The sequence below is a fragment of the Sturnus vulgaris genome, chromosome 17, assembly GCF_052056855.1.
Source record: "Sturnus vulgaris isolate bStuVul1 chromosome 17, bStuVul1.hap1, whole genome shotgun sequence".
Classification (NCBI taxonomy): Eukaryota; Metazoa; Chordata; class Aves; order Passeriformes; family Sturnidae; genus Sturnus; species Sturnus vulgaris.
Window position 1 is genome coordinate 3,056,002 of NC_142259.1, and position 72,089 is coordinate 3,128,090.

Here is a 72,089-nt window from a genome sequence, read left to right on the forward strand (position 1 = left end):
TGTCAGAACACATTTGCTGCGCTTTGCTGCTTTTGTTCCTTGCTTGAAAGGTGAGCTCAGACAAACCCAGGCTCTGCTCTGGACACACACTCATCCCGGGAGCCCCTCCGCGCCTGCCACAGGGAAACTCTGCGACGAGGAGGAGGAGGAGGCTCTGAAGATGCCTCTTCGTTAAGTCGCCATTCAGCGGCAGCACAGGGCGAGCCCGAGCCCTCCTCCCGCCATCACCATCACTCGCGGGGCACCATAAGAGTGTCCTCAGGAATGGTCCCTCGGTCTCGCATGGAAAACCCAGCCGGTCCGTGCCCCCAGAACCGAACTCGCCTGGCCCGGCGGGGCGCGGCCCCTTTAAAGCGCGCGGAGGCCGCGGGGCAGCCCCAGATGGCCCCGGTGTCACGGGCAGGCGCTGCCCCGCCCCCGCCGGGACAGGCCGCGCGGGCCCAGCCAATCACAAGTGACGGCAGCGGCCGCGGGGCGCGAGACAGCCAATCAGCATGGGGGGCGTGGCGCGCGGCCATGCGGGCGGCGGCGCCACGTGGGGCGGGGCCGTGACCGCGCCGTGACCCGGGGCCGTGACAAAGGCGCGGCGCGCGCCTTCCCGCGCCTCCGCCTTAAAGGGACAGCGCGGGCCCCGCGCCGCCGGAGCGGCCATGCGGGCGGGGCCGGCCCGACCACCGGCGCTACGGGCCGTGTGTGCCTTGGGTGTGTCGCGACACCCGCGGCGCTGCCAGCGCTTCCTGCCCCGGTCATGAACCGGCTCACCCGCCCGTACGCGCAGCAGGCAGGGACTATGGCATCGCCTCTGCGGGTGTCGAGCGGTGACCGTGCCCTGCCCTGAGCCGGGCACAGCCGGACAGCCAGGGCTCAGGCCAGGCAGGACAGACGGTCAGGCAGGCAGGGCTGGGCCATGAAGTTCCCCCGTTCTCTGTGCAGGCCAAGCCTGCCCTGCCCGTGCCCTTGAACTCTGCTTTCCTTTAGCCTTTACTCATTTCACACCCCCTGGTGCCTCAATGGTACCCATTGAGACAGCCGGGACTGTCCGAGCCGGGACTGTCCAAGCCGGGATTGTCTAAACTAGGATTGTCCGAGCCGGGACTATCCAAGCTGGGACTGTCCAAGCCGGGACTGCAAGAGCCAGGACTGTCTGAGCCCGGACTGTCCGAGCTGCTGGCACTGACCAGAGCCCAGCTCAGAGCCCCTGTCCCGCACAGGGCACGGCCGGCACTGTCACTGCTCCTTGTAAACCTGCGAGAGGGGAGGCTTTGACACCAACGAGACAGAAAAGCAAACAAACGGCAGGGCTAGGAGAGAGGGAGGATCCTGGAACACAAATGCTCCCATAAATGTCTTTTCCATAGGTCTATTTACTCAGCTGCTGAAATGATTTCAACCGAGTGATTAGTCTTACATGCTAAAACCAAGCCATCCATTCTCTTCTCCGATGGTCCAAAATCCTACATCTGGTACTTTATCTGCAGTCTGTTTTCCCCCCTTTTGTTTCAAAGAGAGTGTTTCTGCAGTATTTGATCCCCAGATGCACTGTATCATCACAGTTTGGGCTCAGAGGTGAATCACAGATATTAAAAGTGGTTGTTTCAGTCCCACTCGGCTGCAGAGAGCTGAATCCTCCCTCACAAAGAGACAAAACTGATCATTTGAGAGCCTGATTTTCAAAGAGAATGAAGAGAAAGTGTTTGAACTTCAGATGAGAACACCCTTAAAATGTACATCTGACTTCCTGTACTGCCTTGGAGTGCTGTAGCCCCAAACCTGATGTGCTGTTTCTGGGTCTGAGGCTCTCTGGGGGTCCTCTGGTTCCTAAAATACAAGCCAGGAAAAATAGAGGCCTTGAAGACTTTGTGTGAGAGCAGATCATCATCGTCAGCCTCAGTGATTCCCTGAGTTGAAACCGTCTGTGCATTGTATATTGTACATCCAGGTGATGTACAATAAAATAACACAGGATGTATATAAAACATCACACCCTGTCCATTGCCAATAATCTCTAGTTTTACTGGAACATTTTAAAAAGCCAAGTTTTTTGCACTTCTTTCTCAAATCACGTGGAGTCTTGCCTGAGCCTGGTACTGTTTGGCACAAAGAGAACTTACAGGCACATCTAATTAAATCGTATGAATCAGGGATATTGAATTGTTGAAGGGTTTTTTTCTTGTTGTTATTGCAGTTTTGGATTTCTAATGAATCTGATAATCTATGAAATTATAAATTCTAAGGTTTAGGAGAAAACACAAAATAAGACACCGTTTTGGGACTCCAGGGAGCATGTGAGAATCTGATTTTCCAAATGAAAAGAGTTACAACATCAGTTAAAACCTAAAGGCTTCACTTTCTCAAATCTTTTATGCTAGATTTTATACAGCTAATACATCGCCAATGTTTCCAAGGAAACCAATATGCCCTGTTCTCTCTGAAACAAATCTCACTATTAAAACAATTAAAAACTTAGTCTGTGTTCTCCTCCCTCCCTCTCCCTCTCTGCTTTTAGTATTATCGCATGCATTTTAATTAAAAACATGATTGCAATAAATTTTTTACACATACGTAGGCTACAGCATAAATTACCTAAAGGAACCTTGGCTCCAGAGCGTAATAATCGGGAACGAAATATTTCACAACAATTGAGCAAAGCCCAATTAACAGGAGCCTTGACGAATCAATTACGGCCCCTGCTCATCTCTGAAGGCCACCAGCTGTAGGTGATGGAGAGGAGTTGAAAACTCAGCCTGGCTGTGGGAAGCACAGGGTCAGGTGTTGGATGTGGGATACACAAATCCCCGAATCTCAGCTGGTGGGACAGTCCCGGCTGGAGGAAGCTCTGGGCAGCCAGGGAGGAAAAGCAGCTCCCCCAGGGCACCACACTGGGCTGTTGGGAAGGAATGCTCCCGATTTTTTCTGTAGGATGAGTGAGCAGTGGGGTTTAAGGTCACGGCTCCAGGATGCATCTGTTCCCATCCCGCTTCTGCAGAGCCTGCACCATGTGTAGGAACCAACACTCCACAGAGGGTGGATGCCAAGCGATGGAGCTGCCTGCAAGATGAACACGGGCTCAGATGGGTTCTCCTGCCTCATGCTCAGTGTAAAAGGTGTGTAAATGTGGTGCTTAGGGACAGGGTTTAGTGGTGGCCTTGGCAGCACTGGAGGAATGGTTGGACTCGATGACCTTAGAGGGCTTTTCCAACATAAATCATTCTGTGATTCTGTGAAATGAATCGAGTGAGAGCCCCAGCACCTCTACCTGCACCCACTCACTGCAATGTGAGAGTGCCTGGAGAAAGAGGGGAGTTGAAAATCCATCACTGATAGTGAACTTTGAAAATCTGGTGGGGATTCAGAGCAGCTGTGAGAGCATCTCCCTCTCAAGTTGAGTGGCTTGGCATGGATGGGTCAATTGGCTCCCTTCTTTTGAGGAAGTTCTGTGTCCTGCCAGGTTTCTTTGTGTGAGATTCGGGGCGTGCAGGCCTGAGCTGACAGCCCAGGTCAGTGCTGGAGGCACCTTCCATCAGCAGGAGCACAGCCCAGTCGCAGGGATGGCAGCACTTGGATAAGCTCTGCTGCACTGCCCAAAGCCTCTCCTGGTTTGTTTGTATTGACTTTGAGAGCACCACTGCTGTCCCCAGGAGTTGGAAAACAAACAGGAACCCCCAGTGCCAGCGAGCTTAAAGCCTGGCTGCAAACACACAGCTCGGGCTCTGTGTGCCGAGTGTTTTGCTGGTTTGATCTGAAGAGGAATTAGGATCCAGCCACGGGGCTTTGGAGTCTGTCTGCCGAGGAGAGGGAGCTGCAGGTCAAGAGGCTCCTGAAAAGAGGAAACAGCTCCAAGCAGGAGAAGTGAATGGCCCCGGGAAGGCAGCACACACAGCCCTGCTCTTTGTTTCCCCTGCATTGTGTTCCCAGCCCTGCTGCCGCTCTTGGGCTCGGCCCCTCTGTTCCCCTTGTGTGCTCCACTTCCACTCCCGTGACAGGAGCCCGAGCATGGAGGAAGGGAGCAGTCGGCACAGGGATGTTTCATGTGGATCCAAGAGCTAAATCTGGCCCTGGCTTGTGTGCTCCCCTGGCTCCCCAGGGAGCAGAGGGGAAATGCAGCCAGAGCCATTTCCTCCACCATTGTCTGAGCACTGGGACATCCTTCTGCCCGTGCTGGCCGAGGGCAGGCAATGGGGATGGGGTGTCTGAGCAGCTTCCAGTTCGCCTCACGCCTCTGCACAGGGCTGGACGGGGAAACTGGAGTGGGGCCCAGGCTCTGTCCTCCCTCCCTGGGATTCCCTCAGGCATTGGGTTGCCCAGAAGATTTAGGGAAATGAATCCTGCTCACTCCTTCACACACATCTTTTAGGGTTCTGCGTGTTGCTGTGTGCTCTTTGCAAATGCAGTTTCCTGTGAAAAAAAATCCCAGCCTTGCTAACATCCCACATGTAATGTGATACATTCCCATTCATACACACTTCCCACCACTCCGACACGCTGCACTGTACAACCAGAGAGACAGAGAGTGTATGGCACGTCTGCACTCAGAAATACCAAATTCTTCTGGCGTGCAGGGGGTGACTTGGGGTTATTTGGGTGTGTTTCCCCCCCTCCTATCTTTTCCAGAAGAGTTTGGAAAATTACTTTCCACCATCTGCCCTGCCAGAGCTAGGAAATATTTGGAATACGTTCCATTCTCCTAATGAACACGCAGCAGCAGGGGTGCTGCAAATGAGAGAGACAAAATCTTTCTAATGAACAACAAATGAACTAGAAATCACATCTACATAGCTTCAGCTTTTGTTGCCTATAGCTTTAGGGTGATTCATAGAGACAAAAATCAATGAATGTGCTGTAGACCCAGGTCTAGCACGGCGTGCAGAAGTCTTGTTGTGACCCAAGCCATATTTGTTTTGGATACAAATACAGACTCTCACTAGCTTCCTTTTCCTTTAATTGACAAAAAAGTAGGGGAAGAATTTAAGTATGGTTCCTACAACTCTTGTTAACGCTCTTCAGAACGTGTTGAATTTATAGGATACCGTCAAATGCATATTAGTATTCATGACACAAATCACATTGCTTCCAACTGGTGTATAGAGCTGTATCATGCTCTTTTGTTAAAAAAATAATGTGCTCCAACTGAAGAAATTAGTGGTTCTTTCTCAGAGGAAAAGGGCCAAAAAGCTCTGCTTGATCCACATTCTTCAGAGACTGGGGGTGGATTCTGAGCATCTGGTGGTTTCTGAGCATGGACAGGGGTGAATTTCCAGATCCACCACAGCAGAAATTAAGGGCTTTTCTCAAGTATGTGCGATTATGAATATGCAATTAGCTGTTCTTCCTTTAAGAGTTTTGCCTGCTGCCAACCAGCCAGACATAAGCAAGTTTCCACCCAAGTGTCAGAAACTTGGACGTACCAAGTGGAAACCTCAGTTCAAGGCTCAGATGCTGCACAAGGGACAGGGTGACCCATCCCAGCTGTCCTTAGCACAGAAGTGTGAGGAACGAGGCATTCCCAGAGCTGCAAGTGATCCCATCCTTAATAGCAAAACCTCTGATCGGATCCTGGGACTTTTCTTCAAGGCTCCTCAGAGACGGATTTATTTTCTTACACCAGACCACAAGCTCTAGCCCAGAATACTCAAAGAGTGACAAGTGCCAGCAGAGAACTCGGCTCCAAAGCTGAGGCACCTCTCAGCTCCTCCCTTAAAGGAAAAGCCACGGGAGCCCAGGGAATGCTTCCAGCCTGCACTGAACGTTATCCCAGTGGCCACGGCAGGGCAAAAGCAGCATTGCCAAGCCAGGAGATGTGAGTGCTGGAAAGGCTGGGCAGAGCTGCACAGAGCAACCCCATCCCAGGGGTTAAAAGTGATGGCCAGGTAGGTGCTGCTGTACAGGGACAGCAATCTCTGCTCCTCTCTGCAATCTCTGTATCCTCTTTGGGCTGCAGGGAGATTTGGATAGGAGCCTCGCACTGCCTTTTGTCTCTGCACCTGATGTGCTCACCTGGTTGTGTGCTGAGGTGCTGATTTTTTGGTGTGTGTGCCCTCATTTTCTAGGAGCCTGACTCTGCAATTCCTTCAAGCATTTAACTTGCAAGAAAGTCAGCAGTTTCCCCAACAAGACCTTACAGGACCAGGCCTCATTTAATACCATCTTCCACAACCCCTTCACCTTCCTTGTCTCCCATTCCTTGCAGTTTCACCCTCTGGAAGAGCAGTTGGATTCAGCATCTCAGACTCATTAAATAGCCACTTCCTTTCCCCTTGTTCCTGGTCTCTCACATTAAAGCATGTATTAAAATAAAATTTAAAAAAAAAAATTAGGAAAAAGAGAGAAACAGAACGTTCCTACAAAAAAGCAATTTCTTGGCTGGCCATTTTTTTTAAACTCCCCTCAATATGGCAGGAGATATTTATGTCTGAACAAATCCTTCTCCCTCCCAATCAATCCAGCTTCCCTTGCTTCTGCAGTGCAGTCACACTGTTTATATCAGTCTGTTACTGTGAAAATTAATGTGACAACACGAAACGCAACATAATGACTAAAGGTGTGTGAAACAGTCCTGGAGAAATACAAAGTGACTTCAAATGCAAGGTATTTCCTCCTTCCCCTTTCTCCCATCCTACAAGCTGCTGCAGTTCTGAAAATGGGACAGTTTTCAAAGAGAGTATATTTGCAGAGCAAAGATGGATGCTATTTTTATTGCAAATTAGCAGATTTTTTAGCAGATCCAACCTCATTTGCAAGTGAAAGTGACTCTACTTACCATGCAGATATAGGTCTTATGTTGGAAACTCATGGAAATTCATGTTTTGAACATACTTAGAGGAGAAAAAAATAGCCCCTGCCTTTATTTCTGGCTGTGATTTGCTCCAGTGAAGCAGCACCAGTGGGGCAGCACGTCTTGGCTGAACTACTACATTCTGTGAGCAAGTGGGAATGAACCTGAAACAGTTTTTAGCTGTGCTCTGTGAACTTCTGGGGGCTGGGGACTTCGAGGAGTCCACAGAGAAATGAGAAAAGGTATTCAGCTGTTAGAGAGAGAAATTTGCTATCCAGGGATCCACAATTCTCTTGGAAAGTTTTGAATAGTTAGCATATATATATATATATTTAAATTTATATCTATATATATATGCCCAGTTAGGGTTGTCCGTGGTCTGCAGTGATGTGAAAATCTACAATTAGAATGTAGTAAAGAGCAACAGGAAAAAGCAATCAGTTAACAGTTAGTCCTGCAAAAAATGCCCTTGCAGAATGCCAAAACTTTTCATTAAATTGGAAAAAAAAATCTGATGAGTCATTTAAGCCGAGAAAAACAGTTGAAAAAAATAGGGAAATAAAGCATTGCATTTAAGTGCACTGATTCCAAAGATTTTCAGTTTTGATTCTAAATAGAATTTTTAAATTAGAAGTCAACCTACAACTTGAGAAAGCAAAAGGTTAAACAACTCCCAAATAAACCAGGAGAAAAAGTCATTACCTCCCAAATGATGCCAATTGTGCCAGGTCCAAATCCACATCACAAAAATTACCAAGAAAAAAATAATTGGAGCACTGAGACAAAACTGTGCATACCTTTAAAACCCTCATACAACATTGAGGCAGGATTCCCAGAAGTGCCAGTTTGGATTTGGTTACAACCCCACCATGAAAATGAATTAAGAAGATTAAAAAAAAAAAAAAGTTATAAAAATCTTCATTTTAATATGGGCATTGCAAGAAGAAAGTGAAAAATAGAACAGCAGGCAGGAAAAGCAGAGAGCTCCTATTTCAAGAAGTGATTTGAAGAGAGCAATTCCTACCTGCCAAATTTGCACATGCATTCCTCCAAGCCCGAGCTATGCAGCAGGTGTGAACCTGTTTGTACCTCCTGACAGCAGCACGGGGGGAAACCAGCGGTGCAGGTATTCAGGGATGGAACAAATCCTTCTGGCAGATGCCACTTTTGCAGTGCTCTGCTGTACATGGAAAAGCAGAAGGTGAGTGTCAGCCCTGCTGTTGTGTTGCAGCCTGATGGGCTCAGCTCTTTCTCCTCAGGTCCCTGTGTATTTTTGGGGGATATATTTCCCTTTTCTATCATGGCCATTAAAGCAGACACACCACATTCCTGAGCACTGCTACTGTGGACTTCAGTGAGGTTATTTTCACCACAAGCGAGTTCAAAGTCAGAGGTAAAACATGTTAAAACCACCTAAATTCGTCTTACAAAAAGACACAAATATTTAAAGCTGAAGTTGTAAAAAAGGAAACAAAGAAAACGTCTCAGGGACAGCATCCCAAAGCTTCTCTGTGAATACACATTTCACATCAGGTATTTTAATGTTCCATATACCTGTCCCAGACACCAGCTCATTCCCCTTGGACTGGAATCATACTCATTACACTTTTACCAACACAGGCTGTGGTGCTACAACAGAAATCATGTTTTGAAAACTGAAAAACACATTTCACAGTTCTTACAGTTCTAATTTTCTTTAAGATAGGTACAGGGGATATATTTCCTTATTCCTGACAAAAAGATCAGAGTATTCTTTTGTGAGCATGAGGCAGCTGATCATTTGTAGCAGGCATGAATTATTGCAGTGTCTCCATCCAAACAAGTGAACATCTGTATCCCATTTTCACTGGCACCACGAGATACCTGGCGCAGCCCCAAAAGGGAATGTTTAGCTACAAGGGTTTAAAATATGCATTAATTTGCTGTTGTGTTATCTTCTGGTATTCTCAGCTTTTGAAAAAAAACCAAAAAACTTTATCAGTCAAGTCCTCCCACTGTCTATTTGCCTTGCTCTAGCCCAGAATGAAATGAATTAAGTAAAACAGTTTTGAAAGCCTCATTTGTTTTCCCTCCTGAAGAGCAATGCTTATGGAAGCCAGTTGGAGCAGGACTCTGGGGAGGATGGGACATTTCACGTCCCTCCCTCTGCTGCTGCTTCTCTGCAGAGGGGGACTGTTAGTTTATTCAGCCCTCCCACAGACAGTGTCACGGGGAGAGGGATTTTCAACAATCCAAGGGTGGGGGGTCTATGGGAAGGAAGTCTGGAAGCTCTTTTAGTCCAGTGTTGCATCCTTGTCTTTTGAAAATATGTTTTTGTTGAAAGCAAGGTGTGTTTTCCCAGCAGATCATTATCTACAGCCATCAACCAGCTCATGTAAAACTCCAGGGCAGGAAAGCTCCTTTTCTATGGCTTTCAGCTCAGCCATGGCCTGATATCCAGAATCTGCTTGGGATGAAAAAACCTACTGCTAATGAAATTATGTTTTTATGCTTAAATTTACCTGGTCCCTCCTCTCTGCAACCCCAGCTGGGTGTCCCCCACCCCAGCAGTGGAGTTTTTTTGGGGTGATCCCTTTTCACCATGACTGGCACTGGAGGCAGTGGGGGATCACCCCAGCGGTGTCCTCAGCTGCTGGTTCCAGTCTGTCCAGCTCAGAAACCTTCCTTCACCCTCCACCCTACCCCAAGCTTCAAAGAAATCACAGATACTTCCTTTAAATCCTTTCTTAGCACTCCCCATTTCTAATGATTTCTGTTTAAAAGGGAGAAACACAGCCTCAGTACCAGTGTGTGCTGTGACTGCTGCCTGTGCAATATTCCTCACATTTTAACTCGTATTTCTTGGCCGTTTACACTCATTTGTAGCTTCCCACCAGGGCTGTGGGGAAGGAGATGCCCATTTTCCCTGCATTTTAGAAGCACTGAACAGCTGGGCTTTACTCCAAGCTGCTGGAGCTCTTAGATGGTTACTGCCAGTTGTATGTACTACTACTGCTTTGGTCAGTCATGGTGGCTGCACTACTGACTGCCTTTCTACAGCCAGCAAGTGCTCAGGCATCACCCCATTTGCTAGAGGGACTCCTGAAATCTCAGCCACTGTCACCTCAGTGCCCAGTGACAGTTTCATTTACACCTTCTCAGGTGTGACTCCATCCAGCTCCAGTTTAACTCCCTGGGACAGGTGAATTAGGCAGACAGGGACATTTCCCCTGGTAGATTAAAAATGTTCTGGGTCACATCTCTAATATTTTGCTGCACATGGAAGTCCCTCCATCCTTCAGCTGCACTGAGAGTGACAAAATGTGCCTGGCACGGGCTGCAGTGCAGGGGGAGCAGGGTCCCTGCTGAGGCAGCTGCTCCTGCACATTCCTGCTGGCACCCCCTGTGCTGGCCACACAGGAGGAGTCTGCAGCAAACTCCTCCAAATGGGAAGATGAGAAAAGTCCTTGAGTAACAACTTGGCCTTTCTCCATAGCTGGGAAACTGAGGCACCCAAGGCAGATGATTGCATCTGAGCCACAGATGGCCAGAGGGTTTCAGGCAAAGCTGGGCACCAAGTTTGATCCAAGCTGTTTAGACCACACATCATGTCTGATGACTAAAATGATGGCATCAATACTCTGCTTCAAACTCTGCTTGGCTCTGGAATAAGAGACAATTAAAATGGTAGGAAAGTTCCTGTTGTTAAATGTCCACAGGGAAGCTGATCTGACAAATAAGAAAAAAATTCACAAATATCAGTAAATAGCATGTTGAGCTAGAGAAATAAAGAGGAAAGAAGTAAACAAGGCCATGTCTTCATAGAAAAATAGAGTTACACCAGTACAGCTGTAACTGCCCTGGAAACCTCTCATCTCAAGGCAAGGAGACTTTTTGGGCCATGGCTTCAGAAATTAGGTAGTCTGCAAATAGTATTGCTTGTGTCTTCACTCAGGAGGGTATTTAAAAAAAAAACAAAACAAAAACACTTATCAATTTAGGGTCACCCCTCACCTAATACTGAGTATTTTCATAGACAAAGTGGAAGCCTTATCACAGTCCCTGTGCAAATAAACTCTCTCCACTTTTTGGAGGATTCTCAGTGCAGGATCCTCTCCAGTGCTGCTCCCTGTGTTTACTGGTTGTTAACTGTGCTCCCTCACAGCCTGCAATCTCGGAGAGCATCAAAGGGGAAGGAATGCCACTTGCCTAAACGTGATAGACTATTGCTGCAGGCAGGAGTAACTTGTGCTGTCAGTGTTCAATTAGCACCAAGTTAAACTAAATGTCTTGTGAATATTTCATAACGATCTGCCAGCATCGTATCTGAACTCTTTGGCTTTTACCAAGCCATTTCCCTTCCAAAGTGACATGATGTGGAATTAAAGAGGAATGATGAGCCAATCTCGCTTGTTTGAGTATCTGCTCAAGAATTACGCTGTATAACTAAAAAGTAGTAATAATTTTTAAAAAAGCACAAAATACTCCAGCAACAACTGTCACCTAAAATTATCCTTTGATAATAAACTGTCTTTGAACAAAGTGAGAGTTTACACACAGTTCTTTTTCTGACTGTAAATTTATTGCAGCTTTCCCATCCTTGCAGGAGCTGATGTAAGCTTTTATATTTCCCATTTGTTTTTCACACAAAGCCGAGGAGTTAAATGGGTTGGAATAGACCTTAAAAGCCAGGGCTGACTTTAACTTGAGCTGCTGAATCTGTGGCAAGCATCAGGTGAGCTGCAGGAGCGAGGCAGCCTGGGCTGGGCTGTGCTGCGTGCGAGAGGCAGCAGCTCCGAGCAGAGCTCCTGTGGGATCTGGGGCAGAAAAAAAACCCCATACAAATGCAAATAACTCGGTGCTGCAAACCAGCCGCTATGCAGACACGCAAATCCCAGGCTGCAAAGTAGCTGTGGGATCTGCCTCACCTGCCTGGGGGTCCTGGGCACTGTCCCCAGGGAGCTGATTCAGTCTCACAGCAGGAGCTGGAGTATCCACTGAGCCCTGGCAGAGCAGGAAAGAGCTCCTGAAAGCAGAGACAGCCAAATCTCAGGGGTCACTGTGCTGATTGCTCACAGTCCCCTCTGAAGGACAGAGGCCTTCTCCAAAGAGGGAAAGGTGTCACAGGGCACCAAGAGTCTTTCTAGTTGAGGCTGCCAGCGAGGAGATCAGTTGGTTCCAACACTAATGGAGCAAAGCCACCAATTCTCATCACCTCATCCATCACAGCCCCAGATGATAAATGATCCTGGGTTTGCACCAGCCTGGGCTGACGATGCTCTGCAAAACACAGCCAAATTGTCCAGCTCTGCTTGCTGAGGAGATGGTCCCCTCAACCGAGGAAGGGCAGGCTAAACTCGAAACTTCTGCTGGCCTGGCTGCACAGGCTGGGATGGATGTTCCCAAGCAGTTCCTAGGCACAAGCAGAACAAGTGCTGAGACAGGATTTTAAGTTAACTCAGCAAGTAAAGAGCCATAGTGAGTCTGAAATAACCACAGGGACTGAACCATTTCCCTTGGCCAATGCTAAGTGACCCATGGCTACTTTCACCCAGCAATGCTGCCTTTGAGTCTGGAGTCTCATCACCTCCAGATTTTACAGGAAAATAGTTACCATTTATTAGCTATCTGCCCATAAAGGAAAAAAAAGTCATACCTCTTTTGGTAGTGAAAACTTGGTAAGAAAAGCCACATGGGAGCTATTCTACAGCACTGAATGCAATATTGAATTGATGTAACAGATAAAACTTGCTCCTATAGGCAGGATCTGGGCTTTGCCATTTTCAGAATAGCATCATATAGCATAAAATATAAATGTAGCAGCTCTTCCCCTTGGTGCCCAGTCCTTGCCCACTTTGATCTCTCCCTTTGCTGGCACAAAGCAAGTGTGTTGGAATGCTGCAGGAGCATCAGACCCACAGTGCCCATGGCAAGGGGAGCTGCTGCTGGCCCTGCAGGGACACTTCTGTCCCCAACAGCCCACCTGGCAGCAGCAGCTGGGGCAGGGAGACCTGAGACACACAGCCAGCCACAGCCTCCCTTGTCCCCAGGGCCCTGCAGGGCTGCACCCCATGGCCCAGGTCCCAGGACACAGCCAGGCCCCATCACCATGGCAGAGCTCCCAGTGAAGGGTGATGGAGCAGACAAACACACAAAAATACCCTTGAAAAGAGAGGGGGAGATGGAGGAAGGAGAGCCAGGGAACTTCAGAGACACCTGGAGAGATAGACCCAGACCCGGGAGAAATCCCAGCTCTATCCTCAGGGCAGGGGCACTGTTGTTAAACCCTACACCAAGCCACGCTCATTAACCCCCTCCTTCCCAGATAACGAGGGAGTTGGCTCTGCTGGAGGGGGGGATTGGCAGGCAGCCCCATTCCCTCCTCTCCACTCACACCTGAGTGATCTTCATGCTGGCTGTGGGGGATGAAGCCCAGTGCAATGATGTTTAAAGGCTCCCATAATTTGTTTAACAGACCTGAGGACCTACCAGCACTTAACTGCTGCAGACATCGATGCATTACAAACAGCAGAGCAAACCCAAGCGTGGCTGAGCTGGAATATTAATCCATCCCTTCAAGGGCAATGGAAACAGGGAAGATCTCACAGATTTTGTAGGAAGGGGGGATTGGGCTGTGGACAGGCAGCTTCGTTAACACTGAACACCCCAGCCCTTCCCAGCTACAAACATTGACATTTACCCTCCTCAAAAGGCTGAACTAATATCCTGATAGTGCTGCTGGCACTCTTCCAGCAGATGGTTTTGTACATAGACCTGTTGGGGTTTTTGACACAGTCACTTGTCTGAGTGCCAACATCTGAAAAATAACTCAGGAGGCCTTTTATGGCTCTAAATTTGAGGCTTTGGGGACTTTTCCCATTTTTCCTTGTTAAACCATCACAAAGAATGCAAATACTACTAAAGTAATGGAATAGATTTCCCTGATTGTGTGTTCAGCTGTACAGCAGTTGCCAGGGTAAATTCAAGGATGTGCTTTAAAATGCCAAAATATATTAGTAACACTTGTCTATGAAAATAATGATTATAGGAAAGGGATTTATTTGTAAATCTTACAGAGAAAACACAATTCATCCCATATTTTGCTGTGGAAAAGTCCCACATGAATTGAACCTTCAGCTGGTGAGCTGAAAGCTGCAGGAGCTGGAAAAACTCCAGGGGCTGGAAGACTCCCAATGTCACCAGAGCTTTTCCGACCCACCCAGTCCCACTGGCTTTTAGCAGGTTGTTAGAAATAATCAGAAGGCTGTAAAAATAATATTTCTGCCTTGATTAATGTGATGTTCCAGTCTGCTGTTGGGTTTTGCCCTTGATAATCAGAGGGCAGAGGCAGATGCTGAGTGTGCAATCACAGCCAACAGTCTGTGTGTCAGCCCCCCAGCACAGACAGAGGGGAAAAAAGGAAGGAAAGGGATCCAAGGGGAGAGTCACAGGAGGAATAATTATACAACTTTAAGAGGGAACGGCCCATGTGTAACTCCTGAGAACATGGGGCCCTGGCAGGTCAGGGAATGAAGAAGGGCTTTGCTGTTCCCTCACCTGTCAGAGGTGCTCATCCATCACCAGGCACAGGGAGCAGTGTGACAGACACTGAATTAAGGGCCCTCAAACCTGAGCCTGTGCTGTGGCATGGACACAGCAAAGGAGGCACAGCACCCACGGGGACACAGAAGGATTCCCAGGACTCCCATTGCCCAGGTAAGCCCCTGGCCTTCAGCTGCACCTGGACTCCAGAGAGGACTGGCCAAGGATCAGCTCCTGCTCCTCTGCACAGGGAGGTCTCAGTGTCCCTCGTGTCCCTCACCACTGCCGAGGGTCCTGCAGCAAACCCAGCTTTTCCTGCCAAACACATTCCCCTGGTTCCCTCTGGAGCAGGCACTGCCAGCAGGGGTAGGTGGGCACCCCATGCCTCTCCTTGCTGATCTCTGTGGTTGGAACCCATGAAAAATCCCTGGTTGTTTTTTTTTTTTTTTTTTTTAAACAGTTCACCTGGTGCCTCCAGGTTTCTGTGAGATATTTTATTGCATTAGTGTTGTCAAATGGTGACATTTCTGAGTGTAAGTCATAGGGTTGTTGTTAATGCCAATTTAATGGTGCTAAAATGATTAAATATGGCAGGCTTTTAAATAATGAGGTACATAAAAGGTGTTAATAACCTCTTAAGTGCTTTAATAATATTCTGTGCTATCATAAAATGTTAGTAATTGGACCTCTTAACTTTCATCTGCCATAAAGTAATGAAAGAAAAAAACTCTCAACAGAGGCGCTGAATGGCTGAAGATTTTGCTTAAATAAAAGAAAAAAAATTTGAACAATGATAAAACTGAGCCCTATTTGTTAAAAAAAAAAAAAAAAAAGAGATAGAATTAACCGGAAAGCCCAGCGGAACATGCATTTTAATATCATGCAAATTCTTAGAATTTCCAAAAAATGTGTTTGGTGTAAGGTACTGCAAGAACAAAGGATCCCAATGAAGGCACGATGGCTCAGGGCTAAAGCCAGCATCGGAGGAGCTGCTGAGTCTGACTGACACAAACCTGGGTGTCACCTGTGTGAGTTAGGAACCGCAGCTTTCTCATACAGAGGATCACAGAATCTCCTGATAACAGAGCTAAGCTCAGCCTGGGCTGCTCTTGCAGCTTCTTACACGGGTTAAAACCAGATCTGCTCCTGTGAAAGCTCTTCTGGGACAGGCAGGGCTGCAAAGCCCAGAATTTCAGAGGAAGTGCAAGAAATAAAGGCTGAAGGATCCTTCAGTGCCCCCACAGGTAATGAATTCTCAGTGCTGAGGAGCACCCACTGAAGCACGAAACTGAATTGACAGCATGCAGAGCAGCCAAACGTAATTAAAATTCTAAACAAGAAGGCCAAATAGGAATATCTAAATAAAATTTGGACAGGATCCTGGGTAAGCAGCAGCTTCAACAGAAAAGGCCAGAGGTCTGTAAAATCCCCTCCAGGCTGCTGCTTGAATCCCATCCAGTGAGTAGCTAGAGGAGCTGCAGCAGTGTCCATAAAATGTGCTGGTATTGCCTTAAAAGGCTCCCCAGGATAATGTCCAGGGATGTTTGTTCCTTAGGTCCACTCCTCCTAAACAGCAATCCAACCCAATGAAATTATTGTGAGAAACCTGCATCAGCAAAATCACTTTCATTAATGGATATTTGCAGGTTCCTGGCTCCATGGCTCTCAGGGAAGCCTTTTAAAGTCTCTTTAGCTGCTGCCTGACGTGCTTTGCTTTTCTTTATTGCCTGTTAACATGTGCACCCAGCTCTTTTAAAGAACAGGTGCTTTGAGCTGGCTCTAAAAAGAAGGGAATCAGAATTTTGGGGATAACCATGTAAGAGTGGTGTAACAGAGCCCTTTTGAGCCGTGAATCCCACCCTGTGAAACACGGGATGCTGTGATGTTCCCCAGCCTCTATTTATAACATTTTGTCACACAGCAGGGAGGGGGCACAGGCCCACGTGAGCCAGGCAGCCAATGCAGGAACATCAACAGGGAACAGCAGAAGCCAAGAGTTTGCCCATAGGCATTGAAAAATTATAACGAGCAAATCGATTTTGAGTAGTCTAAATTTGCTTGGAGATAAATCAGGAGCTGAACAAATGCTCCATCTAACAGAGAAATGATTCACCAAGTACAGTGTTCCTAGAGCCACACAGAATGCTCTTGGCTGCTCTGAATGCTGGCTTATTTATTTATTTATTTATTTATTTCTCAGACAAGACCATTATTATTTTCTTGTTACAGGTCTAGTGCTGATCCCACTGCAGTCAATGACAAATTCTCCATTAGTTTCAATGAAGGACTTGGTCTCTTAAAAGCAATTTTTCATCAATACCTAAAGTACTTCCTTGACTCTCATATTTAAGAGGGAGACTGTGCTCCTCACTCATCAGCACCTCTCCCCAGCACAGCTACAATTTGCAAATTTGTCCCATGTCCCACTGCAGGCCCCAGCATCCCAGAATAGGATTGTATTTCTTCTTAGAGAGATGCTCTCTGCTTCATTTGGTGTGCCCATTACTTGAGAACTGTCTCTCCTTTTGTCCATTAGCTAAATTCTGGATGAGCTTATTATTCTGCTTTGGTTTGTAACAATCCCACTGGATCCATCTCTATGCTTATTAGGATTTTAGAAATGCAATCTAATTTGTGCTAAAGCATACAAATTCGGCTCCCCTATGATCTATGCTGTTCAACACCCCACTCCTCTGTCTGCAGCACAGCTCTGCTCTCTCACATCAGTGGAAGGAGCAGGGATGGGGTACAGGCCAAGCAGGGACCCCCACTGAGAAATCCCTGAGCTCTGGTGAGCCTCAGGACCAGAAGTGAAACCAATTGGTTTATAGGTAGCTCTATTAAATTCCTTTTCAACTCCCCATGAAATACTTATTTCTTCAGCTTGACTGGAAATCATCAAGCTCCTTTGGTGGCCCTGAGAGCAATCTATTTTGAACAAAGTTCCTGGAATCAAAACATGGGCAAAGCCAAAGAGATGCTCATGTGCTTTTTACTCTCATTCTCTGTGGTTTTTTGTCTCACACCAGTTCAGACTGCAGCCAGTGCAAATCCCTGCCCTGCTCTGAGCACATCTTCACCAGCACAGAGAAACACAGCCAAACAGCTGGCAGGGGCTGGCTGATGGTGTTGATTGGGTAAGTTAATTAAGAGCAGAAGTTATTTTGAGCTAGGATAAGTTAAAAAAAAAATACATGGAGCAAGTGTTTCATTTTGTGATTTAGTAGCTTTGGTTTCCAGACATGACACTGAGCTTCAGTGTGGCTGCAGCATGGCACATTCATGCCACTGACACTTCCAGTTCCTTCCTCATTTCCCCTGAGAAGTCTCTCATGCCAACACAATACCTGAAAACAGTCACCTCCTCTGGTTCCCCACTTGAGCTTTGTCCCATTTTACCAGGGATCATTCTGGCCCCACCAGAGAAGATCCAGGACATGGGACACAGTGATGTCACCACAAGGAAAAAGCTTTGTCTCCCTTCATTAGGTCAGAGTCCAGAGTGGGCTCTGCAGTGGGCACAGGAGAGCAGAGGGATGGCCACCAGCAGCTCCTGGGACACTCCTGGAGCCACAAGAGCCACCATGGCAGGTCAGTGGCACTGCCATGATGACAAGACCACCCTGGCCACCGATTTGGGCAGCCTGGGCTCTTCTCATCAAGACTGAGTAACAAATACTTGGTTTCTCCAAACTGCCTACTAACTTCAACAAGCCTTGTCCTCCTAAAGACTCTCTGAGTACCATTTAGTGCTTAATAAATGTTCTGCCTCATGAAAAAAAAGAAGATAAAATCAATAAAGTGCCTGCAAAGTTGCTTTGTATCGTCTCACATGCATATTTAGAAACCCTCTCTTCCCTGCCACTCACCTCATGGATCTATTCTTGGAGAATAAAAACTGGGATATACTTTGCAGCCAAAAGTAAAGTCATAAAGAAGTTTGCTCACGTTCCTCGACACATGAGATATAGAGTTAATTAAAAATTGTTCTCTGTACAACAGGTTTGTTTCACTGGAAAATGTCACTGATGTAAGGCTGTTCTACTCTTGTTGCCAACTACATTGAATTGACTCCATTATAAGCTTACTCCTCCCCCCTCCCCATTACTTTTCTTCCAATAATAAACCAGAAAGGTCTTAGAGCCCACTTTTTTATTGGAAAAAGTGCATTAGGATTAGCTGGGTTGGAGCAGTCATTTTATGCCCCTCCAGTCCCTGTTTATCTATGGCTCTACAGAAGCAGCAGATACTTGCTCCAGTCCTGCACTGTATAAATGAGATTTTTGATCCTACAGGCATGGTGCTGTTAAAAGATTTTTAATTAGATAAATACATTTTATAAAAAGATTTTGCAGAATAGTTGCCGCTAGCAACTGTAACAATCTTGAAGCTTCATCTTCTAAAAGAGAAGAAAACTCTTGCAGGAGGCTGGTTGTGTTATATAAAAAAGAAAGATGGTATTACCGAATTAATAGGAAGGGGCCAATGGAAATGCAGTCCCACTCCTGGAAACAGGAGTTTGTTTCATTACTGACTTCAAACAGCACATGGATTTGTGCTCTAATTTTTCCAGCCAGACTGCCAAGTGTCAGCCCTGGGCTGGAGGAGTAGCTGGACCAGGCTGGAGGGAGATGTGGTGAGCTCTCTGTTTGCACAGCTGCCCAGGGCTCTGAGCAAAGCCCAGCCCCGAGGGAAGCTCTGGGCTCTCCCTGCCCTGCCCTGCCCTGCCCTGCTGCTTCCCCAGCTCCAGGGCATCCTCACCCAGAGCACGTCACCACAACCCCCTTTGAGCACTGCCTGCTTTCCTTGCCAGCCATCCTGGAAGTGTTCTGCAGATCAGGGAAAGCTCTGCTAGCTGTCCCTGCCTGCCTGAGCATGGAGAACAAGCAGCATCCCACAGGCAGCACATTCCCTGCCTGGACGGGAGGGGAACCCAGCCCTGCTGATCCCACCAGCTGTCAGTCCTAGGAAAGAGCAAGGTAAAGTGTAGACATGGCCCCAGTTCAGGTCAAGGTGACAGGATCTGCTCCTATGCCCTTTTTCCATCCAGCTCGGAGCCGTGGTGAGGCTGCTCCGAGCCAGCCCCAGGTGCCACGGCCCCACTGCTGTGGGGCAGGGACTGCACAGGACTTTCCCTCTTCCCCTTTCACAGCCCAGTGAGTGAAGCCTCACAACGCGCTGTCAAGGTGGGGAGTTTTATCCCTGCAGACTCAGTGCAGGATAGCAGCTGGAATGGGAACTTTTCCATGCTCACCCCCATAGTCAGTATATTTAGCCCTGACCTAGAAAGACCATCCTTTCTAGGGCTGAGTTGTGATTCAGACAGTCTGCTTGCTGAGCAGAGACTGCCAACTGTGCCGAATCATAGCTGATTAGAGGTGGGAGAGAGCCTGAAAAACAATACACCCAGGCAAATGCAGTGGGTTTGGAGCATTTCATGGAAATTATATTTAACACCATTCTGGTGACTTAAAGAAAAGTTAAAACAAACAACCCTCGCGCCTTCCAAAATAACCCTACCTGTCTCTGGTGGGAGAGGAGAGACTGGCAAAGGGTTGCTATTTTAAATCACAGTAGAACAGGTTAAAGAAAGAATATACATGTAGGTAGATCCATACATAAGTATAGATACACACACACATCTCCAGATGAAGCAGCGGACTCATTGTCTGAGAAAGGAAGGGTGGACAGAGAAGCATTTCTGCGTTTTAGGGGAAATTCTACCTTGAAGCAAAACAAATTCAATTGTGTCTAAGGGGAAACAAGAACAAAAGAAAAAAAAACCAAAAAACATGAGAAGATGTCTGGAGACATCGTGCTCATACAGAAATGTCTGCTGGCAGGTCAAAAAGTGTCCCATCAGCCCAGAGTGGGACTGGAGCCTGGATCCCACAGGCAATTATCCTCTGCCTGCAGACACTCTCAGGCCATCCTCAGGATTTGAAGGAGAAATCTTATCTGCAGGCCTGTGAGAAAGCAGAAGGAGGCACATGTTGTCCTTATACACCACTAAAACAACCAGGGAGTTAAACTGGAAAACACTGCACAGCCCGCCTGGAGACAGCAGAACAGGAGACTAAACACAACAGTTTAACAAATAATTACAGGTTCTTTATACAGCCTAGAATTTGTAATCCACCTTCATCCACTTCTCTTTGCACAGTTTAGAATTACAATGCCAAAGGGATCACAGGGAATCATGAAATAATGTCCTGCATTTGAGTGCAGAGCAGACAGTCTCGGATGGTTTTAGATACTCTTTTCATGAAACATTTACCATGTGGCACCCAAGTGTTCCCTCCATTGTACCTTGGCAAACACAGCGGACACGCTGGTGCAGGCACTCACACAGACAGGATGTTTGCAGAAATTAAAAGTGATGAGGGGAAAAAAAACCCCTGACCTGCATAAGTTCTCCTCGATTTAAATTCAGTAAAGTGTGGGCATTGAATATTATCTCCATAATAAATTTGCCACACCATAAAACAGAGTGGGGAATCAAGAAGCAATATCTTGCATTTCAACAAACGCTGGGTCTCTGAGGACCCCCACCATCCCCTGGTATGTAGGAGTACAATTTATCATCTGTATTTTTCATCTTAACTGCATGAAGAAGAGGGTATTATAACAGTGGTGCTGGGCTGATATTTGGGGGACTGTGAATCCATTACCTGCAACAGACTCCCTGACTCCTCAGTCAGCTCCAGCTGCTTGGTTTCCCATCTGCATTTCCATTTCAGAGAAACTTTAAGTGATTGTCAAAAACATTTGAGGAGTCAAAAAAGAAGCAGGAAATATCTGAGGTCAAATAAAAGATACTGTTTGACTATAAATAAAAAGGGGATTTTACATTTTAAGTGGGTTTTAAACACCTATAAATAATTCTGGGAGAAATTGCAAACTGTCAGCTTGCTTAAAAACACCTTCAAAAGCACTCCACCTTTTATTAGGTTTTTTCCTAACAATTATTTTGTTAAATTGACACTGGTTTAGGAAATACTTCAGGATTGAGTACTCTGCATTTTTTGCCCCCCATAAATGACCAACACCACAGACTCTGACCTAACCATGAAGATTCTTTTAACAAAGTATGTAACAAAGGCTTTACTTTAAGCACAAGCTTAAATCGCTTGGTTTTAGCGAGTTAAGCACAATTAAGGAACTGCCAAGTGCTTTGCTGGGGGAGTCTGGAGTCAAGCACCGAGAGAGCATTCGGGCTGAGTGGGGTGAATATGGTGAAAAGTGAAAATAAAGCATGAATAAACAGAAAATAAGCATGGCACTTGGAGACTGTGCGCTTTGCTGGTGGAGTATTTCTAAGGTGTATTTTGTATGTTTCAAAAAATCCTGTTATTCAGGAGCCTGGAATTGCTCTTCCATCCCCATTGCTGATGAATAGCAGAGGCACAGCATGCAGCCCTTTATTCCGAGGGAACCTTAATCACTCCCCTCCCGAAACTGCTGCTCCATTTGACTGACAGAATTAGAAGCAATCCACATATTGGAGGGGAAAAAAAGAAAGGCAGACCCATTTGGTTGTCAGACTGTGGGTACATACACAAAGCTTTTAGCAGGGAAAAAAAAAAAAAAGAAAGAAAAAAAAAAGAAGAGAAAGTTGTTGCCCTCCTAAATGACATCTATATTAATGACATGAATGACAGGCTTAAGGGGAAAATTATAAATCTTCCTTTCCAGCTTTTCTTTTATTGCCCAACCCTATATTTCATCTTTCCAGGGAGCAGGGCCATTAAACCCAGAGCTGAGTGAGTGAGAGCTGTGCAGGAGCTGCAGCCAGGCCCTTCTGGAGCAAGGAGCAGCATCTGGGTCTGTCTGCCCCGGGTGAGACCACGGAGCACCAACAGCACCAACCCAACTCAACCCATCCCTGCACGGCACAGGAGAGCTCCAGGCACTCCCAAGGGTTGGGGCACTTGGCCCTGCATCCCAAGGGCCCTGGAGCTCCCATGGTTTGGGACTCCCCACTCCTCCAGACCCTGCTGCAGAGGGAATAAGCAGAGGGGATGTTCTGCCCCTGTTTTTATGGCAGAACATCCCCTGGGGCTGCAGCCTGCCAGCAGCAGCACCCAGGGTGACCCCAAAGCCCCCAAAGGATGTTCTCTGCCTTGGCTGTAGTGGCTTTTCTGTCGCTGTGAAGGAGCTTTGGACTCCTGATGGAAAGAAGAATGTTGGCTCTCCCTTCCCATGCCATACACGAGGCTGCCTCTGTCTCCAGAGTAGCCACAGATTTCTGCATTTCTGCTTTGTTCATTTTCCTACGCAGTCTCCAGGGAAAACAAGAGGAAGACAAAGAAACCCCAGTGTCTTGTGGGATCACAGACACAGATGTAATCATCTTCAGTTAAAAATAATTCCTTTAAATGTCCCTAGACCAAGTTCCATTTTCCCTGGAGGTTATACATAGCTAATAAAACTGACAGACCCCCTCTGCAGTTGGGTGTTTGTGTGTATATTCATTTACACGTACCCATATTAATTTTTCTTTTTCCGTAGGAGCCTCCTGTGAAAGATCATTATGGTCATGTGGAACTGCCTGTGCTCAGATACACTGCAAAGATACTTCCCTGGGTTTTATTGTCTGTGACCACTATACTTATATTTTATAGCAGCCTAATTACTGACAATCCCCTTTAAATGCTGACGTGCAGTGCTAAGTTATTCTGCAGGTGAATGAGTAGATGTAACATTTCTCTGTGTTCTCTAAAATTGTGTAGTAGTATTAACTGGATTTGTCAACAGCAGGACTGTCTGGAGAAATTATTCCATTTAAAAATGGTCCTTGATTTCCCATCTCCAGTAGCACCAAATCCACACTGTTTGAGGAATGGTTATGTCATGGAGGAAGTGGAGTATTGAAAAATTAAATGGGTTTGTTTGAAACCTCCCACACTGCTCAGTTTATAACAATAAAAGGCAATGATTGTTCCTTAAAAATCAATTCAGGGGATAGAATTAAGAAAAAAAGTAAAAATTAATAATCCAGGTGAGGCCAAGTCTGGCTCTCTGGCTCTACCTGTGCTACACAGCCCAAACTTCTACAGTTCCAATCTTTTTCCCAGCACTGCTACCATAGATAATAAAACTAATTTAATTTTCTGTCACTCTTTTCATTTTAATGGACACCCAGAGATTTCACAGCCGTAGGAGAACAGTGCACAAAACCACATCTTTTTTGGAACGGAGAGACACGGAAAAAAAGAAAAATCTTGTGTGGAAATGGCAGAAGAAACATTGTCATGAAAAACAGGCTTTAAATATTGAAAACATATAAAGGACAACATACAGCACAGGAGAAACAGGCTGAATAAAACATGCTGCTATTAAAGCCCTGGAGCTCAGTCCTGGAGGGAATTTGCAGTTTCCCGGCGCAGGCAGTGATTTCTCAGGGACTCTGAGTGCCGCTGGAAGGCCGTGGCTCTGCAGAGATGCTGTGCCTGCAGAGCAGTCCCCGTGCTGTGACAGGTAGCTGTGACTCCCTCCCAGGCTCAGTCTGGCACATTAAAACCCAACAGGATCTTTCTTTTTTCAGCTCCGTGCCTCGGAGGCTCTCACACGTTACCCCCTGCTCATCCCACCCCGGCGGTAAGCGCAGTATAAATAGCTACCAGTAGATGACAGATAGAACATGGACATGACAACAGTGTCCTCCCCCTGCTCCCACAGTCGGCTCAGCGATTTCTGTCGTGCTCCACTCTTTCCTGGGACTGTGGGAGCACAGTGGTGCTGGCAGGAGTTGAGCTGACTCCAGGCAAACTCCTCACGCTGTCCCCAAAACCCCACCCGAGGTGAACGTGCAGGTGAATATTTATCTGAGCAAAGTAATAACCTCAGGGTTAATGAGGACTTGGCATAATTGAAGGGATGGTCATAACTAGGAATCGATGTCATTTGTTCAGTGCTTCAGTGAGCTGCCACTTGGGCTCTTTTTTCCCCTAAAGCCCTGCAGCACTGCTCTCCAGCTCAGGGATAATGGAGGGGATTAAAAATCAGCTCCTCATCTCTTGATAATTCTGCTTGCTTCACTGTCCTATATTCAAAGCAACAAAATAGGGGCAGGATGTCCAGCTTTGGGAACCATCATTTGGTTTGACTGGCAAGAGGCCAGGGAAGAGCAGAAAGGAGTGATAAGAGATGTGGAAAACATGACCTGTAAGGAAAGGTTGTAGGAATTGGGTTTGTTTAGTCTAGAGAAGAAAAGAACGAGGGAAGATTTGATAAGAGGAAAGACATGACAAAAGTCTTCCAACATGCAGAAGTTTGTTATAAAGAGAACAATACTCTTCTTGTTCCTTCAGAAATCACCTTATTTGCAGCAAAGACAACTGGGGTTAAGGCATTAGGAAAACATCCTTCCTATATGCAGGAGCAGGGAAATCCTGGACAGGCAGTTCTGGTGTCTCCTCTGCACTGGGGGCTTTCAGAACAGGTTATTGAGGCAGAGGCCACGTTCCTCTGACAGCCTCCTCCCGGAGACTCAGTCCAGGTGTGCCTTTGGGGATGTGACCATGCACAGGTGCCACATTTTGGCAACTTCCTTCACTCCCACCTGGACACCCAGAGCAATGGCAGTGTCCTGGTAAGATGAGTCCTGGCCTGAACTCAGAAAGGAACTGGCTTGCAGAAGTCAATCCCCAGTCCTGCAAAGCTGGTAAATATTTCACGAGGTTCACACAGCCTCAAACTCCACAGGCTTGGCAGAGCCTGCCCAGCCACTCTCCTCACGAGCTGTAAAGAGCCTGGATTCAGCTCTGAGCTGGCAATGTGTTGAAGACACTTGGGGCAGAAAAGAAACCAAAGTTGCTCTGTTTAGACTGACATTGGCTCCCCACTGTTGACAGCAGTCCAGATTGGGGTCTGGTCTTTCTCCCGTTGAATTCCACAGGGAATTTTTCTGTTGGCATCAATGGGGGCAGTAATAAGCCATTGTATCTGTCAGTGCAGATTGCCAGTGGAAGACAAACTGGAGCTGCTAAGTGCTGTCTGTAAAGAGAGATCATTTTTTCTCTCCCTCCTCCCCTCTCTCAAGTCCATTTTCAGACCATAACCACATTTTAATGAATAAAAAGTTGTTGTTTCAAATCCTTGCAGAACTGCAGTCCCTGCCAAGCCTGTTTTTCTTCTGGAAAGACAGATGCATGTGCTCACATTATGGTAGTAGTTTTTTGCATGCCATATATTTTCAGTGATGTTCATGAAACTAGAATTAGTGACACTAATAATGACAAATCAGAGGGCTAATATTGTTTAACCCTGTTAAAGAGTGTTATTACATTTACATGTTCCCACAGAGTAAATGCTGTTCAACTCAGACATATGTCTTGCTATCTGTTTATTTTTATGAATCAGAAATGAATCAGCAGTCAAAGAGTGTCCTGTAGATTTACTTGTCTCATATACCATTTTAGAAGGAAAAAAAATCCTCTATTAGGGCTCACAGAATAATTTTATATTCAGTAGAGGCATAATAGTACTATCAAATTAATTCTAATCAATAAGAGAGAATTTTGCAGGTTTGCACAGACTAACCCCAAAACGCTGGGCCATTGTGCTCCTGCTGGTGTAACACATTCCTGTTCTGAGGGTGAAGGCAAAACTACACCTTCAGATGTGATCTCCTGTGTGCAGCTGCCTGGTCTGCACTGTTTGTGAGCAGACACAGAGCTGCCTTTTCCTCAAGCCAAAGAGTCTTTCAGGATGCAAAGAGCAAAGGCACAGTGTAGTCTGCAGCACTTAGGTTCTATTTGTGGACAAGACCTACAGTAATTTCAGAGCTGAAAAGATTCTCTCTCTGCACTGCACTCAGCAGATAAATAAAATAAAATTACAGTCACTAATATGATGTCTCTATCCTTATCTTTCTTCGATATTCAGGGAGTTTTGAGGAAAGTGTGAGGATTGTTGGATAAGACTTTGAGAAGAATCCTCTGCTCTTTGAATTGCTATTTCTCTAACATGTCCAACCCTTATTTGTAAGTAACTGATAACAGGCTTGATAATCTCTGCCTTAAAAAAAAATAAATACAGTGCTTCAGAAATTTGACTAAAAAAAGTTATGTAAGAGGTAAGAAAAACATCACACTTTCTAAAAGCATTAGATATTCCAAGAATTACAGAAGGTAATTTAAATTCAACTCAGCCACTACTGTTGCAATATTGAGGTTTTAAAGTCAGTTTATTTATATTTTAACTTTGCAGTTTCCCATAAGGCATGGTCAAAGTCTTTAACAGAATCACTGACATTAGGAATTCTCATCCTCCTTTTCCCTTGCTCCTTATCAAGTGTACTTTGTTTCCTGCAATGGTTTATTGGGACCATCTGCATCTCCTCCTGTTTTCTCTCAGGCATGGAGATAAGATTTCACCTTTGGCTGTCTGGTTGAAGTCCAGCTGGCAGTGGGGATGTGTTTGGTGGCGGTGGCTCCGTGCCTGTTGCATGCACGCGCCAGTCTCACATGGTGGCGACAGAAAATCCCACGTGAGAGCCACCCTCCGTGTTCAGCACCAGCTTCATTTCCCTCCTCAAGGCCAGGGCCAAGAGCTTGGAATCCAACCACCCAAAAAACAAAGGCCTTATCCCAGTGATTAAACTAATGGCTGGGTTTTACAGAAACCGAGCCCTCACTGATGTGATGGCAAAGCCTGGTGGGATGACCAGGGCACCCTTTGCCAAATCAACACCCAAGCTGCTCTCCACACTTTTTAAACTCCTTTTGGGACAAATGATGTCCTTGCAGCTGTATCCCACTCCTGTCATGGCTTTCCTCCTCTCTGATCCCACTGCCCAGCCTGAGAGCAGCCGATTGTCTCTGCATCCCCTCAGGACTTCCAGAGCACAAACCCACGGCAGCCACCACCAGGAAACAGCAAAAGCAGCAGGGCACTTCCACCCAAAGCTGCCCAAGAAGAGGAAATTGCCACAGGAAGAGGTTCCATCTATCCCACACAGCTCAGAGTGCTTTTGGATGTCTGACCATCCTCCCCTGCTCTGCTACTCTTGCTTTCTGCCCTATTCTGAACTTGAACACGAAGTGAAAAACCTTGATTTCAGCCTTTGGCAGGGGTGATTCTCTCACCAAGGCCAGCCCAGCTGGGAAATCTGGTTTCTTTGCAGCCAAGGCCTGGTAAAACACGCCACAGCAAATGGTTGGAAAGTGAAATCAGCCTGCAGCAGAAGGGGTGGAGGACAGCGTGTCCCAGAGCAGAGGGAAGGATGGGAGAGCTCTCCTTCACCATTTATCTAGAAACCCTGCAGAAATGTTGCAGTCTTTGAAGATAATAGAAGCAAAGACAATTCCTTTCTTCTCCCTTGCCTCCTCCTTTCCTCCCTTCATTTTGGAGACACATTATCCACACAGAGGGTCAAGTACCCAGCAGATGAAACATTTTTCAAAAGCTCATTGTGAGCGTTTGCAATGCAGACAAACAATCTCGAGCTTCACTGCACATTCTCTCAAGAAACCAAAGGAACACCTTGTGCACTCTATCTTTTGTTTCTTTCTTTTGTTATTCTATAAATATTTTTATTCTTTTTTATTTAGTATTTCACAAAATAGAAGAAACTCCTAATCTTTGTTCTGCCTATTTGATGTTTAGAAAAGCCAATGAGACAAATCTGTAAACAAGCTTTCTCTGTTTGTTAGATATTTTTTTCCTTCTTAAATAAAGGCTGCAAGTCTCAGAAAAAGTCAAGGACTTGAGTTTCTCTTTGTTTTGAGTGTCTGGCTGCATCTACTATGCTAAAGTGTCAGCTCCAGATAAATAAGGGAATGAACACAGAGAAGGTCTATTTAAGAAAAAATGTCTGTCCTTCAAAGTCTGGAGAGATAGAAGTGGATTTATTGTCCCCTGGGCAACATCCAGGGAATGTTTTGGAACCTTGAGGCAAATTGTGGACATTGGAGCTGAGGTCTTTAGTGGTTTTGCGTGTCTTTAATATTGCACTGAGATCTGAACTGTTTCAGATCCAGAAAAGTGAAATAGTGGATAAAACCATACAGGAAGGTGGACAAGGAGGTCCTTGCACTGTGACATACCCCATCCCTTTTCTGGGATATCCTGAGGAATGGATGTACAATTTCTGGACCTTGGGCAAAAGTGGGCTTTTCTAAAGCACCTCTGCTATCACAGCTTATATAATCATTTCAATTAGTGCAGTGCAGTCTTGCTTATTCGGACTCATGTGATTACCTGAGAACCAAGGCTGAATTAATTTAAAAGGAAAAAAAAAAAAAAAGAAAAGTAGGTGTCTGTCTCAGAGCTGTGGAGAAAAGTTCAAGGGAAGTATGGAACTTCTCCACTGATTTCCCACTGAAATAGTTCTGATGAGTTCTTTTCCTTACCAGCTCTTTATTTTAACAACTTATGGTGAAGCAGCTCTGCCTCAGTGGGGATGTGCAGGTCTCACTGAGCTGTGCTGGCTCCCGGGGCTGGAGACAGCTCAGAGTATTTTAAAACAACCACATTCATAATTGCACTACATGAGGAATCAAGACTAATACAGAAGAGTTACCATAACGACAACACCTCGACGTGGTGCAAGCACAAATACCTTACACATCCCAGGGAATGATTCAGTACCATGTTGGGTGAAAAACATTCATCCTTTGAAGAACAGACTGCTGAAAATGGTGGTGCCTGAGTCATAATTTTGTTGCAGGAAATCTGTCTATGAGAAAAGGCTTCAGCAAATGAATTATTAGAATTGTATTGCTATTTTACCTACTAGTGGCTTGTTAGCTACTGTAGAAACTGTCATCCACTTGCTGGCTGATGAGTCCTACAACTCAGCACATGTACAAGTGTTTCATCATGAAATGTATGGCAACAGAATTGAGCTCTGGGGGCTCAGCACTGCACAAGCAGGAAAAGCAGCAGGAAAAAACCCAAATTTTCTAGAGCTAAAGCTAAAGATGACCCTAACATACAGCAGGAAGGGAAAGAAAACACAAGTCATAGTGGCAAATGGCAGATTATTTTCATGAATATGTGCTTTCTTTGAGGGAAAAGTGTAGCTATCAAAAGTTATCCAACTGGGGAGAGATGTAGTGGGAACAAAGATTAGGGGGGAATAGGGCAGGGAGGAGAGGGAAGCAGGGATTTATGGAAAATGATGAGGGTGGTCAAAGGGAGGTAACTCCACCAGATGATCTAGGACAGATCTGTTCTTCCATTCTCACACCCAGCAGTGGCAGCTGCCTTCACAAAGCCCTTCCTGACTTCCTTGCTCCAGTGTCGTTGCAGTGCTCAGATAAAATCCCACATTTCAAAACACCATTTGGCCTTTTGAGGTGTTTGGGGGTAGGAGCTCTTCATTTTTTTATCTGAGACTTTTTGTTGCTGTTCAACATTTTGCTGTCGTTAGAAAGCAGGTACAAAATCTCAAACACTACCACGTTCCTTCCCCTTTAAAGTTTATCCTTCCACCTCCTGGGCTGTAACAAGGTGTGCTGCTCATCACACTGAGCTGCACCAAATATTGGCTTCCACTAAAGAATGACCCAGTAAGGCAAACTCCCCTCTCCAATCTCTGCATCTTCATCATTCCTCTTCACTTTGCAGGCCTTAAGTTTCCCCTAAGTTTCCATAAGTGTTGTTTTAATGCAGATCCTGCTTTTTTATTTATTCCCAGAAGAACAGTGCTTCATTTTGCTTACAGTCCTTCACTGCTATCACAAAAAAAGAGCTCAAGTGATTTCTGCTGTGCTTGCTTTGATAGTGATATTCAGCAACGAGATTCTTTGTGTGAAAGAAGCCCAGGAAAAGCAGTTTTTCCTAGCATTATAATTTGTTATAGTTAGGTGTTAAAGTTTTCAGCTGAGCTGCTGGTGATAAACACTGCATATGCTCTGGGCTGAGTAGGTTCCCACTAGATTTTCTTTGTCCAGGTTAGAAACACAGTAGTTTTAGGTTCCCACTGCAGCTAATGGAGAGAAAAAGGATTTTTAGGAGCTGTTATTTATCCCACTTAAGCTCCAAATCACTGTCTGTCTTCACCACTGAGTGCAAAGGATTCACAGGGCAGGGGCTTTGCCAGCTGACACAGGTACATTTTAGGTGGGATGGTGCCTGCCCTAAGCTGCTCAGCACCTCAACAGAGGAGAAAATAAGTAAATAGGAAAAAAAAAAAGCAAGAGCACGGAGGTTTGGAGAGAAGAAAATAAGTGAATAGGAAAAAAAAAAGCAAGAGCACGGAGGTTTGGAGAGATGAGGCACTGCCTGGAAATCACACAAGGCACTGGGATGGAAAGAGGACCCAAATCTCTTTATGAAGTCCCTTTTTGTGCACTCTGTACCATGGGGCTCTTCACTCTGTCAGACAAAAAGACCATGACCTTGTATTTCCTTTTTCTCTTCCCTTCCAGTAGTTCCATGTTAATTTAGCACTTACATTTTTCTAGAGCAACTGTAAGACCAGAAACTTTTTAAGTCAGATGGAAAGAACTAAACATTTCAGCCACTGTGAAGCAGCCAGAAAAACAAGCATGTGGGGGGAAAAAAAACATTGTGCAAATAAAATTGCTGAGGGGAATACAAAAATCACATGAGAAGGGCAGATAGGGGCATTGTGTGAAGGATAAGGAAGGGGAGTTAGGAACAAGGGAAGGATTCTACTTTGGCTTTGTAAGCACAGTTGGTGAATCATTATCATTGCCACTCCTGCCCTGCTCCCCAAGGCTGGTGCCACAAACAATTCATTTCACACTCAGCACAAGCACGAGGGTCCCACGACCCCAGGCAGGAGGGAGGATGGGACTCAGGGGTGGGGGCTTTGCCAAATGGATCCACCACACACAGAGCAATGAGCTCTCCTGCCCATGGCTGACCTACCTCTAGAGTTCTTTCTTGCCTCTGTGCTCCTTTTGCTCTGGAGCTGGAAATTTCTGCCTAATTCATCATTCCAAAGGCCAGATTAGCTCTTTGTGTGGCTATGGAGGCAGAAATCTCTAAAAATTATTATCAAGGTCTAAACTGATTATTTTATATGACCTGAATTTTATCTGATTTTGAAAATAGACCTTCCCTAAGCAGACAGCCAGACTAGATGACCCCCACATGTCCCTTTCAGCCTAGTAAAAGCTGCAAAGATTCAGGAAAACAACTCTTTTATCCTGTGGACTACAAAAACAGCATTTCCAACAGTTTTTCTTTCACTGTGAGAAAAAGACCTAGACAACTCTCAGGGGCCCTACAACCCTGAAACAAAGAGAGGGTCTCTGCAGACACACCACCAAGCTCTTTGGAGCCAGCCCAGCCTTTCATTCTCTGCCCTTGCTGTGAGATGGCATCCCAGCTTCTCCTCTGAAGAAAAAAGCCAAAGCCAAGTGAAAGATGAGCTGTGAAGGTGCAGACCTTGCTGCTGCTGCTCTCCCACAGCAGTCAAGGAGTGCTGATTGCAACACCAGACCAGTAGAGTTTCTTCACTTGTTTTGAAACTGTCTCAGCTGGGAACACACCCCAGCCTGCTGTGTCATTCCTTGGCTGGGTTTATAAACTGCTCTGCTGGGACCTACAGGTGCTCAACACCTCCACAAACAGAGCTGGAACACAGCAGATTGAGGTTGTTTTCCCTTCCAGCTTCTTTGTTTTAAACCCAACCAAGCTGGCAATCCAACCCAGCCACAGTGGGGTGACATCAAGGTCCCCCCTTAAATGCTGTCTAGAGAGTTTAGTCCTTAATCACACCTGGAAAAGGATCTCTGCACCATGGAAGAACAAACTTTGCTCCAAAGAGGTTATCAGTGGGACCCCAGGAGACCAGTCACTGTGAAGCTTTACTTCATTCCAGAAATGTTTTGGAAGCAATTACTTCATCTTGTTCTTTATTCACAGGATTCACTTAACTGATGACATTATAGCTCAGTCCATTAAGTAAATGGGTTATATATTTTCTCCAGGTTTTGAGGAAGTAATGTTGCAGTGTGTGTCACTATCATTGTCAGCAGTCGACAGGGACTCTTCATTTGTTTAGTGAGGTTTGCCTCCACTGAGATCTTAAATATGAAATATCTGGCTCAGGGTCTTTCTTTAAGCAGGATTTTAAAAACATCAAAATAAAAAAAATAAGAAAGCAAGTGTTATTTTCACCAAAATTCCTGGCAGCTGTACCGTTTATTATGAGAGGAAAACGGAGCAAGAAAAATTGGCATGTCATTTCTTAAATGAATTTATATCCTCATTTCCTTTAGAAAATGAATCTCTGCTCCATCGAGCCATTTTCCATCCGTCTGCAGGGGCAAAGTTTGCAGAGCACAATTGAAATGCTCCGTTCTAGCACAGGCCAGGGTGCCACACATGCCTTTGGTAATCAGATCCTTCCCCACCACTGCTGCCGGTAGCACTTATAAAGGTTTTCTTTTCCATTGCAATGGGTCTTAAAAGGCAGCAGCAGCTCAGAAAATAATCAGGGACACATGATCAAAATTCTGGTCACCGGGGCCAAAATGTCCTTCCACGAGGGCTGCAGGAGCCCATCTGCTGAGAACTGACTCGAGCTGCATTTGTGTCCCCGTGCCACAGGGGAACGTTCCAGGTGTTCCCTTTTCCTTTTGTTGGTTTTTCACCAGTATCCCAAGGAGGACAGGCAGTAGGGTGGGGAGGAGATTTGCCAAAAGATAAGAGAATTTGGGAGCCAGTAAAAAGCACTGCTTTTGGGAGCTGTCACAGAATGCTGTCACTCAAAAGAAATTTTGCACAAAATCTCCAAAACAACCTCTTCCTCCTCCACACTCATCCGCCTCCTCTGAGGGGTGGTGGTTAATATACTAAATACAACATAACCACTTGGAAAGCACTTTTCATTTTGAGTCACCACCTTGCTATTTTTGCAGCCGAAAATACAGACTGGTGGAGCTGATGTCATTAATCTGGTACGCACAGGAACAATTTGGGGAGCCAGGGCTGGAATTCTGAGGAAAAGAATTCTGGGGATGCCTGACTTCTGGGGAAGTCAGGATTGCAAGCAGTGGAAATGCATCACAGCCAAGGAAAGGAAGGAAAAAGAGGGTAATAGCGCTGTAACATCAATTCTGGTTGTCTCCAGTTTGTGTTTTAAATCAGTATCAAATTAGGAAAAAGGAAAGGGGAGGAGGAAAAAAGGGGAAACATTTCATTTGCCCCCAACATTAGAGGTTTTGTTTTGGATACAGACATTTTATTCTTTTTGTCTGAAATCTTAAAAAAATACCCAGGAAAGAAATTTAAACCCCCAGAGTTAATTCAAAACGAAAAATCAAAGGCTCCTGTTTCAGCAAAAAGCTCACTGGGACTGGGTGGCAGACAGGGTGGGAACGCCAGACATCAGTGCCTGGAAGCCTGACAAGCACAAGGGAGGGCCTGAACGCAACAAAGCTGGGACACAAAACCCACAGAATCTCCTGATGATTTGGGTCAACATATGGCTCAACACAACTTTGGCCAACCCCGACGTGTTTCAGTCTCCAGGGGAGCTCGTGTGATTTTCTCCCATCAGAGAGGAGAGCACTGATGGCACTGGGGAGGGAAAACCTACTCTCATGTACCTGATACTGTTCTGTATAAATGGGGGGCTAAAGTGCTTTTACCCAAGCAACACCTGATCCACAGCTCCCCCGGATCTGCCTAGAGCTCAGGGGGAGTGTCCTGATGGGTATTTTGGCTGCTGCATGAGAAAGCAGCACCACTGGTGGGTGTCAGGGGTCCCCCAGTCAGGACAGTGTGGGTGACACATTTTCCCTGCCAGGCTGCTGGGTCTGCACAGTCGCTGAGTGCAGGCTGGTGTCAATGGGACTATTATGATTTCACCCAGCCTCGCCACTCTGGCTGCAGTTTCCCTGATTCCCTGAACAGCAGGGAAGGTCTAGACTGGAGCTGCAAAGATTTCCACATACACAACACACAGACAAACACTTTTTTTCCCCCTGTCCTGCCAGTTTCACCAACCATGAGAGCAATCCACAAAGCACATGAAGGCTCTTTTCCCTGACCTGCTTGGCTGGCTTTTCTTAGCTGGCCTGAAAGGCTCTGCAAACCTAACCATGAACATACAGAAAACACATTTGAGCCTCTTGTAGAAGAGTTAAACTCTGGGAGAGAAGAAATGCTAGTATCAAAGGAGCAAAGAAAAAAAAAAAGCCGTGTTAAGGGGAGAGAATAACTGTGGGATGGAGATGGACAGTTCAAGGCTGGGACCAGATATGCAAGAGGAAGAACTTGCCCAAACACCAGTTGTTTTTTCTAAACAGGAGACAAATATCTGCACTTGTATCTGAGCTCCCCTCGTGTCCCTCTCACAAGACAAGGGACAGACAAACACCCCAGGGCCAAAGCCTCCAAACACAGGGCACTGCCAGGGCACACAAACCCATCCAGGTCCCAGAGCTCTGTGCTGCTGCTCCCCTGCCATCCCTGGAGCACAGGATGGGAAGGAGCTGCAGTCAGGGGCAATGTATTCAGCCAGAAGAGAATGCAGCACTGACTCTGCTCTGTGCTGGGTTGGGATCCATCCATTTCGCACCATAGGAGCAGACAAAAATTATTCAAGCATTACAAGCCCTGCACTGTACTCCCTGTAGGCAGATGTTCTCCTGCTGTGTACTTTGTGTCTGCACTGGTGAACCAGAAGCATTTGAGAGCTCTCAGTTGTGCTCTCAACTCCCTCCTCACCCAGGGTCAGGACAAGCTCCGAGTCTGCACAGCAGCTGCCTCCCCCAGGGAGAGAACCACGGGGAAGACAAGCCACAGGGGAGAGGTGAGCCAGGTGGGAGCAGAACTGCTGCATTCGGGTCCTTGAGCAAAACATCTCAGTCTGGTGAGCTTTGGATGGGCTCTGCACACAGAGTGTGCAGAATAAGCACAGACAGACACGATAACCTGAGCCAGGACATGCCCTGGCACTGCTGGTCTGGATGTTCAGGCTGAGCCATCAGGGACGTGCTGAGGCTGCTCCAGCTCCAGAGGTGTCACAGCATCCCAGCAAGAGGCCACGGAGCTGCTCTGCCAGGGGGAAGGAGGATCCCGGGGACATGAACCCTGCTGGGGCACTGCACCTCTGTGTACAAGGTGTGTGACTTGGCAGCCCAGGCTGTGGGACTCTGCTCCAGGGACCTGCTCCAAAACACCAAAGGACAAACAGAACAAGCAGCAAGGTCAGAGGCAGCCAAAGAATCCTGCAATGATTTCTGTACCCACAACCAATCTATGAAACACAGCCATGACCAGAGGCATTTTCAACAGATGATACCATGTCAGCAGACTTGGCTGCTTTTAAGATAATTTCCTTAGAAAAAAATTATTTTGGTGTAGACAACAACATAAACAATTTGAAAATATTCTGACTTTTACCAACCTCAAGGTTTAAAAAGAAAATAAAATAAGGGAAAGGAACAAACACTCCCTACACAGATAAGAGGACCTTCAGGAGGAATGCAAACAACAGCTGCATTTGTTTGTGTTTGATTTTCAATTTTTCTTAAGAAAAAGTAGGCATGTAAGAATGAATCTTATTAATGAAATATTGATTCAAAATACTAATACACTGTAATAGGAATAAACCATTTGATCTCCAGCTGTCCCTGCTTTTAATGAAGTACTTCTCTGTGTTCAGACTCTGAAGTACAAAAGCAGAAATCAAAGATTTCTTCTCCCTGCTCTACTTGGTGTGCCATTCCAGTCCAGTGCAGTTGTTCCAGTTATTCTTAAAATACCCTAAACAAATCAAAATCCCTTCAGGAAATGAAAGTTAAAAGAATACTTGTTTCTTTTAATGATCCCTCCTCTCTGATAGCTTCAACATATTTGTGTCAGGTGTTACAGTTGGCATCAGCTGCCATTGTATTGGTGAGTATTTGCTTTTCTATTTCAGTTTGCACAATCCCTATCTCACAATGGGCCATGCCAACAATTTCCATGCTGGAAAACACAAATAAACACAGGAACAACTGTTCTGCATTACTGCATAGCGACCAGAGAAAATGATTTTTCCCCCCTCTTCTTTCCTAATGACTCACACCTTCCAAAATCACATAATCTAAAGTCCATGTAACCTGCTTTTTCTCTTGAAGTCACTTCTCTCTTTTTCCCTCTCCAACTAACCAATGTATTAAGAAAAAATTTGCATCTTGGTCCTTTTTATTCTCTTTGATAAAAATGATCTGATCTCCACGAAGTGCAATGGAGAAAACCTCCAAAGGTTTAAATTCATTTATTTGAAGCTTAGCTGAACCTTTAAACATCCCACCCTTCTGCCTAATCCTTCAACAAGCTCACATTTCCCCTTTGCCCTCCATGGGCTTGCCTGCAGGGAAATACCTTCCCAGAACAGCTGTACTAGAATAATTAATCCACTACAAATAGGCCAGTAAAATATCCTGCCTGGATATTACTCTGGAATAAAACTGATATCCTGGTAGCATGTCTTTGTGCAGCCATGGCTTTTATTCCAGGATCCAGGAAGGGTTTATCCAGGTGCAGGTGGCACAGGGCAGGTACTGTGTCACAATTAGGCAGGGACATTTCCCTGCACACTGAGGACAATCCAGTGAGGGCTTGAGAGTGAACTGCAAGAAGATTCTGGGATTAGAACTGAGGGTGTTCTTCTCCTCCCTGGATACTGGGATTAGAGCTGGGTCTGTTCTCTTCCTCCATCACCTCTGCCTTTTGGCAAGTTCTTCTCACCTTCTTGTTTTGGTTTCAATTTTTTTTTTTTTTAGCAGAAATCTAATACTGCTTTGGGGATTAATTAATTGATGAATATAGAGAGCCTGAAAAGTGTAAAGCACTACACAGGAGTTAAGTGTTATAATTAGGAGCAATTCTGATCTTGATTACAATGAGGTAAAGCTGGAAGTCCTATACCACAGAAAAATTTAAAATGATAAAAAAAAAAAAAAAGATCAGAATCAGGGTCTTATGATTTTAAATGTAAACTCGGGCAGATTCCCTGCTGAGTTACATCTGCAACTGTAATAAGATCAAGGAACATGACAACTTGTCATTTCAGTAACAGATATAGGGAGAATGCCCTTTAAAAAAATTAAACAGGAAGGAAATTTAAAAAGTGTTTTCTTTGGCTCTGAAACATATGCCCAGGGAGAAACTGTTCTCAGCAATGCAGTGGATCTTGAAATATTTACTGGGTCTGGCATTTAACATAATCTTTCTTGTATAAACGATATAGAAAAAATACATATTATCTTACTGCAATCTAGTGTGAAGATGAGATGATATTTTAATAGAGCTGCATTCATCAACTGTAACAAGAGAGGAAATGTGCTCCAATCCAACATGCCCTGTGGGCAATGTAAATAAGAGTAAGTGACTTCGGCCAGCAGAAAAGTGCAGCAAGGGGAGGCACAGAGAGGGACAGAGGCCTGCCAGGGACAAGTGTGGGCAGGGGGATCTTGATGTGCCAGGTGTGCCACCCACTGCCCCTCACACCACGATCCAGCCACTCACTCCACTCATCCCAAGGGTCCCCCTGCAAACCTGAATTTCCCACTTGGCTTGCAGCGGGATTTGCATGTCTAGCCAGTGACACCACTATTTTCAGAAGTAATTAAAATTTTAATTACGCTTCTTAATAGGCTGTAGCTACTGCTTTGCAGTTCTGTTTCTGTCCCTGTTGGATGCCCATGGAGCAGTGCCACGAAGCTCCAACTGCTCTTCCAAGGGGGTCAGGGTGTTCCCAGCTGAGCTAACAGCCACTGGAATCACACTGGGCTGTACCTTTCAGAGCCACAGGAACATCCCTTCAAGATTTTTCCAACACAAGTTTGGAGGAAGAACAGTGAAGATTGAAAGGCTCAGGTACTCAACCATTTTCAAACTTGCTGACAGATTTATTCCTGGGAACAATATCCCAACTTTCCTTCAAACCAGGTCTTCAGGTACACTGGTAATTGTAGGGGAAAAAAGGGAAAGTCATCATATACAGGCAGTAAAACTGCAATGTACACTCTCCAGAGAGGACTTGTGCTGGAGAACATGCTGTATTGAAAATCATCAGGGAAAGACAGTGAATTATTTGTGACCTTGGGCAAGATGTTTAAAGTCTTACTAGTTCAGACAGGCACAGTCACACTCACACCAAAACCACAACAGCTTCCCATTCTCCCTCTGTGCAGAAGGGGACAGGGCTGTGAAAGAAAGACTGAGTGTACATGTTTGAAACAGATTCTAGGGAAGAAGGGCTCTAAATAAAACATCAAGGAGTTAAAAGGCAGCTCGTTGTTTGACTTGTCTTCAGACAGGACATCTGAGCAAGATGCAGCTGGATCCCTCAAGCTTTTGGCATTTAAAGGAGTCCTGACCTTCCCAAGGCAGTTCCAAGAGTCCCTTGCACCCATTTGCAGAGAACACAAAAGACCCTAAACACTGACTGCTCATTGATTTGCATTTCTTTCCCTGGAGTTTGCCAGCTTGTCTTCCCCTTGAGTGCAATGACAGGCAAGGGTTTTATTATTTTCCAGTCATTGCTTGATGCACCTGCTGTAGAGGCCATGAGCAGATGATGGAGCACAAGCTGAACATCACCGAGCTCTAATGTCCATCAGCACAGTGTCAGGATCTGTGTCTGTTCCCAGTCCCCTTAATGTCGTTGTCTCAGGGACAGCCTTCACTCAGCACATTTCAGATGTACAGCAAACACTGAGCACCTACAGCAGGGCTGATCCTGCCCTCACTGAACCCTTCAGCAACCTAAATCTCCACCAGGCACCAAAAACCTGCCATGAGAGTGGCTGCCACTGCAGCTGTGCTGTTCTGACCCAGTTCACAAGGGCTGAGTGGGCCCAAAGGCATCTTCCCTTTTCCCTACCCTGGCACAGTCAGCAGCCAGAGCACTGCCAAGCATGGTTTAGCTTGAACATTAATAATCCAGCTGGGACTGTCCTTCCCTCCTGGCACAGCAAAGCTCTGCCCACGTGCCCTGCCACGCTGTCCCCAGGCACTGCCATCCCTCAGCAGCTGGCACTGCTCAAGTCCCACCTCTCCAGCCCCATCCCAGGACTTCTCCCTTGACCTCCATCACCAACCAGGTACCAAAATGCAGCACTGAGGGGCTGTGATTGGTCTGCCAGCAATGGAGGGACCCATTCTCAGAGTGCTGCTAATTGCTGGACTCTGCAGCACCACTGCATACACAGCCAGGGCACAGAGGGCAGGGCCTCCATTTCATTCCTAAATTCATCTCGCTTTGTAAAGCAAGGCCTGAACCTCCAAGGTTTTGACTTCTTCAGATTCCCTTGTTATGAAGTTATGAGAAAACATTTGTGGTCGGGTGATTTCCTTTTGCCCTAGACAGCTGTCAAGAGCAGCAGAATGGCCCAAGGCAAAATGTGATGTGGGTGTAAGAAGTGTCTTAAGCCAATAAGTTAAAGAGACGGGTTAGAAAGCCTGGGGAAAAAATGAGCCAATAATTGCTGAAAATCTTCCTATTCTGCTACATTTATTTAGTCAAATTCAGTGGCCCCTCTCCAGACCTTCAGCCTTCTCTTCTTCCACGCCTTGGAAAAAGAACCTTATTAATTATTTTGCTTCTATTGTTTAATTATCATGAGCATCAGCAGAACAGATCAAGGCTTGGCTCTTGCACACAAATCCCATCCCTCTCAGACTGCAGCATCCCAGCAGCTCCCACTCCATGGACAGCAGAGGCCAAAGTATTGAAAGTATTTGCTGCCCTTATGCTGTTTGAGTAAAGAGGGATTAAAAATTACACCCTGCCAGGGCTGCTGGAACACTCATTTGATGAGTAGTCTCCATCGAGAATGGGATGAAAACTCTCCACCAAATGTTATAGGAAAAGGAGGTGGAAAAATGGATTGGCAACTCAGAGACAATCACCACAGATCGTGTTTGTTCTGTTTGAAAAAAAAGAAATCAGTTTTAATGAACACATGCACATCTCATCTCCAAAAAAATATTACCAACTGAAGGAAAATCAGTGTTTGAACAGTCACTACTTTTAGTGGTATCGGGGGGAGGAGAGGAGTGTTGGCTGCCAAATTGAAAAGTTGGGGGACAACAGGAAAGGAGGGCAGGGGCATTCCGAGTTAATCCAACATTTTTGCCAGCAGCAGTGCCTGGCTCTGGGCAGAGCTCCATCCCTTGCTGTGCACAAACATGAAGCCACAGTGTCAAAGAGGCTGTGTTTGGATTGACAGTGGCTGTGTTTCAGGGCTGCCCTGGGGGTCTGGGCAGTGCCTGCTCACATGAGATGGGGTCTCAGTTTATTATTATTATTATTATTATTATTTATAACAAGAGCAAATTAATTTTTTTACATCTACATAAAGACTCTTAAAATTCAGCTTTTGCTTCCCCTGCTAAAGGACTGTGCACTGACCTGTCTCTCTTTGGGGGCCTCAATCTGGGTCCTTCATGAGGCATTCACTGAACAAGGCTGCTTGGATATCAGGTAATATTTTATACCAAGATTGAATCTTTGTTTAATAGGCAGAGTCCTCTATTGATTCATGCAGCCAGCAATGGTGACTAAGAGAGCTGTGAATCATTGACACCTGTTGGGTTTGAGGTTTCTTTTCACTCTTTACAACTTCTTCCTTCTGTTTCCCTTAAACACACACTTTTTTCTACCATTTTTTTTTCCCTAAATACAAAGAAATAAAACAAGAAGGCTACCTTTTGGCAGTATCTCTACAATTGTAGTAAAATTGATTTCTTAATAAATGTCATATGTGCAGCTATTTTGGACTCATCTGCAAATCCCTAAAGCCAACCTATTTACCTTTTTTTTTTTTTTTTTTATCAGAGAGGATATGTGAGGTGAAGTCGAGCATATGGGCTACAAGAAAACAGTGTGTGACTCATGACAGCCACTCAAAATTTAGCTATTCCTTGGCCACTTTATACACGTACATATCCAATACCCTGCCTAGGAAAGATTCATCTTTACCTTTAGCAGGGGTCTCACCCTTTGATGACCCTTTAGGAGCTGTGTATGGCAGGCAATGAAACTCCAGACCTCCCTCCCCCTGGGGAGCCTCCCTGGCCCTTCAAACCAGCTTTGTTGCTCTCACCTTCCCTAATCACCCTCCTGCCCAAGGAGATTATGAGCATCAGGCATGAAGCCATGGCCTCGTTAAATCAAACCTGACTTTTACTGTTGGTGTCAGTGAGGCCAGGGGTTCATTACTGGCCCTGTTTCCCAGGCCTGACTAACGACAGTCAGCTTCACCTGGGATAAAGCTGGGTGATTCCAGGATTTAATTAATTAGTGGGCCATGATTCCACACTACTCATTGCTTCTGTGGAACTGTAAGACAAATAAAACCTAAATATTTGAAATTCAAGCTCTAAGTCCACTCAGACCAAAATCGCTGTTTCTTTTTTTTCCCTTTATCCTTTCCTTCACAATCCACCTTTAAAATCTTTTTCCCTTGGAGTCTGTGAAAGCTGCCTCCCCAGGGCTCTCCCCTATTGTGTCTGTCCTCATGCAGTCCCTTTGTAATAGCCAAGCTGTGCAGTTGATGCTCAGGCTGAATTAGAAAGCAGGTCTGTGTCTGATCTGCAAACATACCTCCAGCCTTATTTCCCTTCCCTTAATGTATTCCAGTCTATGCCTCATAGTTAAAATCTTCAATTCTACCACTCTCTCCTTTTTACATGCCTGTTTTATTTGCACAGTCATTTCACAGTCCAGTTGTTCTTTCTGGTCAGGTGGCCTATAAAATATTTCTATTACCAGTTTACTCTCTGAAATATCACCAACTGCAGCCCATAATGACACAGCAGCCCCATTCCAGTCTCTCTCAGATCCCCACTTTCAAAGGCTAATAAGTCCTTTTCCTTCTCAAATAGCTCTCTCTCCTCTCATTCCTTCCTCTTGCTCCCCAAACAATCTAAACAATCTCTACTCTTTAATGTTTATATCTCTGTTATCTTCTAAGGAAACTGCAGCTCCATCCATACCTATTTCCCAATGGGCAAAGCCCACATGCACAGCCCAGCTCCTGGTATCCTCTGATTGTCCTCCTCCCATTCCCTGCTGTTCCTGAGCTGGGCAAGGAGGGCTGGTTCTTATTTCTATCCATCACCCTGGAAGTCTCCCCTTCACCAATGCTTCCAATTTGTCTGGAAGGGATGATCTGATTAGAGGCAGTGATTTCTATTTTTTAATGCATTTCTTCCACTGTATTCCATAAATATATTTAACTGACTTCCTCACTCCTATTGCATTGACTACCCTTCCATCTGCATTGTGCTGGAAAGATGAACCCAGTGCTTGGGGTTGAAACTGTCCTTGAGGTTTTCACTCTGCACTTTGACCTCCAAAGTCTGAAATTCCTCCAGCTGCATTTCCTTAGCACACATTTCTGCCTCCTCTTCCTCCTATGCAAGGAAACTGCAGCACTGACCCTGAGCTGTGCACTGCCCTCCTGTTTGCCCTGCCAGGAGCTCCACGTGGGGTGTCCTCAGCAAGGTTTTCTCAGGCAGCCAAATGAGGCACAGAGCTTCCCAAATGGAGCTCAGAACGTCCCTGGAAGCTGGGATGTCCATGCTCTTTTGTCATCACTGATATGTGAAACCATGGGAAACAGCAAATCCCCTCACACTGGGGAAAAAGAGGAGCCAGGAGAGGCTTAGGGTTTGCTCTCATGTGCCAAGGTGTTTTTAAGCATCAAGCCAAAATTTGAGGAAATTTACTCTACACTAAACTTAACTATGGTAAAAAGGAAATTTGGCCTCAAAATTATTTGGTCCTAAGGTGATTGTAAAATGGGATTTAAATGTATTTAAATGATCTCGAGAAGAGCTTGGGAGAGATGCAGAGGGATAGAGCCAGCACAGTTCACAGCACCCAACAATACACCCTGCTCCCTGCTCCAACTTCTCATTTGCCAAAAAGGAAGAGAAAAGCAATTTCCTTCTTTTTCTCTTCTGCAGCCCTGTGACTGGAATCTCCAAAGAGCCCTGTGGGGCTCCCTGCAGTGCAGGGAATCAGCTGCACTCAGCACCATAGGAAATCTCTGTTAATGCAATGGTTGTTACTGATACAGGCACCCACACCCACACCCACCACTGTCCTACCACACACATCCAACCAAGCAGCCAAACGTCCCCAGGGAGCCTGGGATGCTTCTAGAAAGCACAAAACCCAGGTGATACTCCAGGATCTCGAGGAGCATGGCCCTGCAGGAGATGTCTGTGACACCCTTGGCTGGAGCAGCTGTTCTCCAGGGCTGTGACTGGAGGGAGGACTGGAATTATCAGCCTCTTGGCCCACTTGTGAGCAGTTGGGAACATCCAGAGCACATCTCTTCCTGTAAATCTTGGGAAAACTCCCGTTGTGGTTTCCTCATCCCTGGTGTTGACACATGACCTTGGGCCTTAGAGCAGTTGGGCTTGGTCTTAACTGGGTCAGATGGATCCCACTTTTGCCCTAAGTCCATTAGCGTAACACTTTAGTCTCTCCTCTTGCAACTTCCAGTAGAAATTCCTAAAATTCTGGGAATCTGTTTTCCTTGTAAGCCCCCTCCAAAAAAAAGACTTGGAAGAAATTGAAAGTTTCAGTAGAAGTTGTCTTAGATAAGGGCTGATTTGTGCCTCCCATGGGTGTATGTCTTGCATTAGGGCTCAAATACAAGACTGGGAGTTAAGAACTGTTAAGGGTTTGATCCTGACACTGATTTTATATGTGACCAAAACCAATTAATTTTACCTCTTTAGCTACAACTTTTGTCATCGGGAAAATTGACTACTAAAGATAATCCAAACCCACACATTTTCTGATACCGAATTTGCTGACAATCATGCAGTGCTCTCAGGTAGAAGGGTGAGTTTATTAGCAGTTATCTTGTCACCCAACAAAGTAAAATTATTAAAATGTGTTTCTTCTGTCCCAAGCAGAAGTTTCTGCTGTCATTTACAAGAACAGAGGCAATACACCAGGAGAGGTCATGGAGCTCCAGTGCCCTAGAGTGTCCCCACAGCTTTGTGTGACACGAGGAGGTGAACTCGGACACCCCATGTCCTTTCCCAGCTCACTGCACAGCCTGTCTCCATTCCAGAGCACTGAAGCACAGCTCAGCTGCTGGAAGAAGTCGCCCCAGGACCCTGCCAGGAGGAGGTGCAGGGCTGAGCATCTCTGCCCACTCCGTGCCCTGCTCTTTGCCCTTCTCTTGTGCAAGGGGTACAGTTTGCTGAAAAGCACAGCACGGTCCTGCTGGGCAGAAATTTTGTGCAAGGGACCCCAGCATTTATGGAACACATGATATAGACACAGCTTTGCTAGGTAAATGATCCAGTTAAACAAGGTAAATCAACAATGAGGGAGAAGATGAGAAAATTATATTGACTGTAATGTTTACAAACACTCGTCACCTTCCAACTCGGTGATGAATTGGTAATAGTTTTGCCGGAAGAAAAGATCCCTCTTGCTTTAAAGACAGCTATTTGATGAGACACAAGGGAGACAATTAAACATTTAATTCAGTTTGACCTGCTCTGTCATTACAGCTCTTTGTTTCCCATCTCTTTCTTTTCCTCTGACCTTTACGATGTGGTACTTGGTGGGTTGTTTTTATTTTATTTTATTTTTTAATTTTTTTTTTTTTGACCAGGTCAAATCAAACAGATCCTGTTTCCCAAAGATAACATGAAGGCTGAATATTAATGCAGCCTCCCCCTATTGTGTCCCTGTGCCTCCCTTCCCCCTGTGCCCCCAGCCCACACCCCGCACACCCCCTGCCTCACACTCATTTGCACAAAAGCACACCGAGTCCCCTCTCAGCAGCCCACCTTGAACAAAACACTCCAGGACTCTCGAAACAGCAGAAGTGCTAATCAAGCAGGGCCCTGTGCTCTGTGCTTCTGCAGTGGTTGCCTGGCATAGAAATGGGCTGTCTGGCCGCAGCTATGAGGTAACGTCTGGCTTTTTTGCCAAGCTGCAGAACTAGTCAGACACTCCCTGGAACAACATTTCTTCAGGAAAGAAAAAAAAAAAAAAAAAGTTAGGCAAGAAATGATCTTCCAGAAACTTCCTTGCATCTTTCTGTGTGCGGGGATTTTTTTTTTTTTCTTTTTGGAAAAGTTACATAACCAAATTACTTAGAATGCAACGGGTTTCATCAGCTGATTTTTGGGCAGTAATCTTATGAAACTGATTTCTCACACTTACTAGGCAAACTGGAAATTTGGAAAGGGTAAAGAACACACATACTCAAAATATATACACACACAGATGTACCCCACTCTTTTTCCTGCAACACTGTCTAGATCCACCATCTATTTTTGGATGCAACCTGAAATAGAGCAATACAAATTCAAGCAAGGCAGTGCTAACCTGCATCTGCAGCATCTTTTTTGCAGCGCCACTGATTAATCTAATTAACTACTTAGAGGATTTTTTTCACACTGCAGCAGCAGCAGCAGCCCTTCTATTTCCTATATAAATTCCTTATTTACTGATATTGCATAGTATTCTTGATTCAGTGTATTCTCCTTTTTATAAAAGCACTGACAATTTGATTTTTTTTTCCCCCCTGAAGGACAGAAAATACACAGTTCATTTTTCTGCAGTGAAGGTTGAGAAACAATCTGAACTGAAGAGACACGGCTGTTGCTTTGGAGGTTCAAGCTAACAACACCTCTTGCATTAAACACTGTCTGCATGTATCGGTGGGAAATTTAGACTTGTCCCAAGGTGACACACTTGGAAGAGTTAATTCCTGAGAAGCAGCAGCTTTGGAAAGGTGCAGGAAGGAATGTCTTGTCCTCAGGGTAGGAGCAGCCAATGGAGCCGGGTGCTGGTGATGTAATGCCTCAAACCTGGTGCATCATTGGTTCCGCAGATATTAGACTTGATATGATTTCGGAGAGTTTGGCGAGAGGAATTTTTGCAGAGGAGCCTGTAAATTTCCCTGCACCAAGGACGTTTAGATTCAATCCTCCAGTGCTGCTCAGCCAGGGAGAAGTTTGCTCTAACAACACTTCTGTCCTGTGTCCTCCTGGTGCTGTTCAGCTGTTCTGTATCCTGCTATCTGGGAGGCATTTCTCTGAAGTCAGACTGTGCTGGAATTACTTCTCCAGCCTGCCCATGAAATTGAAATGAATTTTTAATAAAAAGCAGTTGTTTTTTCTCTGACTCACCTCTGAACTCTTAATTGTTTCAGGCACCAACTTCCATTCCCCCAGCTTCTATTACCTTCCTGGGGTTTTCATCTGCCCAGTCTTATTTCTTGAGCTGATTGCTGCATGAGGAGATGGCTGACGATGTTTTAAATGAGCCTCGCCAGTCTGGGCTTGCTCTGGAGGAATCTGCTCAAAGCACCTCGGTGTCAGTGAGCTCAGACGATGTCAGGCTCCTGCTGCAGGACTCGCTGCAGCTGCAGCCCCCGAAGCTGCTGGACCACTCCAGCAGTTTGTTTGAACTTTAGCCATGATTCAGTCACAGAACCCTCTGAGATTCTCACCCTTTTTTCTCATCCTCCCCTAAATGAAATAAAGATTCTCACAAAACCTACAGGGGCGATTAAAGCCTCTGTCAAAGCAGGGAAGAGGAAGCAGGAGCTGCAGGAGACATTCACAGGCTGGAGATGCAGGAACTGGCGATGCTGAGGTCAAGGCAGAAGCACAGGAAGCCCAATCCAGCCCCCAGAGCTCTGGAATCTCTGAGCAGAGCAGCTCCCCCTCCTTCCCCTGGGCACCCCCAGGAGCCCTGCCAGTTGCCAGAGGCCAAAGATCACATAAGAGCTCTGGAGAGCAGGAATGTTCCAAGATACAAACGACTTCGCACTTCTGAGGTTGCTCCTTTTCCAAACAAGAACAAAAACTTTAAAATCCTGAAATTCCCCAAAAACTATGGATGATTTTTTTTGGTCAGGTTTTTACAGTAATTTCAGTAAACCCAAAACGTATATTTTGATGCAGATTTTTGAAAACAAGTAGTAAAAATATGTGATTTACTCTGGAGAAAATTAAAAGGAAAAGAATTAATTCCAAAAATGAAACTTTTCCTATTGCCTCCCATTTCTGTATGAAAAGAAATAAAACTTTCAATGAAACTGTGTCAGATTAGCAGCTTGTTTGAATACACACCTTCCCTAGGCTAAATACCTCCATTTTTGGACAAGAGAAACACAAAGATGAAGTGAAACAAACTTCGTACATCCTTCCCTTGTGCTGTGCAGTCTCAGTTACTCCTACACAGGGATTATCCTGGTCTATGACTGTCTTCTGTGTCTGTGTAACACAGCCTTAGAAACTTTTCAGAGAATGAGATCTAAAACTAACCTAGGGGGTCTGTTCTGCCACCTAACTCTCCTAATAAGCAGAAAGCTTTTCCTAATATCCAATCTATTTTTTTTCCCCAGCAAATTAAACTTATTTCTTCCTAAATTGATGTCCCAGCTCCAGTGGAGGAGGGGAATAACTAACCATCACCCTCCTTAAATCAACCTTTTCCGTAGCAATAGGCTGTTATCATGCCCACCCTTAATATTTTAAACACAAAACCAATCCACCTTTTTGTTCATTTCAATCTTTTCTTCTTATTTATGATATTTCATTTCAGATAATTCCTGTTGTGCCTTCCTTGGGCTACCTAGTCATTTGTGCTGGCTCTTCAGCATGGTGCAAAGTCCCTTAAATGTTGATAAGATTGTTGTCGTTGCATGATAAAGAAGGGAGAGATTTCGTAGCAGCCCAGTGAAAGATGAGGAATGAAGAGCAGAGCTGAGCACTGTTCCCGTGCATTGCACACTGTGGCCGGGTGAAGTGCTACCAGGTAATTTCATTGTTCTGCATGCATGGGATGCAGTCTGTCCCTGCTCATCTGGATCATCCTTCCCAGCTGAAACCTCCGTTTGCATCTGTATCAAGCTGGTAGGAATTTGCTGCTGCCACCAGAGAACAACGATTTGTGATTACTTTCTTTGCTCTACTGAGCAAAAGGAGGTTTTGTTTTGCTACCTTGATGGAAACAGAGCTGCATCTTTTCACTGCTGCCTCAGCACAGGTGGAAGTGTGAAACTACTGTACAATCAGACAAGTTTGAATCTAAAAATGCCCCCAGAAAGCCCCACTGAGCAATGTGGTCCAACACTGTGCTCATGGACTTTGACAAGGGACGTTAGAAAGCCATGGCAGTGACATCTCTGTTCTGTGAGCCACAGGTACCTCTCCAGCAGCAGCAATGCCTTTTCTCTTCCAGCCCTTTCCAGCTCTCAAACAAACGTTTTGTGCTGGCTTTGGAAAATCACCGTTGCCACAAAGACCGAGCTGTGCTGGAGCTCCTGCTCTCCCTGCACAGAGAGCTCGGGGGGGCTGTGCAGGGTGTTTGCTGGGGGCTTCACAGAAATGCATCTCCCGTGTGACAGCTTCCCAAACCTCTGAAATAACAGTGACACCTCTGCTTGGAGGGCTCTTGTGCTGCTTTGCTGAGGAGAGTCCTTCCATTTACTTGAGGAAGTTTGAGAGGCAGCTTTAGGTCTAGAAGATATCTTCTGCAGCAGCAGCCAGCAAAACACAAGGAATATACATGAACATGGGGAATAAAAGTGAATTGGCAATTTGAAAATGTGACTATTTCCAAATCCCCTTCCAATGTGGCACTGGAGGATAACTGATGGCAACTCAAAATGCTCTACCAAGGACTTGTTCTTCCACAGTGTATTTGGAAAGGCACACAGAGTAACCACGCAGAGCTGTCAGCCTGCTCCCAACCCTCTCCAGCCTCATCCCAAAGGTGCCTGAAGAGCATCTGCAGCTGCCTTAGGGTGACACACAAACCCTTACTGCAACAGCCCCTGGAGCTGGCCAGTCCCATCCTAAAATCCATCCCTGCACTTCTGAGTGTTGGCAGATCCATTCAGCCACCAGTGCCAGCCACCCCTCCAGGAGGACACTCCATTTTCAGATGTTGAGATGTTTCACTGCCACCATTTTTCTTTACAAATTGCTCGCATTTGAGAATAGAAAAATTCCACTCCACAGGACATAAAGTGTCAATTTAAGTGTTAATTATATTTTCATATCAGAACATAAGCTCCAGTTTGTGAGAACATGGGTGTCCTTAAAGTATGTTGTAATAAAAAATTGAAAACAGCGTGTTCTTGAATCAATTTTCACATTTATAACTTTAAAGAATAGTTCCCTCTTCTATCTTATTTTGTCAGCTCTGTATGGCTTTGTGCTTGCCTTGTCATTTCATCAAAAATATGTCAGTCTGTAATTTGCAATGTTTCTTTCAATTAAAACCAAAATGCCCCAAAATAACAACAATGAAAACAACAACAACAAACCAGAAGCAAAGTCTCAATGATGTATTAAACTATGTGGGAATAGCAATTTGAAAAAATAAATATAATTTATTTTATCAACTATAAAGAAAACTGTAAAGATTCAAACTATAATTGTGAAGATAATACCCTACCACTATTAATGGCTGCTGGTGGTGGCATATACATTACTTCTAATTTTCACAGCTCATTTGCATCATAAATGAAACACAGAGAATCCTGTGGAAGATACTGTAGATAGCACATTTATCATAATATCTGAGGGGTTTCTCTGGAATCACAGAAATTGAACCTTACATATATATGATTTACTTGATTGGACTGCAAAATTTCAACTCTTTCCAAGGTCATTACGCTAATGGGACGCACAAGGTTAAAAGCTGCTGACTACAGACTTTGCAGAACCTTTCCAATACCTTCTAAGCACTCATTTCTAATTCCTAAAATTACTGACTTCTTATTTTTAAGCTTCTCCAAACTCCTGCAAATCCCAGGAGCCTGTAGCAGTCTTCCAAACCTCTAGCAGTACATTTACTTTCTTCTGACTTAACTACTAGACCTAATTAAACAACACTGTCTCATCTGAGTGGATGATATTCTTACAGTCTGAATACAAATTAAAATTCCAGTTCTGTTAACATTCAGGTCAGTTAATCAGAATAAACCTCTTTAAAAACTGGAAGACTAAAGTGGTTTCAAAGTCAATCAGGATCTTAACTCATTTTTAAAGATGTCTTTTGTAATAGTCTCTATTGGTCTTTTTAAATAATAATAATAAAATAAAAGAGATCCCAGTTCTCAGGTCAGCTTAATTCAATGAAAGAAAAATAAAGAATTTTACACGAAGGGTTGCTAAAGAGCTTTGGTTTCCAAAGGGCAGGCACACAGTCCTGCATGTTCAAAATTGCACAGACAGTTGCCAAAACAGCATGTGCAAATTAGACATCGTTCACATAATGAACTTGTTAGAAGACTAATTCAAGATTTGCATGTGGAAATCCAAATGTGGAGCTATAATATTCCTGGTGAATGCAGATGTATCTATTAGCCTGTGTATTTTAGCAGATGTTATTTTGAAAACAAGATCCCAGGTCCTTCACAGTACAGAAATTAATAACCAGAGACTGCAGTTTCATGGAGGGCTTTTCTCTTACACAGCACATGATACCAGAGAACCAGAAATGTTGAGTGCTCCTCTCACCCTCATAACAGATTTCCTGTGTGAGCTCAGGGAAATTATATTCCTTTTACCTACCCTTGTTTACCTATCAGTGAAATGGCTTTAATATTCTTTATCTGCCATCGCAGGCGCACTGTCAGACTCAATTAGTGTTTGTAATTCTCTTTAAGCTCTGCAAATGATCGTGTGTTTTGGAACAGAATTCAAACTTGAATTGTTTAACCCAACCATGCTCTTATGGCAAATGCAAATCACTTGGCAACATTATTCTAGCGTTAAAGAGGGGGGAAAGGGTGAGCAGGAAGCAGCCAGAGGTGCAGGTATCCTGGAAGGCTCAGAGGTAGGCTGGGCCTCCATCGCTGGAGTTGACACTTTGGTGAGTAAGGAGGCTTTAGATGAGGCTGTGCAGGAGAATGCAGAAAGCAGAAGCTGCCCTTTCATCCACTAAGCAAGAAAACGCATTTGGTTTGGTGTGGTTGGGATCATATTCCTCCCACTAATCCTCAAAATGGTGAGTTTCAAAACGGGCATGCCATGGGTGCTGCCTTTTGGCAGTGCAGGGAAGACAAATGCAGGGCTCTGCTCAGCATTCCGTTTGCATATTGCTAAAATCCATATACCTCACTGCCCAGGGTTTAGACCCTGTAATCACTCCTTTGAAAGTGCAGTGCTATTTTCAGCTTTATCTTCATTTTATTCTCATCAAAAATAATTGCTGTGATTTAGAGACTGTCTAATGCCCTGTCGTTATCTCCAAATCTCTAGTAGTATGCTGGCATCCAAGAGTGAACCTAAAAGCTGCAGATATTCAAGTTGCAGCATGTTAATCTCTCTGAGTATGTAGAATGATCTCTCTAATTGAAAAGATTACTGCAGCCAGGTTTTATGTGTCTGAAATCCAGCAAATGCTGGGAAAGGGGAAAAAAACCCACCACAACACCAAAATTATCTTGATGCAAGTATTGGTTTGAACTCAACAACCACATTGAATTTGGCCTGCTCCAATGTGCTCTCTCCATAAAAACTGAAGGTGAGCTTTATTTAAATCACCTTGTAGGGAAAGAAATTTGCATTCAGAGAGACTGCAGTGTAAAGCCAGTGAAACCTTGATTTTGTCTAAGACATTAGCAAGAATTTTGTTGACTTCATTCAGAATAAGACATCACTGCTGGGTGGTTTGTGCCTTAACTTGCTACACAGGAGATGTAAAGCAAGATGTTGAGACTGACTCAACTCTGATTGAAAATTAACACAGACCTTAATTTCTGATGGGGCAGGCAGCAAGAAATGTGAGAGGAAAATGTATTGTACAATGAAAACCATAGCATGTCTTTGTGCCCATCAATAATTTATTTATTTGTTGCACCTCTTTAGTTGGCCCTTCCTATGCTTTTTGTACTCTCCTCTTCCCAGAAGATGTCTTCTGAAGGATGTGCAGAAAGTACAGCCTAACCCTTCCTGAGAGAAGCAGCCCAGTGTCTTGCACAAGTAACCTGGCACAATGGAGGGACTGGCAATAACTCCAGAGCACACTGAGCCTGCCTGGTGGAACACCTGGAGATGTCTCTGTGCATCCCTCTGACTTCTGCTTCTCACATCCAGCCAGGGAGGAGAGCTTCCCAAAGAATCTCATGTAAACAGTAAAAGAGAAACGCTGTAATATGGCTTTGGAATGGGGTTACACATCCCACATTCATGTGTTTTCACTTACTCTGCTCCTACTCTGCTTTCAGCTGGTTGGCAATACCCAAGGGTGTGGTTTGCGTGTGAGATTAGACAGGTTGAGAGGCAGGCTTTTATCATTGTTCCTGCAGTGCATATGATTTTTTTTTATGTGTTCCTACTTGTAATTTTATCACTTAGTTATTATTTCACAGTGGTTTTTATAGCACGTTTTACTACAGGGGTCTTGTGAGTATTGGTGCTAGCAATCAGAGAGCTGGATCCTGCCACTGCAGCCTGCCTGAGATAAACAGGTACGGAGGTGGCCAGTGGAAGTTGGTATTTTCCATCTGTGGTGGTGAAATCTCAAAAGATGCCTGGTGTCATTTACTCAAGAGCCACCTGCATGATTGGTTCATGCATGTCCTGAAGAAATCTCTAACACCAGCCCAGGCAGATGGTGAGTCCTGGAAAGAGCTTTTAGGCAAGGTTAGCTCTATTATCCAAATTGGGTCACTCATTCCTAATTATTTATAACCTCTATCTGCAGTGTATTGCACAGCATGAGGAGTGCTCTGAAACAGGAAACCTCTGAAACCTCTTGGACATCAAACTGGTGCTGTTTTGTCTCGGGAGGAGTCCCTACGCAGAGTCCCCCCGGGCACGCAGGAAGCGCCGCTGGTCCGCTGGGCTCGGGGCAAGCCAGCATTGTGGCTGTGCTCCCTCCTGACCTCCACCAGCCTCAAGAATAACATTGGCAGGCTCCTTGTGTGGCTCCCGATAATAAGGGCTCCCTCATTACCAAGTCTAATTATCAGAGAGTGATTGTAGAGGACACAACCTTAACATCCAGGCTTTCCTGACCCTTTTCTTTCCCTGGTTTCTCTGGATGTCTCACCAAGTCGAACTGGCAGCGTGCAGTCAAACATCCTCACTGAGCATTTCCCTTCAGCCTCACACCAGCAGTCAGTTGAAATCAGTTTGATGAACCAGCGGGCCAGCAGGAGAGGAACACAGCATATTAATCCTAAAGCTTTCCTGCATAAAGCACCCCAGCAAACTCTGGCAAAAAGAAGAATCTGCATGGGACCCTGAAGTTAGGGGAAGGGAATTAATGGACATTTGCTGGGTTTACTTTAAGGAAATCAATGGACTTGCTGGAGACTGGGTGATGGAACACACAGCTGGTGGAATGGACAGCCAAAGATCACTATTTTTCTTTTAAGCAAATCAATGTGTTAATTGGGATTCTGGTGGGATTCTGAAGCTGCTAATGGAGGTGGGGGCCAGTGGAGGATCATTAGTCTTTATTGTGAGCAGTACAGTTACTTAATTGGGGTGTGACTGTGGTGCTGAAAGAGAGAACAGGAGAAGAATGAAAAGTGATTTTTAAAAGCCATCACTTTAAACTTTCCCTAATGAAATTAATTTATTTAAAAAGCTAAGGGGAGATACAAATTGTTACTCCTTCAGCTCTTTGAACTTGGGGAGATCTTCACTTTGATGAGACCATTTTTTTAAGGCAGGTTTTTCCAGCTTCCCAACCTATCTTAGGGAGAAATTAAGTCACGCTTGGAAAGTTGCTATTTATCAGAGCCTCCTGACATTGATGGCAAGATGAGCTTAGGTCTTCTCCAGACACCCATAGGAAGACAGACACAGCTCCATCCTTTATTCCAACTTGGAATTTTTTATGGTTGCACAGGGATATTAGGGCTGTGCCTCAGACCTAGATTTCCTGCCTAATTGACAGATATCCCTTTGTCCCACACTATGGAAACCTTCAGGATAGATTGGGCAGTAAAATGCAGGATGTGCAGAAAATCCAGACAGCACATTTGTGCCCCAGTGTGGACCAAAAGAACTAGACCCAAACCTTTATGAAACTTTCATACTAATTATAATTTCATATCGACCTTTCTGAAATTTTACTTTGCAAACAGAGAGTTTATCAGTCTCATTTCTAAAAATCCAGCCCCAGTTTAAGGACAGTGCAAATTTTTGCTTGTAGCTTCTCCCTGGCTCATCTACCTGAGAAGCTCTGAGCCTGTCCATGCTCAGGGAGTCACTCAGGGAACTGAACAGCACAAAGAGGAGCAGGTTTATGCCAGCCCTCAGTCTGCCCTCACAATTCCAGCAGCTGGGAGTGGGGAAGAGCTGGTTTATTGTCACTGAAAGAGAGAAATTTCCCTTGGAGAGCTGGTGGAGGAATGGCTGCATTAAAGGATTTCTCATGAAGGGGATGGAGTTATTTGCAAAATTGTACTGAAAAATTGTGAAAGAAAACATTTCAGGGTAGATTCAAAATTGAACCCTCCCCCCACTCCGTTTTAATGAAATGAAAAGAATCATTTAGGCTGAGTAAAAGCTGTCACTTAGTTTCAAGTAAAAAGTGTCATTTCACTTGTAAGCATTTTAAAACTAAACCCAGGTACATTTCTGAAAGGTGTACTGTTTCATGTTAAAATGTTGAAAGGGAACATTTTGACTTGCTTAAATTTTAAGAATGAAACAACTTGTTAAGCTGAACATGAATTCACAAAATGTTGCAGTTGACCCAAATCTGTTTTCTTTAGAGCAGGATGTTTTATCAGAATGTATCTCCCAGCACTTGCAATGAATCCCAGAAGCGCCCTGATCACCACACAGAATTAGACACAAGTTTTTCTCCAGCCACCTCCACGACCCCTGCTCAGAGAGTCTTTGCTTTATGTTAACTGTGCAAACCATCACTGGATTTGTCATGGATTCCCAATTTTTAGGCCAGCTTTTGTTTTTCCACTGAAGCATGTAGCATCCACGTTTACCATGATGTGATTCCCTAATCGTCTTGTTGAATGTTGAAAGGAAAGCCGGCAGACTTTCTGGTGTTGCTAAAAGCCCTCAGGCCAGGCTGGCAGATAACAGCTCTCTTATTTATTTGTCTAAATAAGCATACAGCATGATGGATAAGCTGTCAAGGAAAAATCAAATCAGTGGGGACATAGCTTCAAGGGAATTACTCACTATCTCTGCCAGTTCTGCTGCACTTCTCTTAAAAAAATACAAAAATTAACATAGTTGGTGGTAAGCGCCAGAAATTACATTTCAAGAATAACAGTGATATTTTCTATGGAACATTTCAGCTGGAAGGGTCCTGAACTACAGCACACAATAATCACACAGATAATTTTAGAGAGTTATTTAGCCCAGAAGTGAAAGCAGAGTATGTGTGTGAAACTGCAAATGACTCCAAGTAGGTGATTGACAGGAGGTGAAAGCAATTTAATTGTTCCAGATTATTATATACTCTTCATATATATTTGTGTGTGTGTGTGTGTTTGAGAAGAAAGTACGGGGGTTCCTGAGAACCTGCAAGCTTTTCACAAACTCATAAAACCAGACACTGTAGGAAATGAACTTGATCCAAAAAAGAAAAGCTACTTTTAGAAATATAGCTCCATGTCTGGCCACAAAGTAATTAAGGTTCTTACAGCTTTCCTGTCCAGATGCGTGGCTGGCACAAAAATAATAATAACTATACAGTAATAACAGCAGTGAGTTGTCACTGAAGGGAACAGGCAGCAGTAAACAACTTCCAGTAGAAGGGTCACAGAAAGGAGTGGTGGGAAGGTAAGGGGTAGGAAGTGCATGTGCCTCTGCGTGAGTGGGTGTTGGAGGAGATGTAAGGGAGCAGAGCAGAGACTTCTTAACAAAACAATGCAAAACATCTTGTCTTAGCGTTCAATTCATAAAAAGAATATAACTGAGTCATATTCTTTCCACTATTCAGTGTGTACGTGTGACATAAGATGCAAATTCCATGTGTGATTCATAGAGTTAAATGTCACTTTTACAAAAGTCTACATGAGCCTAAGAGCTGGTTCAGGTCAGAACTCAGCCACTGCAGGGGGGTGACTTTTCTCCTCTATCTTGTCTCTCCAAAGGCAGAAGTCAGCACAGGCCAGGGTCACACACCTCCTGCAGTTTGTTTAGCACTTTCCATTCTTTCTGGCATGAGCGGAAGAAACTCGTCACATTACAGAACCGGATCTGCAAAACTCATCCAGCTCAACTGGAGTTTTCCATGAAGACTGATGGGCATTGGACCAAGCCACAGAGGACAAAAAATGGCTCGAATATGAGCAAAACTGCAGAACATCTTTTCCCAAACATCTGCCAAAATTCTGATGCCTCTGTTTAGTGAGTACGTGTGCCATGTCTAAAACTCAGAGAAACTGCAAGTTCAAGTAAGGTGGCATCTCCTGAAAATCCAAAGTGTGAGACTGAAAGTCCCTCTGTATAAATTATTTCTGGGCTGACATTCACCTCAAATTGGGTTGCAGTGCATTACATTGTAAGTGACAACACACAAGCAATGCCTGCTGCCCTTGAATGGAGCATTAGTGGCATTTTTCATAAATTTTAGGTTATTTCTAACTCTGACACTGATTAAAATACTCATTTATCTCAAGAAAATGTAAATTAAAAGGGAAATAATTTTTCTTGTAGTCATATTTTCTATTCAAATATTCATCTTTAAACACATTCACACATATGTATGTTTGTTAATTGAACATGCATTCTGTCTTCCCCTCATCATATTCCATATAATTCAGCCCCATCCTGATGGCATGGGGAACTACTTTAGCAAAATAACCAGTAAACAAAATGATGCTACAAATGATGCAAAGAGGAAATTATAAAGTCACACAACCTCCCTGCTTTGGCAGCTTTGCCCTCAAAAGATCCTCTTTAGGAAAGCTGCTGCTAAGGCCATATACATTCATTCAGTGCAGAAGCTGATTCTGAACGGGGAGATTCAGGGGCTCAGGGTCTGCTGTGTGTTTGGATCTCTCTCTGAATGGTTGGAGGACATGGACAGAGGCTTGGAAGGGCCTTCAAAGTCCTCAAGCCCATCTGCTGCTGCTGTAGGTGAGGACAAAGGATAAACTCAAGCTGCAGCCAGGGCAGTGCTGGGAGGAAACCTCGAGTTTATCTGCCTGGAATCACCCTGCAAACCTTCAAGGGTCACTTTATTTCAGCCATTGAGAAGGAAACTATTTCAGGTTCAGCTCATGGGCACCCTGAGGAACTCAGTGCCTGGAGAAGCTGATCCACAGCCTTATTTCTCTCCCCTTTTGTTTTTGCTCCTGCAGCCCTGCTTGGTTATGATTCACCCTCAGAGGAGGAAATGAAAGTGCAGTAACTGTTGACTTTTCAGCCAGGGAGGCATACAGTTTATGGAGCAAAAACTCCAGCAGGAACAGAAGTGGGATGAACTATAAACCGACTTCAGATGGAATAAACAAAGGAACAAAAATATCAGCAGTAAAGAGCAACAGCAAGGTTGAGCTCCAGTTTGGTGTTTGGCCATCAGAAGGTTACAAGCCAAACAAGTGTTTGTGTGAGGCTGCAGACAGGGACTGCAGTAAAAGTACATCTAGGAAAATACCTTGATGGCAAAATCTCCTCCATTTGTCTCTCAGTTTGTGTCTGGGCATAATGAGGATATTTCATCTCAAAAAGTGAAAAAGGAATTAAAACATGCAAAAGGGAGGCCTGCTGCAATCTGTGAAAGACCAGTAGAATACCAGAAGGGAAGAGGGCAAACTTTCAATGGGTGCAGTGTTTTACCCTGGAATATTTGGATGCCTCTACAGGTGGTTTTTTGTTCCATCACCTTCAAATGGTGGCTAGAGAATCAAACACTTCTTACTGTGTATTTCCACTTTCCCAAACTTTTACCAAGTTCTGACAGAATTGTTAATTCACTCTGTCCTCTCAGGTGTAGAGGGGAGCATGGCACTATCACTAGTTTGAGATTCTGAGGACCAAGAGGCTGGCAGGGCAGCTCACTTCACGTGAGGCCACCAGCTCCAAATGAGCCCAGCAGAGATGAAAGGTGCTTCCTCCACCAGGGCAGTTTGGCATCAAGTGTCCCTCCCCCAGGTACAGTGAGGAAGCTCTCTGTGTGCTAGACAGCAAGCTGTCAGGAACCTGAGCAGACAAAACAGCACAGGATGAATCAAACAACATCACCGAACCAACTGCCTCTGAGCCTTGAGATGAGGGGGAAAATATCTTCTTGGGTTCCATTAATAGATATTTTAGTTTTTAAACAGGAATGTAATGTACCTATTAAACTGCAAACTGCCCCACAGAACGATTGGGAATATCCTGTACATGTTTAAATGCACCTAAAGCAAGAAGTGATGAGTCCACCATCAACACTGCCATCCAAGAGAAATCCACCTTGTGGGGCTGAACCAAGGAATGTCTGCCCACGCTCCTGGGCTGCCCAAGGAATCACAGCAGAGTAAAAGGAATCACTTGCTGTTATGCTTGAGAAGCACAACCGTGTGTTCTGTAATGTGTAACCCAACAGCAGCTACAGGTCCCAAACACGTCCCATCTGCAGAGCCCACCACGATCACGGGCTCACTGCTGGTCTCAGATCCCGCGGGCACTGAGGGAAGCATCTGCCCTTACAGCTGCTGGGTCTGTGTATAAACCAACCCATTCATCTCTCCCACGGAATTCAGGGGATATTACAGTTCCTCGTGGCACCACAGAGAAGTATGAAATCACTGTTTGCCCTGGCTTAGAGACAGAGAACTGAAACACAAGAGGATAAAGTGTCTGGATGACAGTCAGGCGGGAAGTCCCTGGCAGGCCAAGGGACTGAACCCACTTCTTCCATCTCCTCCTCTGCTGCCTGACTTCTGGCTGCCTTCCCCATGCAGAGGGAGGCTGTCCCAAACCTGCCACAGATCCCTGGCAGAACTGGGGGTGAGCTCAGGGGGCCAGTGTTCAGTTGGATGCCCCCAAAATGAACAGCTCTGAACCTCCCAGTCTCTGCCAAGGCAACAGGGAAACACTGCCTGACTTTGGTTTGCTGCTGGCTAATTACAAATGGGAGAAGTGAAACACACTCCTTTGCCCTTAGCATCTGATTTAGAGAGAGGAAGGTCATTAAAATCATGACTGCAGTAGATCAGCCCTGAGCACAGCAAGAGATCTCTGACACGAAACTAAGCCAGCAGTGCCTGCCCAGGTGGCTCCCCTGGTAATGCTGAGCTGGGAGTCCTCTGCAGGCTCAGACAATGCCAGAGGCACATCTTATCGTGGGGAATGAAGAGCAAGGGAAGGATGAGATTTTTAATGCAGTCAGGAACAGGATTCTGGAAGATGCCTCAAGCAAGAGACAGATAAATGATATGGCAGAAGGTCAGAGATGTAGGTGGGTTGAAAAGATACTGGGACCCTTCATTTTTCTGAGCACCCTTCCCACCCCACAATTTCCTCTCCTTAAACCTCATTTCATTCCCTGCCTCAGTGGGAGACACCACTCAGTTACAGAGCCCACAGCTCAGAAGTTGCATGAGAAGCTTTGAAATCCTGGGAATAGTCTTAAACCATCATCTGGAAGATATGAGCAACTTTCTCTCTTGAGCCCACTCATTTAGAGTAGATAGGATAGTGGGGAAATCCTTTAGTTGTAGGTCTACAGGTAAATCAGAGAAAGTACCTCTCTATTTAGTTTTTGTTTTGAAAGATGCTCCCATTAAAATTACCACAATGATTGCAGCAATTACAAAAAACCTATGCAAATTCTATGAAAAAATATAGAATTAGTCATGGGGAAAAAAAAGAAAGAAACTCTTTCTGGTCTAACTTAGCCTAAAATTTCAGCTTTGTAGTAGTAAGCTTTAACAAAACTTGTATTTCCATGACATTTTGTTGTAAATTCCAATGGCGAGGGAGGAGAAAATTGAGAACAAAGATTCTCTGTAGTGCTTGCTTTGTGAGAAGAGATATGAAGCCTGAGAATCCAGCAGTGAGAGTGACTTAAAGCCAGCTGAGGTGGATGCTCAGATGCTCAGAGCTGGGTTCAAAGAGTTAATTGCTGGAGCCTGGGGACGCTTGCCTGAACTCTGGTCAGCTGAGGGCTGGGGTTGGGTGCTCTCCAAGTGGCCAAGAGCTCCAGCAGGACCTTGCTGAGGTCAGACCAGTCTGTCCAAGCTCCACCTCGACTGGGAGCCTGCTCCAGGGTCATGAGCTCTTGTCCAGTAAGAGAAGGGCCAGAAAACAACTGCTCACCGTGCTCTGCAGCAAAGAGCACAGGGAGATCACAGATGGGAGAAAATAGAGACCCAACCTCCAAAAATCAGCTGAAAATTCTGAGGGGTTCCTCTTCAGCAACAACATCCCTCTCTCTCTATGGGACCTATGGTTGAGTTAGGGACCTCTGGCAGAATTTTGCCAGCTTAGAAGGCATCTCCAGGCCTAGAGAAAGTAGACATAGCCCATGTGCTCACCTGTAAACCAGGAGAGAGGGTGGGAGGATTTTTTTCCAGTGAGGGTAAATTTCTTTTCCTCAAATTTTTTCATATATCAGAAGTATTTATGTATAAATGTGAATTTGTGGCACAAAAAGAGAAGAAAATTTAAAGTATTTCTGCTGAACACACAGCAGCATACACACATAAGAGAATGGACCCTAACACAGATATCTATCCCACCTTTCCCTACAGATCCCCCAGCTGGGTGACCTTTCCTGTGCCCGTGTTGGAGCAATAACAAGTGGTGAGTGCCACATGGTATGAGGAAACCATAATTCTTGGAAGATAAAGTCAGGCTGACTGATGCAATGAAATGGGAACAGGAAACGTGGGACCTAAAGCTCCCACCACACAGTTCACATTGTGTGCCTTGGGTTGGGAGACTTACTCAAAGATCAAAAAATATTCTCATAGTTCTTGCAGTCAATCCAAAATATTTCAATTCATCCAAACCCCATTTTTCTGTCCCAAAAAAAAGAGATTCTTCATTAAGTCCTAGATAGGACAATATTCTGACATTAGGGAATCAATGCTGACATTGAATATAGAATGCAATACAACACTATTTTATAGTGAAAAGGATTCTTGCTTTTATGAAACTTCTGCTTATCTCCTACTGAATCCGACTGAGAACCTTATGGCTACAATTTGGGTAAGAGCTGGAACATTTTTTTTCACATAAAAAACATTCTTGCAGTTGAGTTCCCCAAAGGACAACATCTCTAAAAGTGTTTCCAAGAAATACATGGACACTGAGGTATTCAGATGTAGATTTACTTAACTTGAAGTATGATTTTAAAAGTATTTTTTAATACTTATTTGGCAGCAAAGCAAGGGGTTCTGATAAGCACCGTGTCAGAACCACCCCAGCAAAGGCACAGTGTGGGCCCCACATTGGCATTTAGTTTAGTCTGTGGTTGGACAATCCAAAACCTGCCTGAACCTCTTAAGAGAACATTTCAAGGGCACTTTTAGGCAGATTTTTTATCACAAGGGGGGAAAAAACCCAAAGTATTTGAATTATTTATCCCTGCCAGTGTATTTTTAGAGAGAAGAAGTTAAAATAAACTTTATCTGTAGGAAGCCTTAGCCTGATTGAAACCCTCTCCATCCATTTGGAGTCCTGTTAATAAGGCATCCAGACAGAGGGAGCATTCTTCTGGAAAGCCCGTTTGGCACAGCAGCCTGCAGCAAGAGCTGAGCAGGCAAATCCCACGGCAGGGGAGAGACAGCACTTTTTGACCCAAACAATGTCTAGACAGCCTGAAAACAGATAAATTAACAGGCAAGCAGCAGCAGCATCACCCAGCAGCAAAGCAGTGGATATTTGTCACCTCAGTGATGGGTTAAATGAAGACTCAAGGTCCCGGTATAGTCTTTATGAAACACAATGTGCTCCAGCTGTCTCCCTCCCTCCTCCTGAGCTATTTACTGTGTTAACAGCTCCATGCAGAAAGTTCACTGCCATAGGACACATTTCCCATCTTTTACAGACTGCCCTAATGAGGCAGCAGGATCAGAACAAATTAGTGGCAGAATTCCCCCGTCCCCTCGCTCACAGTGAAGGAACAAACATCCTTCCCTCCTGCACATGCTGCGGAATCTGAACCCGGAGCAGGACACGGCGATTCAGGGCAGATGAGAGGAGCTTGCTCAGCCTAATGGTGTAACAATATTTTTAAATGCAATTCCTGCTCGAGGATGCTGTGTTTGCTTTGCAGCCCAGCTCTCCTGTTGCAGAAAGCACATGGTTTGCTATATATAGTGGGGCTTGAAAAATCACTTCCGTTACTAAACCAATCACAAATAGTTTCAGATGACACTTTTGGTAGAGAAGATCCGTGATTTCATGCACTTTGTTTACTGAAAATTATGCGCACACAAATTACCTTAATGAGATGCAAACCTTGTCATCTGCATTTAGTGCACCAGGAAAAAAAAATCTGGTAGATGCAATGATAGTATATTTAACATACAGAAAATAAATAGTTTGTTACATCAATGCTGTCAAAATGAAACAAGCCAAACTGTGATTAAAGCAGTTATCATTAAACCAGAGGCTGACTTCCAGAGCTGTTGTGAAAACAGCAAAAGAGCAATTTTCCTAAGTGCATTTCAAGTGATTGAGTAAAAATTGAACTTATGGTAGACTATGTTATAGAATACTACTTAAAGTGTTTGGATGATGATACTTCATAACACAGAAGCCTTCATGCAGTACAGTTTTAATGCTTTTTTTGTTGCTCAGCTTGAAAGCATATTAAAGATTGTGAGACTTTGTGTCTGTGAGACTCAGCCCCACCACTCTCAAATACGACAGCAAGGAAGTTTTGTCCCTGTGAGGTTCCTTGTGTATATAAAGGGATGGAAGGGAGAGAGGCAGAACTTCTTATATCATACAAGATGCATGTCTTGGCTCCTGCCAAGCAATATTCTGTGCAGCTTCAGTATGGCAGGAGCTGTAAACATGTTGTATAATCACATAACTGGGCTGTGACCCATTTGTTAGCAGCATAGGAAAAATACATCAAAGTCACAGAGAGTCTCTTCAGACAGGCCTCGACAGATACCCATCTGGTAATAACCCCAGACTGTGAAGGATGGATGATTTATAGAGGTGTTAAGGAACCCTTCTTTTTATGTATTTATAAATCCCTGTTTAAACTCTGTACTGATTAATTATGAAGTGCAAGGAAAATATAAGGAGAAACAATGCATTGTTTTAGAAGCAGAATTGTAGAGAATTGAGTGATGTGTAAGAAAAGATTGTGGCCATATTAGAGCCACATGTAGTGCTTAGTATTCCTGAAGATCACAGAATCCTAGAGTGGCCTGGTTTGGAAAGGGCCTTAAAAATCATCTTTTTCCACTCCCTGCCATGGGCAGGGACACCTTCCACTATCCCAGATTGCTCCAAGCCCTGTCCAGCCTGGCCTTGGACACTGCCAGGGATGGGGCAGCCACAGCTTCTCTGGGCACCCTGTGCCAGGGCTCCCCATGCTCACAGTGGGTTATTCAGTACAGAATGTGTCATTATCAGCAAAGAAGCCCATTTCATGCTGGAGATCCCATTTTTGTGCCAGGCACATACAAACACAGGACAGTAGCCTCTTTCTTAACAAGTCTGCAATCACAGTATCTTCTAAGTAATTTAAACGAGGGTGAATAATGTAAGCTGAGTGCATGTAGATATCTTTTCTTGCCATGAGTCCAAACCCACAGCATGGATTTTCCTCATGGCACTATATTCTGTTTATATTAATTGCTTTCCTGGGGGCCCTTCCCTTTCCCAAAGCTCTTTTGGATTTGGGGAGGATACATTAGTGTTGGTGGGTATCTTCTGTAGTCTAGACTTGTAAGTTCCTCTATTGTTACACTGCTCCACTGGAAGGTTTGTAAGTCACACTACTTGTCAAAGTTATGAGGATGCTGAATCATTTTTATTAAGCATCAAAGTCTCCCCCCCCACCCTTCATTTCTTTAACTGAAAGCTTCATTAGATTGCAAAATGGCACCTCTGTGCTCAGACAGGGCTGTGGGCAAATCAGGTTCTTTCCTTTGTTAAATCTGATTGATTTATTGCATATATAAAATGAGCAGTAAATGTTCAAGTTCTAAAGTTATTTAACAAGTGTCTGAGTGGAATGAAAATAGCTTTCTAAAATAGTGCAAATACTTATCATAAGCATATTAAAGAGACTTTTCATTTTCAGACGTTACCAAATGCCCATAAATTCTTAGATATTCTAGCAGTCAGGCACCTGAGGAAGCTTAGGATAACAATTAATTATGAGACATGTTGCTCAAGAAGCTCTTTGCAGCCCTGAGTTCTGCAGCACTTTAGGAAGAAGGAAGGCACCATTCTGCTTTTTTAGTAGCAGGAAACAAGAGGCAGACAAGGTTTGACTAGTGTGAGATGGAATATTACCTCAAGTGTCCCTCCAGCCAAGTCAGGAGACACATCCTGGACATCACTGGACCTCCAGATGACTCCAGAAGGACTCGGGACCCTTATTCAGACAATTGTCAGTGATTCAGGATTTTGTTCTCTCATTAAACCACTCAGTGCCTCCATCAGCTTGCTGAGCTCACTGGGAAGAGAGCACTCTAGAGAGAATCCCATTCCCCATCTGCCCTCTGCAGGGTGCTGCCTCTCCTGGGACAAGCTCTGGGAGATCAGAGTGTCTGCCCTTTCCTGGATGGATCCTGGGGCAGGGACACCTTCCAGCAGGCAGGAAGATGGGTGTGCACTTGGGGCTCAGCAGAGACCTGGAGGGAGGGGAGGAGAAGAGTCATGGAGTCACAGCTTGGAAATGAGCAGAATGTGCCTAGCAGAGACTTAAGGGAGAAAAGCAAACATGAAGGTGCAGCTGAGCAAAGCTTAGTTCCTATTTCACATTAGTTTTGCTACTGGTGCCTTGTCCAACTTCAGAGTTACTGTGCTCACAACTAGTTTCTTTTCTAATTTCCACTGACTACATAATAGAAGAAGAGAAGCAAAACAAAAAGGAAAGAAATGTGTCAGAGATGAGAAAGGATCGAAGAAAAGAGAAAAATTCAGTTGAGAGGTGGCAGAGGACATCTAGGGATTATGCTCTAAAAGAAAAAAAAAAGCTAAGAGCAGAGACTTTCATAGCAACTGAAGGGGAAAATAATAATAAAAAAAGGCACAACAAAAAACCCTGTCTCCTGTGGTGAAACTTCAGTGAAATGCTATTAAGGATAAATCTTTTATTGTATTGTCCTGCAGGCAGTCTGGTAAAAACTGTATTCTCAGCAGAAATGAACTCTCCCATTATAAAAAAGGAAAAACTGTCTGCTTTCAGGACTGGCTCCATGTAATGGCTGCTGAGGTACCCACAAGGGGATATCTGGGAGCTGTAGCAAGGAGAAGTAAGTCCAGATATTTCCTACTGAAATAAGATCTTCTGGCTGAGAAGAGACATAGATGTGTTCACCACCAGCTTCCCATGGGCTGTCAAAAGACTGCAGCTCACTGAGAGAATTCAGCCCAGGGAGAGCATTTAGAGAGGAAATAACTTCCTTTGCAGTGATTTGTCAGGACCTCTTTTAATCGGGTCTTTGGCTGAGAGATTGGGAAAAACACTGGCCAAATTAGCCTTGGTGGAGTTACAGAAAGAAGAGATTTGACCCCCAAGCTGTGGAAGGGAGATAAAAGGTTTTCCAAAAGAAAGGAAAACACAAAACTTTTTAAAAGGTTGGTCCAGAACAGAGATGACGTAGTTCCAACAAGAGATGATGCAATGGGCTCCTGATTCAGCCCATCCTCACCAGCAATGGTACCTGGAATAGTCAGGAACCACCCAGCCACCCTCTCCCACACATGGACACGGGGATGGAGGCTCACACAAACAGCACATGCAGCCAAAGAGAGCCACAAAGCCATAAAATCCCAGAAGAAAATCCAGGAGGGGCTCTCTGGAGGCCATTTGCTTCAGTCAGGTTCCAGACCAGCTCGGGTTCTACTCAGCTGAGTTTAGACAAACCTGAAGGGTGGAGATTCCACAGGCTGCCCCTCTGGGAAGCCTGGCTGGGTGCTGCCCCACTCCCAGTGTGTGCCATCCAGGTTGTTGGTGACTATATTCAATAGCACTGACCCACAACTATATCAGAAAATCCCTTTTCCAGTTCAACAAGTTAGACTTTTAACCCTCAGTGTTCCCACTCAAAAACACTTCTTACTGCCTTGTGGTCAAACATTTTTAATCACTTCATTCTAATTTCAAGCCCTCAAGACTTCATGACAAATATACACCTGTTTGTACCAGTTTATGCCTGTGTCCTATAACAATCCTTATTTTCCCTGGGCAATGTGAATTCCAGGCCTACTGCTGTCAGAAAGTGGCACTTTCAGACTTCAAATAGCCCCTCTTAATCACCCATTCCAGGCCTTTTAAATACATTCTTCAAATTATAGGTTTTGCACTCTCAGACTTTGAACATGTGAGGAATTTACCTGAATCAGTTTTTATCCATTGCTTCATAGTTCCAAACCTTTCCATTATTTAGGTCAATGTAGCCTCACTCCCTCCTTCCACTTAGATAAAAGATCCATTTTCTCACTGTATTTTTTTAACATCTCATACCTGAGACACTTTTGCTGTTGCTACACTGAGCAAAGAATCACTTTATCTTTTCAAGAGAATAAAGACCACTTTTAAAATCTTGTGTTCATTTGAAATTGCAGAACTGCTTTGTGTTTGTGTGCATTATTATTGCATTAGAGAACAGGCTCAGATCATGACTGCAATCCCCATGCAGTTGGAAGTTTCCATTATGGTTTCCATAATTCTGTGAACATACACTTTACATATAACATGATTCTAAAACCTCCTTTGCTGATTATAAAATGCTATTCTGATTGAATCTTTCCATGTAGGTTTTGGGTTGAGCTTTTTGTTTTTTCTTTTCTCTCACCTTGGACAATAAAAGTCATTGTTACTTTTATAGCCTGTTTCATTTTTAGGGGTGCAGCAGGGATTGCAAAGCAGGATGTTGGGTAAACTAGAATTCATAGTTTATCCTAAAGTAGGTTCCCTGCTGGAGCTGAGTTTAAATGTATTTTTCTGTATTCAGTATGATTAATTCTGATGCCAGGGGACTCTTGGTACATTTCCTAAGGATAAATCCATGGGAATTGCAGTCACTTGCTTAAAGATGATTGTTCAAAGTGCAAAGCACTGGGAAAGAGGCCTAAAAGTAAAATATGATCAAAATTCTGCTGTAGCTGTAGCCTGCAGAGATTTAGGGGTCCTGGATGTTTTGGAAGCAGAGTTACAATAAAATGAAACCTGCCTCCTCACCCAAAATAAACTGGGACTGAGTAACACACAGTGGCAGGCACAGACTGGTAGTAATGGGCTATAATTATATACAATTTCCTGCACAGAGAGGGATATTTCCAGGTAATTTCTGACTAGCCTTTAAAAACTATATTTTGGGCATTAAAAAACCCTCAAATTTTATTTTAATGAACTTTAAAACTGTGTGACACACTAAAGGCAAACTAAGTGCTGCTTGGCACAGCCTGTCAGGTGGAATGGAGGAGAACACGTGGCTGCAGAGCAATGGTGCTGCTCCCAACCTGGGCCTGGGAGCAGGGAAAGGAATCTTTTCCTTCAATAAAAACATGGCAAAAACAAAGCTCCTCCTGCCATGGGCTGCAAGGAGCCCCTGATCAGCAGCACCCACGGCATGTCGGGGTCCTGGTGCTCCACAAGGATAAAGATGCCACTTAAGCAGAGCCAGCTGCTGCTCCCAGCCCTTTGGAACAGCTGGCTGCACAGCAGACACCCAATTCCCTGCTAAGGAAGAGCCTGTTAAAAGCCTGCAGAGGGGAGACAGCAGCAAGGAATAATGCTGGCTATGTCTGTGTTAGCATTTCAGGCCAGGGCAGGAATGTGCTTTCAAAGCAAATCAAAGAGGAGGAAAGAATTGAAACCAAGAAACTTTTTCCAAACCTCTGCTGGAACAGCTCTGCTCAGTGGATGTGCACAGTGGGGCCTGAGAGGCTGCTCCTATGTTTTCTCACTCTCTCAGCACAGCATTCCAATTCCTAGCACTTGACTTCTCTCTTCAGGATATTCTGGAAGAGCCAGGTTCAGCCAAAGAAGCCTTTGACTAAATGCTGGAGCAAGACAACAACATTGTTCAACCATTTCCTGAACATTTGCAGAACGACATGAGTGCACAAAATTAGAGATGGCTCATCCTCTTACTTGAAGGCTAATTTAGATCCCTGTAAGCAGCATTTATATTTTTTGTATGAGGATTTAATAACAACCTAGACTTACTAACGTACGAGACGTAAAACTCTGTAGGTGCATTTTTTAAATCCTCAGAGAATTCAAGACAAATGCATTGGTCTAGAAATGAATTGTCTAAGGCCCAGGAACTATCAGAAGCTTCAAAGTGGCCTGACAGAACTGCAGATTGCCCATCTGAATTCTTCATCATGCTGGAAATATGTGCAGCACCAAGCACTAAGGGACCATTTATCCCAAGCTAGAGCTATGCTGCAGTTAGTGAAGTTACCAGAATTTTACTGGTCATACAGGTGGGAGAAGTTAAGCCCCATGGTGTTGGAATTATGATTGAGAAATCATGGTAAAGTGAGTTTCACATCTGAAAGAACTTAAGGAACCAAACTGGCAACTTTCCTGTTATTCAAAATGTTCTCAGAAAAAAACTTTTAGATGCTTTCAAAGACACATTTAGTCCCTTCATGCTAAAGTGGTGCCAGAGCACACATTACAGTCTTGGATTTACCCATAGCAACTGATGAATTCCCTATTAGGAAAAGAATCTTTTCAGTTCCATCAGAATTAATACATTGAAAAAATCTGGGTTTAAATGGAGAACACAGGCTCAGAAACGTGGAATATCCTCTGAAAGTTTAGCAAGGATATTTTTTTTTCTTTACTTACAGCTAAGGTGGATTAACAGAGGCATATGGAGAAGATCAAATATACCTTGAAATAATGGATGTATAAATCTGCAGACTAAATCTCTCTTGAGTACTGGACGAGAGAGAATATAAAAATGTGGAGATCATTTACTGAGGGGATATAACACTGCAAAGCCAGAGGGGTTCTAGGATCTTCAATATTTTATAAGAGGAAGCTTAAAGCTATTTTAATAAACCATTGAGGCCAGTTTTTTAAAAATGTAAATGTACAACTGTGCACACAATCTGCATATGCAAATCAGCACAATTGGACAAGCAAATCAGATAATTGCATGCAAATATGCCTACTCACTCCGTGCCTGTGTCTACAATGGTAGTAACTGTGCATGCAAATTAGGTACACATTTTGTACACATAAAGGTACAGCTTAAGTGGCATATGGCATGGAAATATGGCATCCAATGTAACAAAAGAGGGAGAAGGAAATAGCAGGGGATAGAGTTAGCTGTAAATAATAACATGGAGTGAACACAAACACACACACATGGATCTATAAACACAACATTATCAAAAAGAAAATACACGGGTCTTTTAGTGCTTGAGGAACTGGAATGACACCCGTTGTGTGGAGAAGGTGTCTGTGCAAGCTAAAGCACCTTCCCAAGAGACCCAGTGCCCATTCACAGCACGCCCTAGGGTGGCTTTGCAAAGCCACACCAGCCTCTCCCTGGTTTGGCCCAATGACCATCTCCTTGAGGAGAAGATGAAGTTCAGTGTCTCTTAGGCTGACACAGGCTGAAGACTCAGCTGCAGATGCTGCCAAATGAACATCAAAGCTGGTGGTAGTTTCTTGTGACACATGGACAGATGTATTCAAGGAAAAAGGCTTTGTAACTCTTTTGTCTTTCAAAAGTATTGATTTTACTTCAACTACCTCCCTTTCTGCTTTGAAGCTAACCCAGTGTACCATCCTCTGCTCATTTGGATTCAAACTGCACGAGAGGGAGATGACTGGCACACAGGATGGATGGATGGAGCAGAGGAAAGGATTCTAACCTTAACTGTATCCTTGAACTTAAAACCTATGTTACATTTTTAAACACACTTAGACCTTTAACTTAGTAGTTAGCAGATTAATGAGATGCAGAGACTGACATTTTATTTGAAATTTTCCAGGCAGAGAAACACAAAGTGCTCAGCATGAAGAGCAGGCTGAGTTGCGATGACAGCAAGCCCCCTCAATCACTCCAGGCTTCAGCATGCTCAGATATAAAACAATGAGCACAAGTTGGAGAACAGAATACAAGTGTTGATTAAATTTTGATTCAGTCCCTTTTATGTGTGTGATTCCACACTTGTGTCACACTCACACAGCCAGAACAGCAAAGGTCACTGCTCAGTCAGTGCCTTCAGCCCTCGGCTCATGACACCCACGACTTTGAAGAATTCTTTGGAGGCTCAACTCAAAAAGGTCTTCATAGTTCAGAGACAAGCTGGAGTCACAAGGATCAGCCTGGCTCACAAACATCTGAAATGGCTGCATAAGGAACTTAGAGAGAAGGTGGACAGCTATCCAAAATCTCCCATCTACAGCTTTTTCTGTGCTTTTGTTGTCTGGCTGTCCTTTGCACCTCAGAAACCCAGGTTTTGTCCTTGCCCACACAGCTCTGCAAATCCACGGCTCAGTCCCACCACGTGGATTCTTCCGGCCATGCTGCTTCCCTCATGAACCCAACTGCCTGAGGAAGGTTCCACAAGAGGGACCTTCTGGGGGAAACACAGGTACTGAAAACAAGGGAATGGCTTTGAGAACCCATTGGACATCTTCCTTTCTCCTACACTAAGAAAGAATTTTTCCCCCCAGAACTCATCCCTGTTTACCTTTCTTTCATTGTTCAATGCCCTAATCTTCTAAAAGTCTGAGGCAGAAGCTGTGGAGGTGTTTGTGTCATGTGCACCACTTGTCTCAGTCCATCTTGTGACACACTGGAACGAGCAGCCCTGTCTCCGTATGACTAATGTCCCAATTGTTTTATTTCAGAGCAACTCAGAGTTTTAAAGTCTTTAAGTCAGCTTTGGCCCAGGTTCAGAGCACATATTTTGCCTCCCAGTTCTGCAGAGCCTTGCAAGCCACAGCAACAGAAATTTGGAGCTGCTTCTCACCCACTGAGCCTGGGTGCCCATGCACACATTAAGAGACCATTCACCTTTCAGTACATATCTAGGCTAAACTGATTTCACTTTCAAGAAAGAGGAAAACTTAGTGCTTAATGGATTTTTACTAAACTCCAAGGCAGTTTGGAAGTACATTCTGACATGCAGCATTAAACACTGCTGCAGCTGCACTCAGAGGAATGGGCAAATGCGTGCAAGCTCACAGAGCAGAGCTTTTACCTCACCTCAGATTGCTGCCTGAGCCTTTGGGGGCTTATCCCAGCACCCAGTGGAGTTAATGAGAGAATAACTAAAGGATTCAGGAAGACTTGAGTGAATTTGTACTATAAATTTGCTTATGGAAGCAGCAGTTGGTAAAGATAGATATTCCCAAGCTAGAACAGGTTAATTTTACACCACACATGCCCCCACCGCTACAAAAATGTAGCAAAACTTGGTGAACAAATTGTTTCATTCTGATCGGATTTTGTGTCTCTTAGTGAAATCACAAATTTATACAAGGCATGCTGGGTGACTGATAGCCAGGTGGGACTTGGAAATACATCTTAACAAACACGTTGGGCATCTTTGTCACAGACTTGTATGTGTAGGAGCTTTGTCTTAGCTGAAAAAATACACTTCTTTTTCCTTGTCAAATGTAAGTCGGGTATTTAATTCATTTGAGCGATTTCAGGTAATAAGAATTGCACTTTTAAAAAAATTAAAATCACATAAACCAAAGGCTATATCCAGCTTGTCCATTTCTCCCTGTCCATGCAGTTTCCCACTCCTGCAT

At 44.6% G+C, this 72,089-nt stretch overlaps 1 long non-coding RNA gene across 1 annotated transcript; it reads right to left on the reverse strand.

The window, feature by feature from the left end:
- Positions 1 to 2,264: 2,264 nt before the first annotated feature.
- LOC148221787 (uncharacterized) lies at positions 2,265 to 45,220 on the reverse strand. The gene is made up of 3 exons (XR_015807397.1): positions 45,047 to 45,220; positions 7,797 to 7,952; positions 2,265 to 3,048 (listed from the first exon to the last, which is right to left on the reverse strand). It is a non-coding gene; the product is annotated as an uncharacterized LOC148221787 (long non-coding RNA).
- Between the last annotated feature and the right edge of the window lie 26,869 nt (positions 45,221 to 72,089).